This window comes from Diadema antillarum, unplaced genomic scaffold (assembly GCF_040938485.1).
Source record: "Diadema antillarum isolate AM-2024a unplaced genomic scaffold, OU_Dant_1.0 seq00000189_RagTag, whole genome shotgun sequence".
Classification (NCBI taxonomy): domain Eukaryota; kingdom Metazoa; phylum Echinodermata; class Echinoidea; order Diadematoida; family Diadematidae; genus Diadema; species Diadema antillarum.
In genome coordinates, this window is record NW_027271253.1 from 274,573 (window position 1) to 346,661 (window position 72,089).

General features: G+C 37.5%; 3 protein-coding genes across 4 annotated transcripts in view; all 3 read right to left on the bottom strand.

Annotated features, from left to right (window-relative positions):
* Positions 1–7,203: 7,203 nt before the first annotated feature.
* On the bottom strand, positions 7,204–28,223 carry LOC139728664 (TLC domain-containing protein 2-like). Its single transcript, XM_071639600.1, has 5 exons — positions 28,128–28,223; positions 16,431–16,627; positions 11,917–12,002; positions 9,360–9,442; positions 7,204–7,611 (listed from the first exon to the last, which is right to left on the bottom strand). The coding sequence occupies exons 1-5, from the start codon at positions 28,221–28,223 to the stop codon at positions 7,204–7,206; spliced, it is 870 nt and encodes a 289-aa protein (XP_071495701.1).
* Positions 28,224–33,134: 4,911 nt separating this feature from the next.
* Positions 33,135–39,340, bottom strand: LOC139728647 (phospholipid phosphatase 3-like). Of its 2 annotated transcripts, none has more exons than XM_071639584.1 (2): positions 39,169–39,340; positions 33,135–33,401 (listed from the first exon to the last, which is right to left on the bottom strand). In XM_071639584.1, the coding sequence occupies exons 1-2, from the start codon at positions 39,337–39,339 to the stop codon at positions 33,273–33,275; spliced, it is 300 nt and encodes a 99-aa protein (XP_071495685.1). In that variant the 5' UTR covers position 39,340; the 3' UTR covers positions 33,135–33,272. The 2 variants fall into 2 exon arrangements, with proteins under 2 accessions (XP_071495685.1, XP_071495686.1); XM_071639585.1 differs by having other exon boundaries at positions 39,164–39,340.
* A 25,451-nt stretch (positions 39,341–64,791) lies between these two features.
* The window catches only part of LOC139728665 (phospholipid phosphatase 3-like), a 16,014-nt gene continuing 8,716 nt past the window's right edge, over positions 64,792–72,089 (bottom strand). The window contains exons 2-3 of the mRNA XM_071639601.1: positions 66,724–66,884; positions 64,792–65,130 (exon numbers count right to left, since the gene is read on the bottom strand). Coding sequence (XP_071495702.1) covers positions 64,792–65,130; positions 66,724–66,884 — 500 coding nt within the window. The remainder of the gene's footprint in view (positions 65,131–66,723; positions 66,885–72,089) is intronic.

Consider the following 72,089-nt stretch of genomic DNA (forward strand, 5'->3'; position numbering starts at 1 on the left):
ACTGCCCATGTAATATGTTAACATCTTATGTATATCTGTATCTTGTATGTGTTGATTATGTTATAAGCCTATATATATATATATATATCATATATATTGAAAGAAATTGGACCGAGGCGGGACGTTGCTCTCGATCTTAGTCTCCCTTTTATTTGTCAAGCTTTCGGCCCGTCATTAGGCCTTCGTCAGGATCTACCAACAAAATAATTATTATATGAATGACCTGATGTGTCATATAATATATAATGCAATTTCATATATTACCAGTCTTCTAAATCATTTCCTTTATATACACAAATCAATCATTCAATTCAATACAAATATCCAATTTAACCTCAAATCATCATCAGAATAACATCATATATCCAAAAATATATATAAATAGATTCTTATATCATAATGCTACCATATAATAATCATATTGTCTTATAATTCTTAGCATGATGATCACAAACAGAATCATATACATATATATCATGTTCATATGTCTATTTGCATTGCGTATATGTATACATCCACATACGCACACACTCACACCCACATACATACGCACATATTCACATACACACACAACTCCAGTTGATATACTACTATGGGAACTATCTCTCACACTATATATATATTATACATATATATATATGAAGAGTTTGTTTGCAAAAACCGATAAGTCCATTTTTGAAGATTTTGAAGTACGGTCTTTGTCATAAAGTACAAAATAATACCTTTTAAATGATATATTGGTCACTACATATGAAGGTATATTTTTGAAGTTATGGTCAAAAGAAGCAAAAATTTTCTTATTATTCTCTTTATTTTTCTTGACCTTTAATGGCAAATATCTCCATTTGACAAATATGGACTTATCGGTTTTTGCAAACAAACTCTTCATATATATATATTATATGTATACATGTATATACATTGTATATATATATATATTATATGTATACATGTATATACATTGTATATATATTATACATATATATAATATATATATTTTAAACATATATATATTATATATATTATATATGTAATATATTTATTTATGCTTTGAGTAATTGAGCAAGTGAGTATATTGAGCAAGTGTTGGTAAAATAATACCAAAAATAGAACAGAACTCAAGCTCATGTTGTCAATACCAACAGTTTATATTTTGACACATACATTTTTGGATTCCTTGCCCTTCATCAAGTGATCTTTGTGTGAGATTGAGTTCTGTGATATTTTTGATACATACATATACAGTGTTACATATGTATGTATCAAAAATATGACAGAAATTGTATATTTATATATATATATATATATATATATATATATATATATATATACACTAACACACACACACACACACACACACACTATTATATATATATATATATATATATATATATATATATATATATACATACATATATATATATAAAACGAAGAATCAAGAAATAAACTAGTAATGCATTTTTTTTTTTTGCCAATAAAGAATGAGTTTATTGGAGTCCAATAAACTCATTCTTTATTGGCAAAAAAAAAATGCATTACTAGTTTATTTCTTGATTCTTCGTTATATTGGAGCCAATACGTGAATTCTCAACATGTTTGTACATATATATATATATATATATATATATATATATATATATATATATATATATACAATGTACATACTTAAATACATACAAACATACATACATAATACACTGGTTAACAGATAGATAACTAAATAGAGAAACATGCCCACGTGTTACACTAGTCTTGCATACATGTATCATATGATCAGGCGTATGGATTCACATTACAACCACGGAGCCACCTCCTTTCTACAACACAAAACTACAGTCCAAATTTAAGAACAGCAGCGTTTATTCATGTACTGATTTTGCCATATATAAAGCATAAACATAGATGAGTTAACATGCAATCGAATGTGCTTTGTATGATATCATTATTTGCCGTAATTCTCCCGTGTCGTCATTCTGTAAGTTTTCATCAAACACATTGAAGAAGATGATTTCAAGTTCACTTCTCTGCAATAATGAGAGTTGTTACAATGCTTTCATATGTTACATTGTATTGATATGTTCCAATGCATTCATAATGTTCCAGTGCATCCATAATATTGTTACAATGTATTCATATGATACAACGTATTCATATGTTACAATGTATTCATATTACACTCCAATGCATTCATGTTACAACATATTCAAAGGTTACAATATATTTATGTTACAATCATGTTTATATTCATATGTTATAGTGTATTTGTATGTTACAACTTGAGAACTGAAGATAGGACCTATTCCTTGACAACAACAAAAGCTTGTCGAAACCTGCCTTACCCTTGCAGAAACGTGTAAATACAGCTGGTTTAGACTCGAGTTATAAGATCCCCCCCCCCCCCAAAAAAAAAAAAAAAAGCCAGAAAGATATCACCCACAAGAAACAGCAATAAGCCAGCACATGGAATTACGAAACTTTACACTTCTTGTTTACTTCTTGGCAATGCAGCACTTTACCAACACATGCAAATATTGTGCATCATGCATTTAGAACAAAGTTTCCCTGAGGCTTGGTCAACATTATTTTGATGTGTGCAAGCTAGATTCCATTTTTGAAGTGCATGAAAAATGTATAGATGGGTGGAAAAGTTTTATTCAAAGAAGGCCTCCGAAGGGGAAAAAAATATCCATAAATTAGTAATCCCACCGATTCCCTAAAAAAAAGAGAAGAAAAACCTATATGCAATGCTACTGCGGCCAATTAGTTTCACCATGATGAATTTCCTACCCAGACACAAAACGCATATTTTAACAAACTCCCATTATCATGATACAGGTGTAATATCTTCTTCAAGCTGCAGGCACTGAGTGACACAATGGGCATCACAATTTTTATCATATCTGAAAAGAATATAAATATACATTGTACCTGCATTAGTTGTCAAGGGTAAGTATACCTAGGTGGGCATTTCCAAAGTAAAAGGGCACATTTCAGGGATGTCGCTTTATTTCCTGTTTCCAATGTGCATTACCTTCCCCTTTACAATACTGTACCATCTTTTAGAACACTGAGAGAGGTTCCCCAAAATTTCTTCAAAGAAGCAATCTTTCAGAAGTTTTGTCAAAGTGAAAATTTTTGGAGTAACGTATAAGCAACGCTGGAGAGTCATCTAAGTAGGCCCTACCAACAAAATGAAGGTCAAATAATGAATGAATACAATGTCACGAAACGTTTACCGCTTGAGGTTGTCCTCTTCAATCTTGCTAGATACTATCACTAGCAACTATTCTACAGAAAAATAAATTAATGTCACTGATGATTGTGATAATGCTCTGTGGCCTAGGCAGGGCACGGTGCATGATAATAATGCGCGTTGTTACTAAAGCCACATTCCGTATCACGCGGCTTTTTCATACACAACACGGACTTGCATTAATATTGTTCGTTATATGGGCTTTGGTAATTAACTGGGGGCCGCAAGGTCATTGTACGTGCAGTAACGTGTCTCTTTGCGTAAAAACGCCAAACTCGAGCCGTTTTGAAAATTAGACCGTAGGCATTAACTCTCAGTGTGTGCGTGTATGTATATCAGCTCTATTTTATGACGTTACGAGTGACATGAGGGTGATCATTTACCCGTTAAAAGTTACTGAAGTGCAGTGCTATTCTCGTAGAATGGAATCCTCTTTCACCCTTCATAGCGGAGGTAAAAAAGGGACAAGCACTCAAAGTCATAACTCTACATCCCGCTCTTCGAGGAAATATTCACGTTGTTACGCAATCTTGATAATTATGCGTACTGGGAAGTTTATGCCTGTTGTACTCTGAGCCGCGTATAGCATTATCGCTCCATACACAATCCTATTTTATGATGCATCACGCCGGAATACTAGTAGATTACATAAAATCGTCGCAGGGATATATTATTATGGAGCTTGTTTGGGAGTTTACTGATCTGGTCTGTAAGGTCAACGCACTCTCAAAGGTCAGCGCACTGAAAACCTAAGCCGTAAATACACGTTGTACTTGGAAAATGATAAATTAAAAATCAATACTTCACTTAAAATTCGCTAAAATGAAGTCAGCGTGTGGGGTAGTTTTTCACAATTACTTATCTACTCATAGAAACTTATCATTTACTGGAATGAAAGCACACTAAACAACGGACATGATATATCTCACGGACGTAAAATATACCCCCCCCACCCCCCCCCCCCAAAAAAAAATGCATGAAAACAAATGGACTGCGACTTCTAAATACTGTGCTTCAGTGCTTCATGAAGGCCGTAAGAATATGTTGTCCCACCCCCTCCCAACATCCAATATATTATTGCGATGATGAACACGAATCAATGTTAGACATCTAGGCCTATCCGTACTTATCGAAAACCCAGCACTGTTGATTAGAGTATAAATTATAGAGAGTTTTTGTTGTCGTCAACTGAAAGTGAGGCCTTCATCTCAATTAAAAAAAAATCATCTCTGCTATGGAAGATATAAGCCTACAGAAACTACTTATTATTTGCGCAGATACAATAAATCCTGCATAATAATGTGATTATCCTGCATTTTTTATACATTATACACCACAACTGTCGTGAAAAGAAAGGAAAAATGAAAATATACACTTACAACAAATTCTAGACAAATCTCGACACTTTAAATTCAACAAAGACTCGTGAAACAATTTGCATTATAGTTATTGTGATAGATATACACCGAGATAATGATTGGTCTTTGGTATTTGTTTGTTTGTTTGTTTTGGGTTTTTTTATTGTTTGTTCTTGTTTACTGTATTAGCTCTCAATACACTGCTTGCGAGTCCCATGAACTTCAGTATTTTGCTATTTATAGACCATGATACATTTCGAAGTGTTACATAATATTATGTAACAGTTCGCAGTGTATTACACAATCAAACATATTACGGTCATTTCATTTCTACAAGATATATTACTACAGCTTTGCTCTCTAAAAAAATCGAGTGAAAATATTCACTCTTGAAGGGGTGAATACAAAAAAGAGTGAATTTAGAGTGAAATTGGAGTGAATTTTGAGTGAAACTGTTCACTTTCACTCATTTTGGAGTGACCTCAGGGATCACTCGAAGATCTTGGAGTGATCCCTGAGGTCACTCTAAAACGAGTGAAAATGAACTTTTCACTCAAAATTCACTCTTTTATGTATTCACTCCTTCAAGAGTGAATATTTTCACTCGATTTTTTTTTTAGAGAGTATGACCTTGTTAGATCATACGCCTCATTTTTTTTACCACATTTCTGAGAGAGTTTATTGATAAATACAAGTACTGTCTTTAATGTTTCTCCCTCAAACTGGATAGTGTAACTATAGCGTGCGTTGCAGGCTTTAGTGTTCAACGTTATTGTCCTGATTTGTACACAATCAATCTTGCATTGCTGCGGCTTCACTGTACAAGTTTACAATATACCTCGATCGTCAATGAAAGACCATTTTCATGAGAGAAGAATGCTTAAAATATGGATATAGAAAGGTGCTTTTTGATAAAAGCTCGAGAAAAACACATCTAAAAAATGCAACAACGCAACATTTCAGTATTATAAATATTCACTATAAAATGCGAAGTAGATATATTTGTAGTAGGCCTATAACATAAGAACAATGTTGCACTTGCTTATTAACATGCAAGTAGGTTAAATATAATGGGTCTCGATGGTATTTCAGTGATACAGTCTTAATCCGTTTCATCTGAGATTCCGAAACCGTCCTAAATGTTTTACACGTGACCCACTATCTCACGTGACCCACCATCACGTGATAGACCCACCATCTCACGTGACCCACCGTCACCTTCAGGCACACAATGCATCAACATGGGCAAGGAGCGCATTCATGAGTTGCTTGAGATGTAGGTCCTTTCTTGTCTGGTGCTGACTTTTCGTGAAACCAGCTCTTCACTGACCGCAAACTTGGGTTTCTTGTAGTTCATCGTACATGTCAACATTATAGTAACCATTTCCCTTGTTTGGTACATTGTATAAATACTGTTAGTATACTCCCTCAAGATTACCCAAACACTCAACCTATCAAATCCGAGCGAAATTTCGCTGGAAAAAAAAAAAAAACACACCTCTTATCCATATTAATTTATGGATTTTACTACGTTTCCTGCAGCCCTGTATGTTAGAGATACGCTAGATGGAAACTAGTTATTAGATACTGTAAATCTTCACAAATTCAGGGGAAAACAAGTAGAAATTGCCATTTTGCAACAGAAAAGGATTTCATAAAAATTGGCGCCATGTAGGCCCTACGAACGAAAGAGACAGAGCAGTGAAAATCGTAGAAATTATTTTTCTGTCACGTTACTTAACCCTGCGTGATCTACAGTACCGATCCTTTCAAATTCTCACCAGTAAGCACCCTTCTTATGATTCCCCGTGTGTTCCCTCCTCACGTACAAGAATTCTTTTCGTTGATAACATTTCAAAACGATGCCGACACTGGCTTCGCCTGCATTTCCGAATCACACCATCTTATGTTCGACACCTTAGAAAATGTTTGGCAGTGAGAGAGAGAGAGAGACATTTATCACAACATTATCGAACGCTATGTGCAGTGGCTTTGTTATCTATAATAACCAAGAGTTGTTGGAGAGGAGTTGTGAACATCACTCTATCTTTAAAGATATAATCGTGCTTGAAAAAAAGAAAAGAAAATGAGTTTCGGGTTGGTGTGGCAAATCTTAAAATGTTTCACATCCCTGAGAATTATAACATATGCAGTACTCTGATAATTAAAAGCATCAAGATACAAAACCATTGAATCTGGTGCTGATTATCTACCACCTATAACACTTAAAATTACTGTTGTCAAAAGTAAGAACCAAGACAGTGTTCAGAAAGTGAATATAAATCCCGGATATATATCTATATAATATTGCGTAGGTCCTATATCCTTTGCCTACTAATACGATCTCTGTAATCAGGTTAAACTGGTTCAAAACCTAAACTGATTACAACACTGCTAAAAACTGAATGAAGACATCTATATTGATCACTGATCACAGCCACAAAGGTGTGGAGAAAACTGGCACAGGGAAGCTGGCACAGCGTAAAATCTTCCTGAGAATAAACGTGGGTGCGGTATAGTACTTTGTAAATGGCTGGTCGACAAATCTATTCAGCTGTAGATACAAACGTTCAGTGACCCCCGGAGGATCCGTCATGTTGTATCGAGTATGTTGTCATCCTTCTTTTTCGCTGACGCCGGCGATGACCCGGTCACTAGCGGTAAGACGTCGCTCACGACAAGCCGCTTGAAGAGCACCACGTTGAGGAGAACAAGGCCACCCGTGAGTACAGCCGTTATGACTCTCGCGATCGCCCCTAGACCCGGTTCCGCCAGCACCAGGGCAAGGACGTAGAACATAATGCCCAGCCGAAAGGTGGCAAAGGCGACAACGTTTACTAACGAGTTGGCACGGTATATCGGATGACCCTTGTCCATCCCATGCATGACCATAAGTATGCGGAGGTGGAGGAAAATGCCGGCAAAGTGCACGAGCATGCAGTAAACGCAACAGTCGTAGAAGCGACCCAAAGCGTAGGCGGTATAGAAACAACCGATACCCTGCCGCAAGAGAGAGGGGGGAAATTAAAAAAAAAAAAAAAACTTAAAACGCGATCATGATGTCAGATGCGAGCAGGCTAGGCTACGTCCAACGAGTTCGACACCCATTAAAAGCCCACGAGTTATAGTATACAGCCCATGAATTTGACGCCAAGCAAATAATGCCCTTGTGTCAGACATATAGGTAAACAAGGCCCACCTATACGAGTTCTTAAGCAAACAAGGCCCACGAGACCGACACATAAAGCCCTATGATGTAATGTCGAACTCGTAGGCCGTTTTTTGCCTTGTGTCAAACTCGTGGGTCTCTTGACTAGTGTCGAAATCGTGGGCCCTGTTTGCCTAGTGTCAGACTATAGACCGTATGATTCTCGGGCTGTCTGACTCATGGACCATTTTTCAATGTCGAACTCGTGGTCCGTATGACTCGTGGGTGTCGGTCTCGCGGGATGAAATCTGAGAAATATGACTCGCTAAGGACCCGTTCAATCATAACGACAATGGTGTACTCAAGTGTTGTTATTATACTGATTCAGCTAAAAACAAAACGGATCGAGAGAATACCAAGAAAAGAAATTCCAACACTGAGTCGCTCACATAAGTATATTAAAAAGCATATTAATTTTCATACATCATTAACATAATTGATTAATTATCAATTCAGGAAACAAATTTGAACGGGCATGCACTCTTTTCAGGGAATAGAAGGAAGGGTTTATAGTAGCTGTTGAAGTAGATGAAATCAATTACTATTCTTCACTCATTGGACCTAATACAAACAAATGAAACAAAACTGATAAATCTACTCTGAGCTATTAACCTAACAAGTTAAAAAGCATGGTAAGCGAGTCAATTTTTAAGTAAAATGGTTTCTTTCTCTGTGGAGCTCTTCGTCAGCGCGCCCAGAAAATATTCTGAAACGAAGACGCCTACCTAAACTTCAAGACACCATCCCGACAGACTGAAGTAATTATTGGCATCAAAGGGAGAATAAAATCATATTCAGAATTCCCCAAAGTAACATCAATAATTTTTACCTCTTCATTCAACAGGGGTTAACAACCGCTATTGTCAGGCGGTGGTGAAAAGTGACAGGGGACACTGACTAGGTCGTTGAACCCTTCTCCACGAATTTGTGTCTAGATCCAGCCAACAACTCTCATCGACAGCTATAAAGTGATATATTCTAATCCGTCTTTAGATATATTCCGTCACTGTCACTTCTGAAATATCCATACCATGGTCTGTATAAAATCACAGGCTTTTTTTTTCAATAGCGAGGTTTTAGGCAATTGATGAATAGGAAGTGAGACGGGACATACTCTACAATTTCTTCGAATTCAGAGAGATCTTTCTTGTTGATTTTTTAAGGGTTCAGATTTAGAAAATACATTCAACTATTTTGGGAGATTCTTGGGTTGTATCATGAACCTCTTGAGTGCAGTTTAGGGAGAATATAAAAAGTAATTCAACTTTCAATACCTGTTAGGCCTACTCAATTACTGTTTAATTTACTTTGTGTTATATTTTGTATGAAAAAGGTATGAAAAAATGAAATATACAAGATTTTAAAAAAAAATCCTTTTACAGTCAAATTGACCACGAAAAACGATGCACCTTACGCTTATTTGCAGCATTTTCCTGAGGAGGGAGGGTATAATCATAAATTCCATTGTTCGACACACTGTTTTCAAAGATCGCTTTGATCCCCCACCCCCACCCCCCCCCCCCCCCCCCGACAAACTTACCACTACATGGTGGACGCACAGGCCGGTCACCCTGGCTAGGGAGTTATGGAGCATCAGGTCTGCGAAGTCGTAGAGGTAATAACCTGTGGAGAAAACACGTGATGATGAGACAATGTAGGTTACTCACTCTTTCTTTTCCTGACACGCCATCTTCCAAGCTACTAATGCTACCTGCAATTATTTTTATTACCTCGTCTATTGTAAAGTGTAATCATATACATATATATATATATATATATATATATATATATATATATATATATACCGTACAGTCGCTAATGTTTTGCTCAGCATTGCCTCCATGTACAGGTCGCTCGCGTGACATTTCAAAAACGTTGAGAGCGAAAATGGCATCGTTGTTTCGCGAAGTTAAGTGGCAAAACAATTAAGTATCGTCTTCAAACGATGTATCTGTGATATCGAGTTCCGTAAAGATAGTATTTTGAAAACCCTGGCAAGATAATTTCGTTTTTTGTTGTTGTCGTCGTCGTCGTCGTCGTCGTCGATGTTGTTGTTGTTGTTGTTGTTGTTGTTGTTGTTGTTGTTGTCGTTGTTGTTGTTGTTGTTGTATCTGTATAATCATTGGTCCAATTCCACATGTTCACTTTGGCTCGAACGCTATACAGAATTTAAATGAATAAACAAAGCAGTCAAATAGGCTAATTGTTTCATGAAAATCGGATACATACAAAGTGAGGAAGATATGCATTGATATGAAACTAATACAGTTTCACGGAGCAGCGCCATTATTGATTAGTTCATGAATGAATGAATGAATGAATGAATGAATGAATGAATGAATGAATGAATGAATGAATGAATGAATTGCCATGACTTGGTCACAATCACGTATGCAAATTAGCTGAGGTGATGATTTCATCACTCCATACTGACGGTCTTCCAAGGACCTGGACACAAACCTTCATCAAAATCCTCTGTAGAATATTATAGGATCAAAGAAGAAAGCTTTTGTATCCTTAATGCCAAAATGGTTGCTGATGATGATGATGATTCTCGCCTAGGGACAAAGTTTGAAGCTGCGTAACTATCGATCTACGTGTAAATCAGGTCTCATATAAAATAATGATCTTATTCTATATGTTTGTGTATAATACAGAAACTAAATGGAGAGTATATAGTGAGGTGATTATATCATAGCATTAATTAATTTGTATACTTGATTGTGACCAATGTCACTACATGAATATTGTAAAACTATATGAAAATTAAGTTATATACTCCGTCTATCATTTTCTCGGTGAAACTTTTGCCTTTTTGTTTGCACGATTTTTCTCCGTATAGTGCAAGTCAACCAAACATAGAGTGTCATTACATTTGAAATTATGTCATTGTGAAAAATGGACAAGAACAAAAATTTCGTTAGTCTGAATAGAGCATAGATGAATTAAACTAGAAAACCTCTATTATATATATCATATATTATATATTGTATATTACATATCATATTATATATTATATATTACATATTATGTATTATATATTATATATTATATATCATGAATTGTACATTATGTATGATTACAATGATTCTCGTCATTTATTCTTGTCTGCATGTTTTCAAACATTTGAAACTTTTCAGCTGGAAGTTATATGCTATTGTATGGGAATTCCCCGAGGGTGTGGAAGTTACACGTTTTTGTTTTTGTTTTTCGGCAGAGAAGGTAATGTTGTCTCATCACAGCATGAATCAAGGTTACATCGAACACTCAAAGGAAGAGTGCATTGCAAATGCATTATGTTAGTTCGTGTTGATTCATGATACCCTCAACATCACTTGTGTAGCAAAATGAATATCAAATTCATGCCATTGATTAGCTTATACCACTGTTTCTTATACTACTTTTTTTCAGATTGCTAGGATACATACACATACACACACACACACACACACACACATACACACACACATACACACACACACACACACACACACACACACACACACACACACACACACACAAATCCGAACCCAGTTTCTGTCAGGGACATCATCTGTCAATCATTGCTAAGGCAATAATATGATCTTCAAAAGACACTGGAATGCACCTTTTTTCCCCTATAGACTAAGGAAATCTTGCAAGTTTCCATGTTATTAATGGAATAACAAAAGACAATGCAGAAAAGCATGCAAGTTATGTTCAGTCTATGTGTCCTTTGTTAATTATATCAGTATTTTGCCAGTGATTGAGAGATTACGACACAGGCAAAATCTTGGGCAGGGAGATTTATTTGTTGGCGTATCTTCCTAATTTGAAAAAAAAAATGATAGAAATATCATTATAAAATATATGACACATAATATGTATTTACATGTTCTTTTGGCTACGAATACGATGGTCAGGGTATTGTGCATCAATACGAGCCAACACGCATTTGCACTGCATTGTCCCTTTAACGCAAACCACCATAAATCGTAATACGACACGGTATAATACATGACAGAAGAATGTGTCGTAAAATGACGAAAACATTCGTTCAACGGAGATAACTTTTAACCACATGGTGTAACATGTTTTTTGTAGCGACGATTCCATACCTGACGAAATGGCGCCAAACACCTCGGCCTCCCTCAAGTAAGATACGTCTTTTTGTGTGCTGCCCCCGGGAGGTAGCATAGTCCAGCTACAGCGAAAGACAAAGGGAAGAAAATATTAAAAAGGAGGTCGATTTTAATGCAGTAAATGACAATACCAACAACGATATTAGTATTGATAATGATAAGAATTATAATCATTATCATGGTCATAATACTCACCATTTTATCACCAACATCATCATCATCATTATTATTATTATTATTATTATCATCATCATCATCATCATCATCATTGATAAAATTCTGATCATCAGTACGCCATAAGCATATGAATTTACCTTGAATTTACCGTAAAATGCCACACTTCCTTCTTCACGAATAGATTGCAAAGTGCGGCAGGGTTAAGGGGGCTTTGTAGCCCGTTAGTAACCCAAATTGGGCAATTTCTCTTTGAATGTCACTGAATGTGAAAAGTGTCGGTGATTGGACAATGCATCTTCTGCGAGTTTGCTCCAACTCTCTAGACTACTCTCTGGTTGAAAAAGTTGTTTCTTATGCCCAGTCTTTGGACTGGGCATAAGAGGTCAGTAAAAGAGAGGCTATAGACTACTCTCTGGTTGAAGAAGTTGCCCAGTCTTTGGCGTGTCTTGGTAAGTTTCTGGGAACGTGCTCCAGTTCCTATTTGATATCATGTTGCTTTCCGGAAGGTGGAGTTTGTTGCTTTTGGTCTCACCATCACCGTCATTATTATCATCATCTTGCGCTCATGAACGGCTGTTCGTATAGAGCTTCTGAGATCCTGCATTTCTGGTCCAAACCCCGCTGGTGATGGAGGAACGACGGGTTCAACCTCACTCCCTTCTCTTCCAGGGGCGGATCCAAGAAGTCTGTGAAGGGGAGGGGGCGCAACTAATATTTCTGGCGCCACAGTACGGGTTTCATTTCATTTCATTTCTTTCTTTTCATTTCTTTTGTTTTTAACGAAAGATAAGTGCCCCCTCTGGATCCGCCACTATCTTCCCCGTTCCCTTTCAAAATTGTGTAGTCTGTTTCACTTCTTCTATTCAGGGGAGGTGAAGTATGCTTTCTTGTCAGGTTTAAACCAGAGGTCAGTAAAAGTTCGAGAAGATTTTCTGAATTGTGTTTTGTTCAGACTTTTCGGTGCGTTGAGGTCGTGTCTCCTTGGTACTCATATTTAGATTTTTAAAGAAATATCCCCTAAATCCATTCAAGTGAGTCTAGAACACGATACCGTAAATAGAAGGGATGGGGTCCTTCACCAGGGACCAGTATTTATTATTACGGTTAGTTGCTCTCTCGTCTTTTTACACTCTTCTGGAAATGAATAAACTTACCAAGGACGTCGTAGAGTGCGGGGAAATAAAACTATTGTACCTGCCTTTTTGTTCACCTTTTTTTTATAGGTCTCGTACTAGAGGGAGCGAACTAACCGCCTAGAAAACGAGCCTCCCAACGTGTCTTTGAAAAATGCAGATAACAAATGATAGTAAATGGTACCATATACATACACTAACTCAGTTTGTGGGTATGCATGGGTGTGCGGGATGAATTTAGCATTCGCAATTTTCGAAGGGCAATTTGATGGTAGGGGTCAAATTCGTTATACTGTTTTGTTACTTCGCCATCAAAGTTAGCAATATTACACACGAAGTCATGCTGATCTGTGATATAGGCGCGCACCAAGTAGATCGAAATGTATACGTTCATATATACTGCATTGAAATGTAGTCAGATCATCATTCCGGATATATGCTGCCATGATATAGATAGCGAATAATCTGACTCATGTCGTGTCTAGACGTTAAGATTCAGATAGCTTTTTATATAACATTCCAATGTCTTTAGGCTATTATTATTGACACCAGGCATGTGCTACAAATAACCATGCCCAGTTCACATGGCTGTGCGTTCCTTTTATGCATTCATTCTAACATTCCCGCCCTTTCATAAAAATGTTTTAAGTGAAACAAAAACGCAAACACCACAAAATAAACAACAAATCAAACAAAAATTCTGAACAACCCTCTGTCTACTCTCTGAGCAATCGGTTGGGAGCTGCTGGATTTATATCAGGACTAATATCAATATAATATTAATAATATTAATACTAATATTAATCAGTATTTTATATAGTAGTACTAGATACACGAAGAATGAAAATTAATCCCCTTCTGCAAAGCAATCTTAAAAAGCCATTGACATTGCATACACAAATATGTTACCGACTGGACAGAAAAAGTTAAACGCTTCACACTGAATATGAGTATTGAGATAGGTGTGCTTGTGCTGGTAAAAAAAAAGTGCAAACAAACCATGCCAGAACACTTTCAAACACTCCGTGTGATCAGAGAAGGCATCCATTTACTACAATAAGTAACGATGTTAGATTCGAGCAGCAGATCGGCGAGTTTTATTTAGGCACGCGGTGTCATACAAGAAGGACGACAGAGAACTAGATTAGGGAAATCTGACAAGTATGACGGAATATGAGATATGGAAATACATTTGTACCACTAACCAAGTCATCTTCTGTTGGAAGTAGAAGTAGTCGTCTTCATCACGTGACCATGACGTCACTTCCTAAATGATTCGAGTTCTGCACACAAATATACCAACGTGATGGGTTTACTTACTTGATATCTTACGCAGGTATACACTAAGTGATAGTAATCTCGGGTAAGGTCAGAAAGAAAATGTATCTTTGGAGAGCAAATGTTGAAACATTTCGCCCTTCAAGATGTGATGGTAAGGCGGGATCATTCAATATTATCCTATATATAACTTCGATATTACGTGTCTGTCTGATTCGTTTTAATATTCACGGATCGGTTTTAATATTCTCACTGGTTTTATAAAGGTTTTATTCCCCATTGCAGTCAAATTTTATCTTTCTTCGTGGTACGGGCTTGTTTGTTTTTTTCCTTCTTCTTCTTTTAAAGGGATGGTACAGTTTTGGTTGAGATGGGGCTTAAGGTTTTTCAACTTGTTTTGTGAGATAATGAGAAACCTCTTCGGAACTGAAATATGAAAGAGCGTACAATCTTAAGAGGAATTCAAAGTCTATTTGATGAAAAATGGTTTTGAAATGGCTGAGATATCCCCAAACAGAGAGGTCCTAACAAAATGTGGGACCTATACCTTTTATTAGGACCACTTTGTTGTACTTTATTTTGTGATATCTCAGCCATTTCAAAACCGATTTTTATCAAGTAACCTTTGAATTCCTCTTAGAATTGTATGCTCATAATATTTACAAGAGGTTTTCATCATGCATGGTGACTAATGCTCTTAGGAAGGATAAAGAAATAAAAAACTGTTACAAGCACATGGTCTGAGTGTATACGCAACCAGAAAATAAAATTTTTCTGCACGGACCATAAATATCTCGATTTTTAAGACAGAAAAAAGAGAAACAATAACTTTACGAGCACATCAATGCAATCTTTTATCTGAATCGGATTTTAATCTAAATCGGATTGAAACGATCGGATTGAAACAAGGAAGTTATGATGTTGTAAAGATTCGCTTATTTTTGCATAAATATTCTAAATGTATATTGTTCATAAATGTTAAAATAATGATGTCATTACCTCATGATTTTCCATTGATTGACAGCATTCAAAAAGCTAACGAAAATTACATTCTTCTGCTGTAAAAAGTGTTAAACAAGAATGCTTCCCATAGCTGAGTAACTTCAGAAAATTAACGATGACCATCCAGATAGGATTTGAGTCTGGTGTAACTGCACTTGAACAAAACACCTGGAACTTCACGTACAACTTTTAATACAATTTATAACAAAAGTTGAATTTGGTAATAAGCAGTTGACACCAGTGAAAGGATCAAAGCCTACAATGAACCACACATTTATCGCCAACCCTAACCTGTTGTGTCGATTTATAATCGATGTCTTAGCTTTGCTCTGTTGGGTTCTGTCTTTTCTTTTGGAAAGGTTAGTTAAAACAAACTCTGCCAGTTATTCCAGACAGTAACTTGACAATTTGGAGATGAACACTTGATCATCAGAAATGACAAGTATTGGCCTAACTATGGTCCTACAACGCTAGCCAGAAACACCTAAATCTGCATGCTTAACTGTTGACGGCACCCATTTAAAGTAACCCAGAGTTGTTTGAGAGTTTATACATATATGTCCAACCCGGATGTCCAATATAGGCCGTTTTCGTAATGCATTCAAATTTACGGATGTTTCATTCCCGGGAACATAGAGACGAGCCATTCCATTAACCTGCTCTTCTTACATGAAATTCCGCATCCGGTTTGCATATTTTACTTGTTGCTATGTCGGACAAGCCTCGTACAAGCTTCCAGGTTGTCAAGAACAACTTTTGTTTAAAAGGTATGCATATATGAATGTTACGAAAACCGCCTATTAACATAACCACTTTACCTTCTGTTAATGATTGTGAAGCTGTATTAATGAACTCATGGGTATTCTTTTCGCAACGATATTAAAACTCCCCGGGGCTTACCAGTGGACGGCTCCGAAGGCGACGACCACGGCGTGTGTCAGCGAGCACACCTCGTTCCGCCATTTGTGTCTCTTGGCCGGGGCGACGAACTTTTCGTCTGGTGGACTCTTCCTCAGAGCCGCGTTGAGCAGCGAGAAGGCCAGCGAAGAGCCCACGAACATGGCGCCAACAGTTGCAGACGACAACATCTCAAAATGCTGGGTAGCGGGAATACGGTTGCAAGATAATAATAATAAAAAGGGTAGTTTTCTACTCCGGAGTCACACTGTTTTGTACACCTGACCCCTCCTATATGGGCATCCCTAAAGGTCCGTGTCTTGGATTACCAAGTAGCCTACTTAGTATACTAGTAGGCCTACCTACATGACGACAAGAGCATTCCGCAACAGGAATGTTAACAAAACATGACGGTCCGAGCATCCGTATGAACTGTATACCCTGGGAGTAAAGTGTTCGTTGTATAGCCAAGTTTAAACTAAAGACTTTAAAATGGCAAGACTGAACGTAGAATCCTGGACTTGCTCAGAGGGACGCACATGCAGACAGAACGATTGATATAGTCCCTGCAGTTGTGTGTAGGTTTATATACAATGGTAAGAATTATTCCCTGCTGTGTGTTATGTGTGTGGGTGTGTGCCATGTGCTTTTGTAGGCGCTGGCGAGATCCCGATTTGCATGATACGGCTGAACAAGTCAATGGTTTCAACGCAAGGATAAATGCGGGCAACCATTCCGGTCACTTGGACATTTTTGAAACTTGAAGGGTTCTTTTTTTTCTCCCCTCCGTCTTACTGTCTCACCCTCTCTTTACCTTATTTTTTTCGTTCTGTTGACTGACTCTGTTTCGGTTGAATCGAGTTGAATCAATGAGTGCTTTTCCTGTAATAAGTAAAACGACTGACTCTAATCTGATGTTGTTGCTTTGAGGAACTTTTTAAGATTAGAATGGGTTACCTTACGCGCTTAAGATCCACGCACCATCAGGATGGAGTGCACTAACCTCACCCCTCACCCGGAAATGGTTCAGGACTGTGTTCTTTCGATAATAAGATGAAGGTTTAACAGTATTGACAAGAAAAAGCAATAAATTGGTGTTAAGTTGAAGGGAAATCCGAAGAAGATTATAGGCTTATAAACCACTTTTTATCACAAGATGTATGTATGTATTTTTTATCACTGACGATATGTACGCTGTACAACACATCCTCTTGTCTCTCATTCCGAATGAATGCTGAACCTGAATTTATGTATTACTTAAAAGCTGTTTTATTTAGTAAGCGTTCAGTTTTCAGGTGCTATACTTTGTAAGAAAGAATGTATTCATTAATAGTATATTCATATTAACTTGGGGGGGGGGGGATCCACTTGGAAGCGAAGGATAAATGGAAATAGTCAATATGTGACAAAACATATTCGTATAACATTATATAGGAATATCGATATTAGTAATTTATGCAGGAACCTACCACGAGTGTGAGGAAGTGAAAAGGATACTGGTTGAGGAGAGAGTACATACGTTTGTATAGGAGGTTTTGGAACACTTGCCTCGGAACGGTTTTTAAATCGGATGTGTCCAGGGACCATCCTCTCTAATAATATGAATCAATTACTGCTCCTGTCATGAAGATGCCAGGCGAAACCCCTGGCGAATTCTGCGTTTTAGCAGGTTTGCTAATGTTTTTTTTTTTTCCAGAATTTAAATGTATTTTTTTTTCTAAACACAAAATGTATTTTGGCGCGTTTTGCTTGTTTGTTTGTTTGTTTGCTTGCTTGCTTGCTTGCTTGCTTGCTTGTTTGTTTGATTGCTTGTTTGTTTGTTTTTCTGTTGCAGCCAAATTTGGCGGGGCTGGGACACTGCAGCCTCCCATCCCATCCCCGCTCCGTATTTGGGGGTTCATCATAACCCTTAAGAGTTCGTCTTCATTGACAGGGACACAAAACCATACAGAAGGCAATAATAGTGGGGTGGCTTAGTGACAAATATACTGATAATCGTGACACGCCGGACAAAAGTGTCATTTTTTCCTCAGACATTTGTATATATATGAGGATCAAAATTAGGGGGTGCTCCAAGAAATCCGCTAACAGAAAAAATGAGAAAATGCCCTTAATTTGTACATAACAATAATGTCTGAATTCAAAGACTACACACAGGGCATTCGCCAGGTTTCTGTACAATGCAATGCAATGTACATGGTTGCTAGTCTTAAAATTCAGACCCATAATACGACATATTATGTGCATGTTTACAGTAATACACCATTTTTACTGGTTTTCCTATGGTAACAGGTGGTTAGTCTGTGCTGCGGACCTGAGGGAGGTGTGTTGGAATAGTCCAGTTTTCTTAAGCACCTTTTCATTGAATAATTTCATATAATTTCTGGTAAAGGATTTTTTTAGTACTGTCTACCTCCTGTAGAGAAATGGCAAAGAGTGACATGTGACTCTGGCTCAGATACTTTAAATCTTGGGCAATGACTGAGCCAGGTGTAGGACTATGTCACAGTTCATTTTTTCTCCCAGAACTACTAGTTTACCAGTAGAAGAGCTGCATATTCCATTGAGAACTTAAGGTTTTGGGTATTGCCTTACATATTTCCTAACAAATTTAACCCGTTTCCTCCAAAATTGTGTGAATTCCATAGGTTTAGCGCAGGGATTACCTGGTTCCCGTAAGCAATTTTTATAGTCCGCACCTCCCCTCTTTATATGTTTCTTATTTCTTATGGGGGTATTCAAATGTTTAAAAAGGTTAAAAGTCTGTTTTCATAGATGAAGTTGAATTTAGACAATTTGAATATTTTTAAAAATATATTGATATTTGTAATTTCACTCATAAAGACTTAAAGCGGTTTGAATATTTTTGGTCTGATAGCTATGTATAGACATGTTATTAAAAAGTAAAAGCAATGTTTGATTGGTTCACATTATCCAAAGAGGGTGGGATGTAGTTGGCTGGTGAACAAAGTCTATGGGGAAGTTTAAAAAGTTGATAGAAATGAAACAAAATCGGCATAGAGCAGAATCTAAATCACAATATAATATGACAAAATTCCCGACCCAAAGGCGGTTGATTCTATGATGCTTTATGTCAAAATACATTCCACCCAAAATACATGTGATTGATAGGAGGAAAAAGTATAGTACATTAAAAACAATATAGTTCAACTAACCCCATTAGTCCAGCAGCATAATGAAATGATTGTTAAGTTTTATCGCCTTGTCAATTGAAGATGATGTTACATAATGACAATTATCAAAGTCAGCTAGATCTACTAGTATATCAAGAAACCAAAAAGAAGGGGTGGGGTGGGGTGGGGAGAGAAGAATGAAGTAAGTTATTAGTATCTGTAGTTTTGGTTTTCAGTATATTCATTTTAATTTCCTTAATTTCCGTTTTGTGTACTAGTAATCTGCCAGGAACAAACACAAGAAAAACTTAAAGGTCCTATATATATACACTTTTGGGAGAGTGACTTGAAAAAAAATGTTCAGGATATCACATTTTATGCATAATATGTGTAGGTCTGGGGGCATTTCATGAAGCATTTTGTCCGACAAGTTGTCGGACAAATTTGCTCTCTGCCAATCAGATGCAAGGATTTCTATAGTTTGAAACAGTTTGTCAGAAAAATATCTGACCAAACTGCTTCATGAAATGCCCCCCTGTTGTATCACAAGACATCCTACCATATACAGTTTTTACAATCAAAGCAAACATATAAAGAGATATCAGTATTTTTCTCATTAAAGCATAAATGCGGACGGTTTAGTCTGGAAACATGTTATCATAGAAATATTGTTCACATTTTGTGTTATTAACAATACTTAACATTGATTATACAGATTCATTTTTTACAGAGGTTCTTTCTATCCGTAACTCACACTTAAGAATAATTTTCAAGCACTAATTTTGGGTTTTTGCCTTTAATTATCCACAAAAAGGAGGACTCAATGCATAAATGGTGTATGCTTTATTTTTGGAAAATGTTGAGGAGATCAGGAAAATAATATATATAAATGTAGATTTTGGACCTGAAGGAGCAGTTGAAGCATTTTTAAGAAACAATGCCTTGTGGCATCGTTCTTATCATCAAAAATTAATAATGACAAACTCAAATGAAAATTGGAGGGGGGAAGAAAAGATGAAAATAATGACATGAGACAGCTTGGTAAAGATTAAACGCTAAAATAGACAATGCAGCCTCTTTTCTCAGTTCATACTTATCCAGAGTGTGTGCTTTCTTTCCAGTACCGGTATTATTATTTAGATAGGTTAGGGGAATCCCTTTGGATTGTGTGATACATCATTTTAAAGCTTACAGTCTGCTCTTTCAGAATCTGTCCTTAAAGGACAAGTCCACCTTCATGCGCATGTGGATTCAGTGAATACAACAATATTAGTAGGACACATCACAGAAAGCTTGGAAAAAATCGTACAATCCGTTCAAAAGTTATGATCTTTTAAGGTATCTGCACAGTCGCGGCTGGATGAAAAGACTACCACAGTGTATGATGTCACATGTGCACATTCTAAGGAAAATGAAATGAGAATTTCACAAAACCATACTTTTTGAATAAAGTTCACATAGTTTCTTTGACTTGCTACTGACGTATGTCAAGGGTAATATTATTCCCCCTGCCTTCTGAAAGAGAAGTCGAGTATCCTTTTGTAAGCGAAAATAATTTATGTTGAATTTTCTTTATTCATTCTTTATATCGTTGTACACATGTGACATTACAAGGTATAGTAGTCTTCTCATCCAGCCTCGACTGCATGAGCAGAAACTTCAAAAATTCATAACTTTAGAACAGATTGTCCAATTTTCCTCAAACTCTCACTGATGTGTTCTACTATTGTTGCTGCATTCACTCAACCCACATGCTATATAGGTGACAAATCTTTGTCTGGCGACTTTTTTGTTGATCAATTATACCAACCCTGATGGAAATCTCTTCAAATTCATAAGTTCTGAAGTCTCCTTTAAGTTTAACCAAAATCTATATATGTAGTTGCCATGGCAACATACCACTTAACACTAATGAAAAGTATTTCAAACCTCTATACATCCCGTTGGTCAGTTGTACCTATTCAAATGGAATCTCTTCCAAACTGGAAAATAGCCTCCTGTAACTAACTTCAATTAAAAACCCTAGTTTTGGGTTGCCATGGCAACGCACAAATCAACAATTATATTTGACCCCTGGTTTATACTCTTGGTACCTTCTATACAACGTTCATATCAAATTTTGTGAAAATTGAATCTTCCTACCTGGAGAAATAAACAAAAACATGATTTTTAGAAAAAGTTCATTGACCTTTGACCTTTGACCTTTGGAAAATTCACCCCAAATTCAATCAAAATATTTTACTTGTTCTCAATATTCTTCCTGCCAAGTTTTATCCAGATTGGATATTCCTGACCTCAGAAATAGCCAACAAACCTATTTCACAAATAAAGGTCATTGACCTTTGACCTCTGACCTCCTTCCCAGCATCAATTTTCTTGGAGCACCCTATTTTTTGAGAAGGTACATCATGAAGTACCTTTGGTGAAAAAATCATGCTTTTGTCCGCCGTGTCACGATAATTTCACTAAGCCACCCCACTATAATCAACACTATCAAAGTCGCATGATTGATTATGTGGGGAGCTGTGGCATAGTGGATAAGACTCTCGACTCCCGATCGGAGGACCCGAGTTCGATTCCCGCCCAGTGCTTACGTCCTTGGACAAGATGTTTTACCCACTATGTCGCTCTCGACCCAGGTGTACAAATGGGTACCGGGCAGCGCTGGGGTAATAGTAATGGCAAGGCCCTCTGGTAGAGCAGTGACAGCACTAAAGAAGCCATCCTAGATAAATAAGACCTTATTTTCATTATCATTATAATGTGTTTTTTAGTTCATGCTTGACTCGTTGAAATTTTTCTTTTATATTTTGTTAAAAATCATCACTAAGAATCCTTTATTATTTTACATGTAACGTTTTAGTCCATAAATCCCCCTTCTCCCTTCGGTGAAAAATACCACAGCAAATAATTTTAGAAAACAACCCGCTTTTATCTCCATGCGAAAGTTTTGGTTCTAATGTTAGCATAGATGTCAATATTCTCTATTCTGTGTATCAATATTCGTTAGAAAAGTTCGTGAACATCAGGTTTACATTTCAATTTTATGAATGGTTACGGTCCTGTAAAGACATATAAGATTTGCTCTTGTTATGATATGATGTTCTCTCAGCAAATATTTGCTATTGTATTCTCTCACGTCAATTTGCTTCATTTTCAGAGAAACAAGATTAAAGCTATTGTGTTATGAAATAGATAATTATCTATTTGTTACAATCAGAGTGAATTATGAATTGTCAAATGGGGGTGCCGATCAATGTTGACAAAGTTTACAACTTATAGAGATGAGCAGATAAAGATATTATAATGAAAGTTCAGAATAGCAGGATGTTATCTCATGTGGCGTGTTTGTGAATCAGAGATGGAAAATGATTGCTGTATAAAACATTGACATGAATGTAATCTGAGCGCTGATGCTGGCACATACTCAGTGATATCGAAAAAATGATTCATTATGATGCGGGTGAATCTTCAACGAACTTAATTATCATTTTCAAGACTTCTTTCACGAGCAAAATAATTCAAACTTGGCATAAAAACATAATGACTTATTGTCATGGGATAATAAGATTTATCCATGAGAGATGCTTTCGTTGTATTATAGGCTTGTTGCCAAATCAGGAATGATTTATGACACGTGATTTGAGCTTGCGTGGCTTTACCATCCAACTGTATAATGAATTAAAAGGTTTCAAGATAAAGTGCAACAGCGCCATCTAACGCTACCGCTCTGAAAGTGATATGGCACTGTTTTCGGATCAAAAATCTAACTGGTTTGATTTGACGGGTCTTGACTTGGACCATAGGCCTACTTTTGCAGAGTTAACTCAGAACCCAGTCTTCATGTTTGTAGTATTGCAAGGGAAGGTTACCAAGAAGTCCGATTTGTTGTACAAGTTAAAGGGGCTGTACAGTACTGGTTGAGGTGGGGATTCATGTTTTTTTACATTCCTAAGTGAGATAATAAGAAACCTAAGAAAGATCATGTAATTTTAAGAAGGATTCAATGTTTATTTGATGAAAATTGGTTTTCAAATGGCTGAGATATCCAAAAAAGTGATAATAATAAAAGACTACATGCCACAGCTTTATTAGGATCTCTTTGTTTCACCTCGTTTTTTGGATATCTCGGCCACTTCAAAACCGATTTTCATCAAATAAACTTTTGATACCCCTTAGAATTGTATACTCTTTGACATCTCATAGAGTGATTTCTGAATATCTCGAAAAATGTTAAAAGCTGAATCCTCACCTCGACCAGAACTGTACACACCCTTTAAAATAAACGACTTCTCTAGTACTTTCACCATCAGCTGACTGTTCACCGATGTGCAGAGGGTAGAACCACGATCAGGGTCCATCTTTTCAATGAGGGTTGCCTTGGATTGTTATACATAATAGATATTGTGTATCATCATGATGATGTACTAATTGATTAATTCATATTTCTTGAGTCATAGGCTTCCTTCTCTTACACCTTTCTCATATCTTCATGACAAAATGTAAAATGCTGCATGTTATTGATGATTGCTTACTCACCTTTTTATTTAAAACAAAACATTTATCTATAATATAATCTTATACGTGATGTATAGATATAGATCTAGATATATTGCCATGCTCTGAACCTGAAAGGGATAAATGACATAACAGGCACACACACACACACACACACACACACACACACACACAAAGGGGGGGGGGGGTCTTTAATGACACTCTCTTCTAGGTGCCCCAAACCGCAAAATCTGAAAATAGAACGGTGGTAAATTTTTAAATTGAATCATGTCATAATTCGCTCGCTTCACGAATCGTCTATAGTTAGCACTTCGCGTCCTACAAAAATACACCTTTATGGCTGGATGGCATGTATGGTCGAAAACAGACGTCAGGTGGCGAGTAAAAGAGCGTGGCAGTTTTATTCGCGTGTTCCACATGCTCGTGAGCCGCATTAGGGGGCTTAATGACCACTTCCGCGCCTCGTTCTCTAATTAGGAAATTTGACGAAATGACGTGTTCGGGACTAGAAGCTGTACCGTTTGGATCGCTGGATTGGATAGCCCGAGTCCTCTTTCTGTTTCAGACCATGCGTCCTTATTTATCATCGAATGGGGGAAAATAAACTTCTGATAACAATAGGCTGCCAAGCAACAACAGATAATCATATCGCACCTGTTCTAAGGTTTACTCGTAAACGTTACGGTTCGTATTGCTTCTGTACGAGGGAAAGTGCTAGTATCGCCCTCCAGGCTCCAGCTATATGTTTGTCTAATTAGTAACGCGTCTAGTAAACGCTTCTTGATTAAGCATGTAATACCGTAATGATAATTATCTTCGATATGTTCTTCCGTTAACTTAGATCTCTAGAACACTGAGAAACTTAAGTATTTGGTTTTCGATTTTGCCTTGAGCGCAATCATAATAGAGGAACCTCTATGCCAATTAAGCTATTATGGGGTCTTTTTTTCTGATCCTTAATGTCATAGATATGGGATGTATACTGTTGTATAGATATTGTCATTGGAGTCAAAAACAAAAGACGCACTGCATTCTGGTTTATTTGAGGTTTGATCTGCTGCTCTTCTGTGCCACGTCAGTACAGTAACAAGGCATCCTGTCTGCCAAGCTGATGGTTGTTTCCGCAGCAGAATAGCAGCAACAAGAACGGGGTGATATATTTCGATAAAACATTATTTATGCCGTGAAAATGATTTTCGTTTCGAGATCTTCTGTGCGGTTAGTTAAATGTCAAGGGAAACGCGCCGTGGTCACAAGTTTAGTAACATAACATGGATTCTCTCGTTTGGATTCATGTTTACGTGGCCACTGCATGGGTGATCAAGCTACCAAGGGATCGGAATAGCAGCTCCTTTAAAGGTCTACACAATGAGGATAAAGTGTCTTGCCTATAAGGGTCTAATCGCTGCAGCAGCCAGGGGATTCGAACCAGCAACCTCACGAATCACGATTGAGAGTATGCGATCTTTTCCACTGAGCCTTGCACATTAACGAATGTCATCAAACTGGATCGTGCTCATGAGTTCTCTCATCTTTGTGTCCCACATTATGTTACACTTTGTAAGTTTTTCGGTGTTTATGATCTATATGCAATATCCGTATTGGAGATATTTTGCTCAGTTGCAAGTAGCCTACTGTTAGAATGCAATGCATTTTGTGTGGCTTTGTACATAAACAGCTCGTATGGGGTGTTGCAAGAAAGCCGAGTTGCAATCAATACCCAAATATCTATTGCAAATTTTGCAATAGATAGACCAATTGCAACTTGCAATCGATCGCAAGTTTCCGTTGCAAGAAGGGAGCTTGTAATCAATCGCAAAGTTGTAATTGATTTGCGATCAATTGCAACTTTCTTGCAACACCCCCTTAGCCATGTTGAAAAAAAAAAACCTCTGAAAACCAATAACCTCATCCGTAAATTATTTGCTCTGTTTCTCCTTCTGAACGCCTTATACCCCAGCTATTTTGTCTGCTTTTTACACTTGTCAGCACGATCTCACGAAGTTCTCAAACACTTAGAATGTATTGATATAATGAGAAAGATTATATCCAAGTAAACCTCATTCAAATACGTGAAGTGTAGAGAACAGAATCATTTATTCACGGTGATTCCTTGTCACGGTGCATGCGTGACTTTCGCCAGAGTGTGATGAACGATTGAACGAGACACGATGATCGCCTCGATCTCTTAGCGCTCTCGACGCGCCAATCAGAGAACAGCGTCAGAGCTACGTCATACAAGTTGTCATCAAGGCACGCCCTTCGAGTACAGTCGGAGAAAGCGGGTCAGCTTTGCTGATTTCATATCTCCCCTGAATCAGCTTGATATTTAAATCAAATTACTGGGCAAAGGAAAGTATGCATTTCTCTAAGATGTTCTCGTACTAAAATATATTTTCATATTTACATTTCAAAAGGTTGGTTTATGAATATAATAAAATTTATGGATAATATTCCTTTGATTAACAAATAATTTCATCAACATTTATACATACACTATGCATTTCATGACTTGCTAAATCAACTTTGCATGCCTTGGTTGATGCTATGTCAGGCAGTTTCTTTTTTATTTGTAATAAAATGCTGCGTCATAATAACTTTGTCATAATCATATAAGGTATGCAAGTAAATCGAATATGTTAGCAAACCATTTTTTTTCTGCAATGAGCATGAGACAGAGAGAACTACACACATACAATAAAATTGAATCACGCACAAACACTGATGTTAAATGTACACTACAATGATATTTAATGGTGGTTATACTGCTTGTACATGTATTTACAAATGCAATATTTGATTTGGAAAAAAACACAATTACTAATGATTACTTTGACACTAACAAAACATCATTAACACAAAGTATCATGGCTGGTATACACACTTACAATACAAACACAGGGGAGATACTGTCCTCTGATCATTTACTTTTAATTTTGAAACATTTTTGTAATGTTATCTGTAAGAAAGCTGAAGGTATACAGTATAACACATGAAGGATAAGCAAAGTTCTAAATCATTACACATACATGTACTCTGTCTTTTCAACATGCAACACAATTTTTCTTTTCTGGTAAAATGAAAGAACTAGAACTTATACAATCACATCTTCTAGGTTCTCTGTAATAACATGCTGCTACATCCAATTAACCTAGCATGATAGAAAAATATCTTTCACATAAGTTGCAAGTCTTTGTGTCAATACATACAATTATCAGATTGATACACCATCTTTTTACTTTGTGTATCATAAACTTCATTAACTGTGTGTTCTTTAACACAAGGAAAGGCTCAGAAGTAAAAAGAGCCAACAAGCAATGAAAACATTCTAGAAATCCTTTCTAATTAAGTTCTACATTATTTGGTGTTAGAGTTTAGAGGTTGAAACAGCTGCTTGCTACTGTCATTTAACAATAAAAGAGGACACTTTTTACACTTTCATGTGGAAAATAAGTATCATGGTGAACTATTTATCTCATCTACAGTATATCTAAAAAATTCTTTCTATATGACAGCGATCATGGACATCAGCATTCCATCAATGTTCACAAAAGAGCTTTGTTTGTTTTACGAAACAGCCACAGCTAGAATATGCCCTTCAACACTTATGATAATTGTCTCATGTATTTTGATTATGCTTAGATTAGCTTAATTTGTGGGGTTTTTTTGGAACCACAAGAATGTGAGACTTTTAATCTTGAATTTGCATGAAATGACACGTGCTCATCTTCATGTTGTATTATTACGAAAGGATGTTGCACATTTAAGTTAATCATCCTGTTTTCAATTATTTTTCTGTTAGATTCAGATATTACTCAATAACTTTGTTTCATTAAGTCTGTGTCACATTAATGTACAAAATGGGAATGCAGAGATAAAATCAAACATACAAAATTGACCTTTGGGCAAACAATCTTGGAAATACAGTGATTTGTGGAGATAGGAAGGAAGTATCAAGTCAGCAGATGCAGATAAACTATAAAGTTCCCCATATGAATATGATCTTATTCATCGAATCTATTTCAAAATGTCCATACACAATATACACCTGCTGGATGGCAATCTCTGCACCAGGCAAACCGCTGGTGATAGTGGAGTCGTGCGACATCTGGACATCTGCGACAAATATTTGAACAAATGCCATACTGACTTGTCACTTCATTCCCATCCCCTCTCTCCATTATCAACATGAGACATCAATAAAACTTGATCTTCTATTGCAAACAGCTAGACCATGCATTCTGTACATTCATAAACTTTTGATACATGTACATGACATTTAAAAAAAAGAAAAGAAGATGATGACTACTTTTGAGTATTTACAACCTTTGAATCCACAAGACAGCTGTACAAGGCCTTATCATTAGGTTTACTCTTTTCCACAAAGTCCTTTAGAAAAATCCCAGGGATCAGAAAGACATTATTGCCTCTAAGACATGGACCTCCATCATTGTCAATGAGACTGAAAATCATTGGGGATATCATCGCATTCACCATAAAAACGTGTGAAAATCTGAATGATATCCCACATATATTTGCATCAGGCACATAAACAAGTGAACAAAACTAACAAAGAAGCCTGCTCTAAGCACTTTCCAGTGGAGATAAAGCTATCACAAGGAATTATGATACACATTTTATAGTGATGAATATTTTTTGTTGCATTTGTAAAGCAGCAGACAGATAATATTGCATGGTGCCCTGGCATACTGCTTTTATCAGCCAACACTACAAAGTGGAAAAGATAGTAATAGAAAAGAGGAGACTAACAGCACTGCTAGAGAAATTGAGCAAAGACAGTCATATAAGTATATATATATATATAGAGAGAGAGAGAAATAAATGTACACATGTATCTAAAAAAAACAGCAACAGAGGCATACTAAGACACATCAGAAGAAAGATGGATGAAGTATCAGAGCAAGAGTAAGAGAAACATATAATAGAGAAAGATATGATAGAGAAACATATGTAGAGAAAGATATGACAACAAAAGATATGACAGAGAAACGTATGACAGAGAAGGATATGATAGAGAAAGATATAACTAGATAGATATGAAAGAGAAAGATATGACAGAGAAACATGATAGAGAAAGATATGATAGAGGAAGATATGACAGAGAAACATGATAGAGAAAGATATGATAGAGAAGCATATGACAGAGAAACATATGATAGAGAAACATATGGCAGAGAAACATATGATAGAGAAAGATATGACAGAGAAACATATGACAGGGAAACATAAGATAGAGAAAGATATGACAGAGAAAGATATGATAGAGAAAGATATGATAGAGAAAGATATGACAGAAAAAAATATGATAGAGAAAGATATGATAGAGAAAGACATGATAGAGAAGCATATGACAGAAAAACATATGATAGAGAAAGATATGATAGAGAAAGATATGACAGAGAAACATATGATAGAGAAACATGATAGAGAAAGATATGACAGAGAAAGATATGATAGAGAAAGATATGATAGAGAAAGATATGATAGAGAAGGATATGATAGAGAAAGATATGACAGAGAAACATATGAAAGAGAAAGATATGACAGAGAAAGATATAATGGAGAAAGATATGATAGAGGAAGATATGATAGAGAAAGATATGACAGAGACACATATGATAGAGAAAGATATGATAGAGAAAGATATGACAGAGACACACATATGATAGAGAAAGATATGATAGAGAAACATATGATAGAGATAGATATGATAGAGAAACATATGACAGAGAAACATATGATTGAGAAAGCTTTGATAGAGAAAGATATATAAAGAAAGACACGATAGAGGGAGAGAAAGAGGGGGAGATAATGATGGAGCGAGAGAGAGAGAAAGAAGGTGTGAGAGAAGACAGACAGAGTCAGACTGGTAATGCGTGATAAGCTTTGCCAAGAGCCGGCCGAGCCGAGGGAAAATCCCAGACAGGTTTTCGACTAAATTCCCTACTTCCTCTCCGCCCTATCCCCTTCCTACACGTCTCAGACGGGGAATCGCATCGAGTAGACATCATTCCCTGCCAATGCACGAAGAGCGAGGGGAAAGTTATTTACGGCAAACATCCACTGACAGCCAGTATTGCAGCTGGCTCGTATTTTTTCTCTTCAATGTTACATAACAAGCACCTTGCCAATATGAGTCTTCCAACACGGTACATCCCCTCACTAGCAAATTTTGGCAATAGTATCATGAAAGCATTGAGATTCAACAATATGCAGGGACCATTTTCTCGCCTTCCTGGAACAAGGGCCCTAAATCTTGCACTTTTTAAGTCACTGAAAAAAAAAAATTATGGTTACATCATATGAAAGAGCTTTCAAAACTCTGTCAAATCATGTAATGAACCAAAATGTTATTCTGGGATAGAAATTTCATGCTAGAGTCCTTCTGCCGGACAGGTAATGATTTATGTCATTCTGTACATGGAAATCTTTCATCAAGCCCTATTTGAAATCCACATGACAGTTTCTTATCATTCTGGGCATACTTTGGGTCATTCACATTTATCATACTCTGATAACTGCATTGACAAAGACCTCACCATAATATGGACACACTCAAACATCTGAAGCCGTAGTTTTGTATTGTTGGGGTAAAGAGCTGAACCTGCCGACCACATTTTACTGACTGAGCCAAAAAGTCACTGGCACTGGATTACTCTACCACCTGTCGATCAGTATGATGCAAGTGTATGCCACATCTAGAAAAATCCAAATATTTTCGGCCCAGGTGTACCGCAGATGCACTGCATTCATGTCACATGCAGTTGCCTGAAGATATTCGGGTAACGATGTTGGGAGGCTGTTCGTCCCATGGTTTAAGGAAGGATGATTGAAACAATGGCGGCAGATTTAGCAGTGGAATTTGCGGTTTCATAAACCTATCTATGGAACAAGGGGTATCATTTTTAGCTGCTTTTTGTATGACATTTGGTGTCACTTGCCGTACGGACAAGAAGGACCACAAAGGGAAGAGAGAAGAAGCAGAGACAAAGCTCAGACAAAATGTAAGCTAATCCTAGCGAAAATCTGACCCCATTCACACTTGCAAAATACGACCATTCTGTGCAGGAATTCTCAAGACTGACGCAATGGTACATCTCATTTATAGACATACCATTGGCATTTGATCTCAAAAATTACTTTAACCATGTGAACAGCATCACTTAGTATAATATATACCACTATACTGTGACCTACGGCTTTTAAAGCAGTCTCGAGATTTATAGGAGAGCAGATTGAGTTAGGTATGGTCCACACGGGTGGTCCAGTACGAGAATGCCCAAGGGTGTGGTGATGTCCCAGTTCATACAGAAAGCCAAGCATGAGTGCAATCCTGAAAAAGAGTTGTTTTATGTTGCAAGTGTGAGTGGGGCTCACCTCGAGGTTGTGGCTTGCCCGGGCACATAATATTGCACATGCATGCTTTCCACTGGACAGCAGGTGCCGCTATCACTGACAACAGGATGTGAGGATAAAATGTTATCCAAACCGCCTCCAGGGGCCAGCGGAGACATCCCCAGAGGGGGGAGACTACCAGGGTCCAATCCCTTAAACACCTGTCTGGCATGGTGGCTGTATGTGACCCCTCTCATTAAGGTATTAACCCTTCCTCTCTCGTGCTCCAGGGATTATTTGTCATGGCTGATCTCCATGGACAAAAATAGCAAATGAGCTTTATCATTCTCCTACAAGTGTGAATAATTTGACCAACAATGTGACGTGTCAAACAAACCATAAGAGAACTATGTCCTTGCTTTCTTTTAGGATTCGTGCTTATCAGCATATTTCACACATATCTTTTAACAACAATCACATATAGAAATCCAAAGATGCACTGATGCCTGTTGCACATTTAATATCAATGGCTTATGACTCTGATGGAGACATGAACACACATTGCTCAACAGCAATCAAGGACAAGTTATGTATACAAACAGTCTTTTGTATTAAAAGTTGCAAGATGACATGCACGTGGAACATTTGCAGCTTTAAAAAAATAAATGTTTTGTTTATTGCACTAATCCACAACAAAAAGAAAAGCACCTTAAACAGTGTTCACATCTGTGGAAATGTCATCATAATTTTGTAAGAAGTTATTTCAGCAGTTGGAACCTTTCAGGCTTCATCATGGCAAAGATGCATTTGTGTTCTACACATCTGCACCTGTACAACCATCATGGCTTTAATACAAGTGAGTATTCAATGTACACACGTGAATCCACACCTACTGGTATGCTAAATATAAAGCTTACAAATACATTCCCATGAATAAAACTCACATTTTTTATTCCAATTTCTGCCAAGTTTTGACAGATTTCAATTTCACTATCAACATTTTTCAGATTACGCATGCTTGGTGAGGAGAACAGACAGAATTCTTCTACGTTACTGTGACTCTGAACCTACACCAGACAGTAGATGTCAAATAATGGAATAAAATGCTTACCTCCTAAAATATCTGACAGTGACTCATAAGAAGGGACATATATTTTACATCTCACCAACCTACAGAATATACATCACCAGCTAGAAACCCATTAAGCATTACCAAAAACATTTTGTGGCAAATATCAAAGGCACCGATTAGTATGGTAATGTAAAAAGTTTTACAAGAAAATATTCCTCCACATCAATTGGAACATCAACTGATAATCCAGTGGGTGATGGTAAATTTGGGAAAGTGATAACACTTAAAAATGATATTCTCATAAAAAAGGGAAAACATGATGAAGATGAGTAGTTCATATGATAAGTCATACTCTTTATGAGAAAAGATCACTTTTTACATTAAAGCTTCAGAACGATCACAGTTGATTCTGTTATATTCTCAGTTTTTTTTTCTTTAAAAGAGTATGCAAATTGTTAGGGGAGCAGATCAACTGCTTCCCCTCCCCCTCGAAAAATAATTTAAGGGCAGTATTTTTTTTTTTTAATGATCACCTGTTGGTGTCAGGCACATTAAGATGATTCCTTGAATAATAATAGGACATCTCTTTAACAATCATCCAATATCTGAAATGCAGCTTTATGAAAACACAAAAAGACGCATGAAAAAAAAATAATGTGAATAAGACTGGATATGAATTAGAAGTTGCCATAAATTGCCAAAAAAGAACGCAGTATACGAAGAAAGAATATGAAATACATTCTGGCAGCGATGTTGAACTCAGGTTTACATCAGGCCGTCTGTTTTGTGCCGGTTGCGTGGGTTCATTTCCATAAAGACGAGGTCGTGGCCCCGCCCCCCTGAGAGATTGTCAGGGGTGCTGCCTGGCTGGAAGAGATCTGAGACTCCAAATGCCTGAGGTGGGGTGGGGCAGGGGGCACGGAGGGAGGGGGGCACGGAGGGAGGGGCAGGGGGCACGGAGAGAGGGAGGTGGTGGGGGAGGAGGGTTGTTGGTGGGATGGATGAAAGTAACAAGTGTTAGGGGAGAGGAGGAATGGTAGAGGGAGAAGGGTTTGGATAGAGGGAGGTGCAATGGAGAAAGGGCGGGGCCATGTGGGTCAGGCAGAGAAGTAAGAGATGGGTAGGTTGAGGATTACGGGTGGGGCAAGTTGGGGTGGAGCAGAGAGAGAGGGGGACAGGATTGGGGGATAGTTAAATGGATGGAGTGGGATACAGGGAGGAAGAGTATGATGGAATTGAATGGATAAAGGATTGGGGAGGGGGTTAGGTGTGATAGGGTAAAATTGGAAGAGGGTATTAAAAATAGAACGATGGTGGGGTGAGGAGAGTATTAGAGTGAAGAACAGGTGGTAGAATGCACAGGAGAATGGGGTGCAGTAATTTTGGTGAGGGTGGGGTTGGTTTTGATAATACATAGGTCAGCAGAGTGTAGATAGGGAGAGATTGGAGTGCATGAGAAAGCGGGGGGAGGGGTAAAGACAAAGAAATAGATCAAATTTAGACTTTATATAAATGCTTACATTCATTCTGACAACTGCATCCATGCGAGTATTACTATCAAAGCTGTGTGAAGTCTTGCTGGTATTGAGGTAAATAAAAAAGATTTCATTTCATAAGCACATTTCATAAGCTTTCATTTATAATCTCTGAATATATTCATACTGGTACTCTAGAAAAATTGTGCTCTTATGTTTCTTACATCAAGATAATGCATATGAAGGCATACCAATGCAATGAGCAAAATCTAACATGTTCATTATGCAATTGTAAGTACTCAATAACTTGGTTCTTCAGGCTGATTCATGAAACTAGTAAGCTGAATGAAATTAACAGAGAAGAAATAAAGTGATGACATGGACAGTGGATAGAAGATAAAGGACAGTAAAGTGACAAATAAGGGAAGAGGAGATCCTTTAAATGTGCTTAGCAGAAAGGAAAACGTGGTAATGGAATAGAGAGTATGCTATAGATGCTGTATACTTTGTATTTCTGTGAGTTTTTTGAGTAAAAAAAAAATAATTTAACAAACCAACAAAATACTGCCCTCTTGTTGCATAAGTACTATCAAAGTATGCAAGCAATGTACATGAAATATGGGCAGGTAGCAGTTGCACTAAGACGCTGAGCCTACTACATGAATGTGCACATGCATGCCTACATGCTGAGCGCACGTGAGCAGCACGATATTTACAATCATGTTCTTGAATTCAGTCAACTGCGAAATAGTCTTTTACCTCCCGATTTCCGAAATCTTATAATTTTATGCCCATAAATATTTGGCATCTACACCCTATGAGGGGTGAAAACAAATCAATGCGAAGTTAATGGGAAGCTGCTGTAATTAGCAATCAAACAAGTATTTTCTAACCTTTTTTTTATACATATCAATGGTTTGAGAGGCAAAAGGTATTGACAGCATTAAGTACACTGACTTACTACCTTTCTGATACTTGTAGTTGGTGTGTGATGTAAAGAGAAGATGGAATGAGGTAAGTTAAATGAAATAGAGCTGAACAGGATACACGCTAAAAACTTGTGAGCACGCTGAAAATAGATTTTGATGATAACGAGAAGTTTCCTAACTTTCTCAAGGATATACCCTCCTTTTTTCTTCCATAAAACACCCCTCAAAAGATTCCCTCCCCCCCCCCCCCCACCATCCAAACGAACTAGTTAAACTTATCCAGACTGTCAATGGGTCTTAACCCTAGGAGCTTCCCAAGGACACACCCCTGGTAGATGACAGACTCGTAGGAGGGAATTTTGGCACCCTTCCTGAGGACACGCCCAGATATATTAACCCATCATCTACCACGCCTCTGCATCTATGGTATAAGGCATCCAAGAGTTTCTGTTTCAGCAAACATACACGTCAATGTGTATTTCAAGCATATATTCCACAGGATATCCAAGTCCTACCCAAAGGAGTGTAAAATAGAGTATTGCTTTAAAACAATATTACTACCAGATTTGCTGTTTTCATTTTTTTTTTTAAATACGTTTTATTATGCAGTTAAAAGCTCTCTACTTCTGTGACATGTACCCATTTTGTGCTTTATATTTCACAACTTAGATCTACAGCCACAAATTGATATCAAAATGTATACAAATATAACCAATCTAAGTGACTGATGCTAGCTATACTAATTCTTGTGTCTGAATAAAAGTAAATAAGCATGGAATGCACAATTAATTGTTGCTGCACTAGCAATGAGCTGGCAATCAGTAACTTTTGTGAGATGCCATAGGTATACTATGACAGAGAACTGTGGTCAAAACTATCAACAAACTTTTGATTGCTGAAATAGCTGTACAGTGAACACTGATTATTCAACTGCACCATTAACTTCAAACTGTAAACCCACCCACTTATGGCAAACAGAACCGTCATCTCATAAACAAATGCACCCTACAGGAAATAATTTGTCAATGCCTTGCTGCGGATTTTATTTGTCCTCAAAGGAACAGCTTATGGATGACTGCCAGTACAATTTGATGGCAGAATTGCAGCGATATACACAGGTCAATATTGATGCCTGAATGAAAGAAAGAAGAGTTGCAGTATTTCACAAGTTTACAAACTATTGGCAAGCTGACCATTTTGACATATTATTCAAATATATATGTTTTCATTTAATTTTGGTTAGGGTGGTATTTTCATTGTAACCCCCTGTGAATGGATCCTAATACTTTGAGTGCTTTGTTTGCGTGGTGACCCAAATAACTTAAGGCATGGCAAATATATTTTCAGCCTCACAGTAATCAATGTCCCTGAATCAAAATAGGTTATTTCCGCACGGGTAGTTTTTGGCAGTATACAAACAAATCTTGACTCCACCTTGTTTTATGCAATTTCAACATATTGAATTAAAAGATTTTGTATATCATATACCAAAATTCTACCTAGGCTTCATATGCAACTGACAGGAAAGAGGGGTAAAAGATGATGATGAGGAAGATTATGATATAAAGGCCAAGGCATTTGAATAACTACACATATTTTTAATACAGATTTTATGAACATTATATGAGATTTACACAGTCAAAAACAAAAACAAAAACAGAGAAGAAGATAAAGAGAAAAAAAAGAAAAACAATTTTGGTTCTTATTAAGACAACTAGATGACATGCAATACAGAAGTTAAACAAATCTCAGAGTAAAGCATTAGTATTGTGTGAAATCATCTAACGCTATATCTTGGTTAGGTTTATCAAGCATGGATGCAGAACTTTGTAACACAGACAAATATAATATGCATCTGCAGCTAAGCACTCACTTTGTACCATAATTTACACGAGCAAGTCATATGTCACTGTTAGTTAATGATCATTGCATACGAATAAAAAGAGAGAAAAAAAATCATCAACCAAGGAGTAGAAGGAATGGCAAAATTGATGTGGTATATCACTACTAATTAATAGCGCTATGTATATTCTGGATATTCATCAGTGTCAATATGAGACAGCAGACAAGCAAACATGGTGGTGGTGGACAAAATGACACCCAATCAGCTTTGTTCATCATAATGTGCAAATATAGATACTGCTTTGCATTTTGAAGAGCTCTCAAAATCTGATTGTACATGGAACCTACTCCCTCCAAATCTCCACCATCCCACCCACACCCATACCTCCTCCCCCACCCTGTTGGCACATCCAATATACAAAGGGAACGCCATCATTAAGGATTATTCCTCCAGAGAAATGAAGATAAGGGTGTGAGTTTAGATGTATATGCTAGACCCACTCATTTCAAAGTCAGGCCTGGGATAGCATCTGTCAACAACTACTACGCATCATCCGGCCAGCTCCATCACTTCATCCCCTGTTGCCATGGCAATGAAGCGCCAGCTGATCAAAGATAATGGATGTGACCCTGTGATGTGACCAAATCTCCTGCATTCGGCATATCAGGAGGAATTTTCAGGGCTTTTTTTTTGGGGGGGGGGGGGGGAAGGGCTCTTTCTTTCTTTTTTGCTGCCCTAGAAATGATTTCCATGAAGACAATGTAGTCTGATCAGACATTGCTGAGTCATCTTGTATCTCTAGATCTTTAGACGATGCTGCAAATTTGTCTGGCACGTCTCACAGCAGCTCAGGCTGTTTGCTAAACTTTCGAGGGGAAAAAAGACTAATTGAGCATTTGTGAATCCATGTTTCGCTTTTCAAGTCTCTTTCATATGAGCAGTATTTTGCTTTCTAAGTCTCTTTCATTAGTAGATTTGTTCTCAAAATTGAGTAAAATATAATGTTTCACATACTTAGTAGATGTGATAGTTAACAGTTTTAATGACCATTATTTTTGGTGCTGTCCAAATGGTTCTGAGAGTATTTCTGATATTTCAGTTGAGTATTGAGAAGGCAAATCATTCTAAGGTGAATGTGATTAGTTTCAAATAAAAGGGCAGTTTGTTACCATTGATGTATAGAAGATACAATTTGTAACAACTTGCTCTTGCTCTAGATTTTCCATTCAGATTTTTAAAAGGTGAACAAATCCTGAACTAGATGTATCTGATCTTCAAAAAAAAAAAGTTTTGTCACTGTCCATAATAAAGAAGGACAATGGATGTAATTTGTAATAAATGAAAATGTCTGAAAACATGTTGATTTGTTGGTTTTTTGTTTTGTTTGTGGTCATATATTTCATTTTCAATCACTAACTGGTGAACAAAATTAAGGTGGAAAAACAGAAGAATTTGATAGTAGTGGTACCTGGGTAGCATAACATACATGCTAGGGTAAAGCAACAGAAAAAGGGGATATTTTATGTATTGTATGACCAGCATGCCAGCACAGAATTTTGTAACAAAAATCCAGGTAGTGGTGATTAAAAGAAAGTAGTAAAACTGATATTTCATTCCTTTTATTAGGTGAGACTTTCTCCTATATTTTCTTATGAATCATTTCATGCAAGAAATCATGCTAGACATTCCATAACTGAAAATGGAAGATATGGGAACAAAAACCCATCAAATGACAATTAGAACAAGAATTTGTTTCACAGGTCCTATGGGGGAAAACATCAGAGATTGAGAACCAAAGAAGTCACAAATGCAAACTATCAAGATTTTAAAGTTTGCATTGAAAAGAAAATGGACACAAATTCCTTCATTCCTCCCCCATGCAATTTGATGATATTCTATTGCTGTCATGATGACAATGTTTTTTGTCATCCCCTTGCATGTGTTGCTTACAAATTGTGCAGCAATGTATCATTTTTTTTTCCTGTAATGTGTGTTGGAGTTTGAATGTTCTATTCAGTTACTTTGTTTATTTGTTTAAGTAAGTACATCATTTTTGGCAAACATCATAATAGGTGAATTTGTCCAGAGACTGAAAAGTTTACAGCAGTTTGCCTTAGTCTGTGTCATTTTGTCCCCCAACAAACAATGTTGCTTGGTGTTTTCTCTGTAAACAGAGAATTTGTACTTGATTACACACAACAACATCCTGAAAACCAAATGGGCATTTTCTTGTGTGGTAAATTTTAGATTGTGCATTCCACTTTGAATTCCAAAAAGAGTTCCAATCAATGAAACATTAAAAAAAAAAAAACAGAAAAGAGATCAATAAAAGTCACTTTCAATATTGCAGCATTCCTTCCAAAAAAAAAAAAAATCTCCCTGGTGATTCTTTTTTTTTCTCTTTCTCACCATACCATCGCCGCGGCAACAGTGCCACCCATCACGGCCCCGCCGAAGACATCACTCCAGTGGTGCTTGTAGTCCGAGATGCGGCTGAGGCAGGTGTAGAGGGCGAGGTACAGAGCAATGACCTGGACCAGTGGGCGGAGGAAGACGGTGTCACGCCAACTCCAGCGGCTCTGCATGTACAGCTATTTTTTTTTAAAGGAAGGTTTACAGGAGAGAAAGGCAGAACATGTATTACACCAGCTGATGATAATACCACATTTATTGAAGTGAGAAAGTCATAATTGCATACAAAACAATCAAGATATTCTGAACTCCAAATACTTTCTTGAAAGTCAACTACTGTATTATATATACACAACATATATTTTGCATTTTTAAAACTATTTTTGTGAATTTCAAGAATTGGAAGCTCTTCGTGAGTTTAACAACATGTGAAAATATCAATTCTGATCCAGATACAACTAGAAATGTCGCTACAGCGACTGGTTATACCCCCGCCAAACAACATTTCATAAGCTTTGGTCAAAACAACATTTCATAAGCTTTGGTCAAAAAACTGAGGAAGTAGTTAAATCCGCAAGATCTTTCCTTGATCTTCTGCCATTAATATGCCGTTACCATGGCAACGTACTTTCGGGTACTGTCGAAAAATGCGTCTTGCACATCTACAACCAAAGGCACACATCTGTACCAATTTTCATGGAAATTGGGCAAAAACTGAGGAAGTAGTTTGCAACACAAAATTTTCCATCATTTTGGCTCATAATATGTGAGCTGTTACCATGGCAACATACTTTTTGTCACTGTCAAGAAATGTGTCATGCTGACCTATATCCTAAGACAAACATTCAATATAAATTCCATGAGAATTGGAAGAACACTGATGAAGCAGTTTTGCCATGAAGCATTTTGCCCTATATTTTACCAATAACATGCCGTTAACCATGGCAATGCACTTTTTGCCACTGCGGAAATATGTGTCTTGCACATTAACATATTCAGATGAACATCTGTACCTAATTTCATAAAAATTGATCAAAAACTGTGGGAGGAGTTCGCGATGCAAGATTTGTACCCATTTTTGCCCATAATATGCCGTTACCATGGCAACGTACTTTTGGGTACTGTCAAAAAATACGTCTTGCACATCTACAACCCAAGGCACACATCTGTGCCAAGTTTTATGGGAATCGGTTGAAAACTGAAGAAGTAGTTCGCGACGCAAGATTTGCAACGGACCGACCGCCCGACCGACCGCCCGACCGCCCGACCGACCGCCCGACCACCCGACCGCCCGACCGTCCGCTGATTCCTATATACCCCCTTCAAACTTCGTTTGGCGGGGGTATGAATACTATGTGCATACATGGATCTGTGTTGTAGCTCCATGGTGCATACATACACTTTTCCGTTCACTACTGTACTCCAAGATCACAACTTTAACCACAGGAAATCCTGATTGGCAAAAAGAAAACACACTCTCTAAATATATGGTGCATGCAGCATTACAATAGTAATCAAGTCATTCTATTAATATGTACAGTATTTTATGAATATTCCATGTATAATCCTTAATGGAAAGGTTTGATTCATATTGCATGGCAATTCAAATTCTTCTTATCCCATACACATATATTGTCATCTTGTAATTCATGTTTAGTTTAAGTTTTCCTCTCTTAGGTCCGCTCATCTTCAGTTCTTGACATGGAAATTGATAAGATGAAGTGGAGATACATAAGATTCAATTGATTAATTACTTAATCAATTACTATATTGACCATATATTTTGAAAGTAGATTATTTTGTGAATTGGGACTTGTATTCACAGCTCAATGAGTGACTGAATTTGACATTATGAAACAGGAAAGAATGAAAACAAAAATCAGGACAAAAGGTAAGAGGGTTTTAGGCTCACTGCAAAAAAAAAGGAAAAAATTGAAAAAAAAGTACCTTTTTCCCGAAAATTGATATTTTCAGTATATGGAAGTTTAGGGCAAGTATTCCATGTTAAAAGCTATTCAACTATTTTGAAAACATGTTTAATATTTAAACACTTTGTTTGTAATTCAAAAATTTGGGTCTAAAGCCGCATATTTTAATGGTTATATGTGATCACCAACACACATTCACAATTTCACAGACTTCGTTCTTAGCAAAGTCTTATGGCCCACCCCTCTTGCTGGTATACATAACCTTCCAATTTAATAACTTGTGTGACATGGCAGTTTGTTATCAAGTAAAGATCTGAGAGAAAGCTTTGATGTTCAGGAGTACTGATTACACTTTAACCATGACTCATTTCCACAAAGTGAAGTGCAATGGTGACAGAGATCTTTGTCCTTGAGAGAATGGTGTTCGACCTGTATCAATCGAACCAGTAAAATTTTGTGGGTCAGCATTTATACAAATGGTTTCACAATTCAATGGCCACCACAGTGCACTCCCGTTACAACGAATACGGTTATACCGAAATTCCGGTTACAACGAAGTAAAAATTCAGGCTGTAACATTATCCGTTCTATGCAATTCTTTTGTTTAATTGTTCGATTGTAACGAAATTTCAATATAACGAAAGAAAACTGCCGGTCCCAAGGACTTTGTTAAAACAAGAGTCCACTGTATTCACTCAGTGCATTGTGGCACATATCTGAACAAATAAAGTGTACAAGATACACACTGGTCAACCATATGTGACCAGCGACAACGGTTTCAGGCAAAAGTCGGGCATTTTGAATATTCATTTTTTCACTAAATCACATTGCCCATTTTCTAAGCTTTGTATTGATATAAAACACTTGCATTCTTTGGCACCATAAGTGGGCATGGAAAGCGAAATAAAATGCACTTTTTAAGTTGTTAGCCTGACAAAATTGCAAGAAAACGGGCTTTGAAGATTCACCTCTTTCTCAAAGACAATGTCCGAGCGGCGATGCGAGGTGAGAATCACCCATCCACACGATGGTGCCAATCGATGTTAAGCTCCGCCTCTAGCAACCACATCGCCGTCTGATTGGCTCACTGAGAGAGTCAAATTTCCCGGGCACCCTTCCTAGGAGCTCAGCATATAGAGCCGAAAAACAATGCGGTTCGCTCGGGTTTGTTTTACCATTACGTCTTTCAAGATGGCGGATACGATAATTGCACGTATGGTGTACATGTGTATGGGCGCACGCATTACGCAATGACATCCACACGCCATGACCATGGGCATGTAACAGGAGCGGGTGGCGAATCCACACATTTACAAATCGCGTTTTCATTGTTGTTGATTTGACTTTATTGGCGACCCTTTTGTAGGCAGAAAAATGCCAGTGCTGGCAAAGGTCACGCTTCCTGTTTGTTTTGCTTTTACAAGCCGTGCATATGTTGCCTTGTTCGGTGGTGTTAATTATATTAAAACAAACAAACAAACACGACTCGTTAGTTTCGTGCGATCTTGATGTGTAATATTTGAATATAGGCCTAACTGGTTTCATGTGACCTCTCCTTTCCTCTCATCTACCTTCCCTTGAGTCAGTCTGCTGTCATGATTTTTTATGTACAAGTAGACTATTGTTTTTTCTTTTCACACGATTATGTCGTGCTAAATGATATTTGTTTCACTTCCGTTGTCGAACATTGCGGTAGAATAGTTTGGATAGAAAGCCAAACGAAGCGCACGCACTACAGCGTATAAACCACTATAGCAAGAACAATGGAGCATGTAATCATGCATGCGTGGACAAAGCATTCCCCAAACGCTGCAACTCTGAACTGGTGTCTCCCAAAGCCGAATTATGTAAATGTGTGCAACGCACCAGCCAATCGCATGCGAGATCTTGCGCCGTAGCAACGCTGGGGATATTGGCGCGGCGTTCGAAAGAAGCTCGAAACTGACGAGAGCGATCCAACATAGGGTGCTTAAAATTCCATTTTCGATAGGAAAAACTTAGTCTTATGCTATGAAATTTAGTGTAGATGTAGAAAACATATCAAAGATTTGATTTCTGCAAAAAACCCAAATCGACAAAAATAATGGTAAAGATCTTTGTACCCCGCCTAGGAGGAAATTTGCTCTTGCGACTTTTGCCTGAAACCGTTGTCGCGGGTCACATATGCTCCAAATGCCCTGTGTTCAAAGAATGTGAGACCATACCATGAGAGCTTTGAGGTGGTCCATTTTCATGGTTCCTACACTCAATAATTTAATGGCCGTGATTTATGCATGTATGCAAGCTGACGGAAATATAGAAATATGAGACTACATTCCCAGTAGTCGCAAGATGCAGCCTTCAACATCATTTTAGTGTGTACATCCATCTTTGCTTATGAAAAAAAAAAAGGATATACATCTCCTTTGTGCAAATCACTACTCCACAATGATACATCATGAGATCATGTCTGATTATTCTTGGCATAATCTAGAAATACATCAATGCTCTTTTTCACTACAATATCACAGAATATTTTCTACGCGAGGGATGCGATACTGTCTATAAGGCTGTCGTCATAAGAATACAGTTCTCCAGTGGAGAGGAGTGACTCTATTATTTAAGAGCTGCTTTGGAGGGAAGCCAAGTGCATAGCACCTTAAAAAACCCCAGTGGACTTTATACGTGACACAGGAGACACTGGGTAACCGACTGCCCAGGACACGGGAGGAGCTGATACCATTCCCGCTTCCTTGCTGCTCGGCAGATACGGACCTGTATTGTTGTCCGTTGCCAGGCAACGCAGGGCAAACATCCTCCCAGGCTGTGGCTGCTAAACCACCCTGAGATTTTTCTGGAGCGCGTAGGAAAACAACAACTGTGATGACTTCACCAGAGTATCTCAATATGACGCACGCACATTAAGCGATCAACGCAGCAGATAAACTGGTGCTATACAGAGTGTATCAAAAAGAGGAAATAAAAATACAGGAACCAACATACATGGGGGTGTGGTGGTGATGCATGGGGGGGGGGGGAGAAGAAACACTAAAGAGACAAAACAAAAAAATAGAGAGAAAGAGAGGGATAGAGAAAGAGTGTTTGAGTGTGAACTAGATGGTTTCAACTGCCCTACATCAAGCATCATTAGAAATGCATTCTGCACAGCAAACATTGTGAATTATTAAGTCCCATACTTCTCTGATTTCATGTCCAATTACACTAAGACTTCAAATGATGTGTAATTTCAATTTACCCTGCTAATCAAAGCCAACTTGATTTGATTTGATTAGGTATCTGTTGTCATTTCACAGAAATTATTTTTCTCTGGATGACAGGATCACATGACAGTAGATTTACAAACAATACATCAGATAACCATACAAGTATGAATACATCACAACCAGTGAGTACTCTGTATATGGTTAGGCTGCAAAGTGATGTTTCATTGCCACACAATATTCCAGTTCAGCTCATATGCTTTGACGAACAATACTCTTCCTGGGTTTGTAAAGAGTGTTTATATCTATGTCTGTAATTGTGTGTGTGTGTGTTTTCAGTTTCGTTTATTCATTCCAATAAAAATCCGTGGTTACAAAACACACAAAACAATAATCAATCAAAAATTGACATAATACAGACAAAACAAGGTTCAAGTTTACATATTTGCCAAAAATCAAAAATTCATGGAAATGAAAAAGAGAACTAGAGAAAGGCCTTGCGGCCTTGTATGAAATAAGTTCCCTCAGGTATATACGAGTGTGTGTGTGCGTGTGTGTGTGTGTATGTGTACAGTGCAGTCGAGCATGTGACTTGTTTGTTTGTTTGTTTGTTTGTTTTTTTATTGTCTCTTGGGTGTGGCTCGACTCTTCTTTCAGGTGCTAATCCATTGTTCCATCAGCAGAACAAGATTTGTGCATACATGTACTAGAATCTACCCAGCCTCGAAAGGTTTAGATATCGATGACTGTAAGAATACTGAAACATTACACTGTTTAGGAGCCACCGTGTACATCAACCCTCCGAAACATGTTTAGTTTTCTATTGTTGAGACCACTCTACGCCTCCCCCCCCCCCTTCTACAGGAAACCTGGCAATCATATTTGAAGGTTGGAAATTAATAGGTTGCCATGGAAATAGTTTTTGTTGTGGATTCAATTCAATCTCTCCTGGCCTTTTTGATGGGATTTTAAACTAATCTGGAATCATCATCACTTCTAAAAGTAGCTAGGATAGCGTCCAAGTTTAGATGAACTTTTCATCATCACCGCAGCAACATGTTTTCGTTTTTGATTTCTGCTACGCAGGTCCTTTTCGTGGATCACATGGAGGAGATCTCAATTTTGCTTTCCATTTCTTTTTCGTCTTAAATGTCACAGGTTGCACTTATCAAGTTTTTGCCTGGAAACAGGGTTTCTAGCGGTGCTGCATTTATCAATGTTTTGTCTCAAGTCGAGAATTATTTGTTCTTTCATCACTACATGGAAACTCAGAGCTTCTGGGATCCTTGAAAACAGGGACAAAGAAAGCTGTAGCTACCTCCTGTTTCTCTCTATAAGATAACTTTTGTTTGGCAACTGTAATCTTGCAATCATGACAAAACAGTTTCGCACATCACCTATTCCCAAAATACCAACACCTATTCACAACCGATGACGTAAGTGCATACTATCATTCTGGTCAAAGATATCATCCCTCTGCTACAAGTATTTCTTTTCATTCAATTCCTATGTGGAGATATGTAACAAGTAAGTAACATACCATTCCAATATTGTAGCTAATATGCTGCTTCAAACTGTAAATATGATTCTATACCACTAGGTACAGATTTATCAATATGCCTGCAGGATTGTAAACAATATAATTTAGCTATACATTCCAAGCCATATTCAAGTCATCACATGACTTCAGTGGAATGGCAGAAGTGTCAATGAAATCGAAAAAAAAAAAAAAAAATTTGGGAGATTTCATTGTGTAACGCATTGTGAAAAAATAAATTTGAGATTTCATAGTGTAATGCTAATTTTACAGACAGTCACAACTGTTACAATTGACCAAGCACTTCAAACAGCTCACTGCTGACACCGAAGTTAATGGCTTTGATGGTAGCATTACACTTTTAAAAAGGTAACTGGTCCAAATTACAAATGCAAATTCACTACCAAATGTGAAGAAAACTACACATAACATAGCAGTTCTACTCCTACAATGCACATACCTTGAAATCATAGATATAAAGGAGATCATAAGATAACATACAAATAACAAAATTGTGCATTTTTAATTTAATCCTAGTTTCGTGTTGCGAGAAATGCATAAATCTCAACCCCATGAAAATTTCCACTTTTACAGTAGTGAGAGTAGCCACAACCACTAGCACAAATTAGAAGTGGTGATGATGTTATCAACTCCCTCAATTCTCTTCTCGGTTTTCTACATAAAAATACTGTAAAGTTATGTTTTTTGGGCATTTATTTAGCAACTACAGCCCCTTTCCCACTATAGTTAATATTGCTGGGATTTTACATGATGACAATGATTTGATGGAAAGGACACAACTTATTCCTATTGATTTCATACCCAACAACAAAGAAGAAGAAATCAAGTGAAGATTTCTGTACCTAGGTCAGTGGCAGACTTAACAATCATGACTTCTTCCCAATTGTGTATGTGGCTGCTCCTCACCAAGATCACTGTTTCATACAAACAATCGAAACCTTCAAATTAAGATTGATTAAAAAACCTTATCATACATCAGATCTTCATGAAAGTTCTACCATTCTGTTTATCTCATTTTACTCTATCTTTTACAGTCAACTTGAGATTGATGTGGTATCACAATCCAATGTAAATTTCCAAGAGCAGGATCAAGTAAATTGTAGTGTTTTAGTTCATTTGGAACCATTTTATATCAGCTCCAATTTTCAGACTTCATCCGGTTGTTATCAGATGCAGAACCTGACTTTGTGAGTCGTATTGGAAATCTGATGTTTCAAGCATCCTATTGGCTATAACTGAATCACTGTTGTGGGATACCTTTAGCAAATTTTCATCTCAATTCCCCTCCCCCCTCCCCCTTGATTAATTGTAAATAAGGGCTTTAAATGAAGCCTCTGGCAACTGTGAATCATTGTATAGAAAGCCAAGTACACCAAAATTAACAAGATGTAAAAAACTCTGTCATAGAGAAGTGGTAATTCTAACAAAGGCCAAGCCAGTTTTTGCTGCTGAAAAGATGACGACGAAAGCAAGCATAGCATTGGGCAATTTAAATCCAATACAAAAATCATTAGAGCCACTTCATAGGTATAAATGAAGATATGAATACCGTGCGGGAGGCTGCCAACGGCTTTGTCGGTAGCGGCAAAGGCATGAATCGCTCGCGGAGCAAAATTGAGCCAGATATGAGCACAGGAGACAGCTGTGAATGGGAGCTCGGCAAATCCAGACACAATGCAGCAGGGCTGAGAGAAATAACGGGATCAAATCGCCCGCTCAGTATATAACCGTCTCCTAGTATTTGTGTCATCATTAGATCACATTTCCTGAGGAGACATTTTAGTGGAAGACCTCTTTTACTGTTCCTCTAATATACTGAAGACACTTTGGGGTTCAGAAGTACTGCAGTGATAAATACTGCATTAAGGGAATCATATTGTGGTGACTGTGTGTCATAAGTCATCATTATAAATCTCTTTTCATATCTGAACATCTAGTCATTCTAATTTCTATATACAGATGTACCAGTTCCTGTTTAAAGGGTATGCACAGTTCTGGTCGAGGTGAGAATTTTGCTTTTAACGTTTTGCGAGATATTCAGAAAGCACTCTATGAGATGTCAAAGATCATGCAATTCTAAGGGGTATCAAAAGTTTATTTGATGAAAATCGGTTTTGAAATGGCTGAGATATCCAAAAACAAGGTGAAACAAAGAGATCCTAATAAAGGTGGGGCATGTCGCCTTTTATTATTATCACTTTTTTGGATATCTCAGCCATTTGAACACCAATTTTCATCAAATAAACGTTGAATCCTTTTTAAAATTACATGCTCTTTCATATTTCATGAGATGTTTCTCACTATCTCACCTAAGAATGTTCAAAACATGAATCCCCACTTTAACCAGTACTGTACAGTCCCTTTAACAGAAATCTGAGTGACAAGAAACTGCATTACGGATTTTCCCTTGGATGAATCAGAAACCTACTGTGATTTATTTTGCATCTTAAAAATAATTCCCCTTAAAGGGATTGTACAGTTTTAGCTGAGACCTAATTTCAGGTTTCTAATTTTTTTTTGTGAGATAATGAGAAACCTCTTGTGAAATATGAAAGAGTATGTAATTCTATGATGGATTCAACGTTTATTTGATGAAAATTGGTTTTGAAATGGCTGAGATATCCAAAAATGAGTGATTCTAATAAGGTGTGGGACCCACACTTTATTACGATCGCTTTGTTTTACTTTGTTTTTGGATGTTTCAGTCATTCCACACCCAAATTTCATCAAATAAAATTTGAATTCCTCTTAAAATGGTATGCTCTGTACTATATCATAAGTGTTTTCTTAGTATCTCGCAAAAAAGTTAAAAGCCAAATTCTCATCTCAACCAATACTGTACCATCCCTTTAAATGATGACTCGTGTGTGTGTGTGTGTGTGTGTGTGTGTGTGTGTGTGTGTGTGTGTGTGTGTGTGTGTGTGTGTGTGTCTGTGTGTGATTGATAACCTAGGACTGGATGATCCTGAAAAGCGTTTGGCCAATACTAATTGCTTGTCTTTTCAATTTCCATCAAATACTCCTATCTTTAGATGTCCTTTGACACCATCGAGGGATGATGTCATGTTTTTAATAGGACTGCCATCTGGAACCTGTGTCATTTAGCACAAGCAATAGCACCACTTCAAGTCATTGCTGCTACCACCTCAGCAGTATATCATGGCTATGGTCAATTAGCAGTGAGCATTCATTTCAGTCAGTTGGTGTCTAATAACCAGTTGGATAGGTAACTCACAACTGATACAACAGTGTGTTTTCAAATTCATTCAAGGGTAGCATGATCGGTGTTGTTAATATTGTAGGGTTCTCCCCTGTGACAGTACCACTACTACTAGCCCAGCCACAGGGTAGATTTCCTGCCTCCCTGGCTCAGTACTGCTACATGTAGGTACCCATTCATTTGCTTACCTCAGGTTGAGAGGGATATGTAAATGCACCTTGTAAAAAATGGTAAAACAGGTAGGAAGCAAATCCAGAATCTCTGGTATATACTGAAATCCCAAAGCATTACTACAATTACCCTACAGTACGCCCACTGCAGTGTGGATATCAGCCAGGCTTTACAATATGCTTTAGATTCATTTAACATTCTTTGAATTCCTGTCCTCTTTCTTTTTTTCTTCTATTCTTTTTTAGTCCTTTTTTTTGTGATGCTCCAGGCATCTTCCAGTTTTGCTTATAGTGATAAATGCATTTGCTTTCTTGCATTGAATGTAGCAAAGCTCTTTTGCAATCCATGGGAAGAAAGGGAAATACAAAGGTGAGTGGTCACAATATGACTTTACAGCATCAAACCAAAGAGGTCATTCTCAAGTATCATTCATTTTCAGAGAAAAATTCTTTCCCTTTCTCTCCCTACCCCCTTTTCTCTTGTTTATAGGTGTATATTCTTTAATCAATCCAATTTCATCCGTCATTTTCTGTGCAAATATATTGAGGTGTTTCAGGCTTATGACACTAAACTATATGGTTCTGACAAGTTCTTCAAAACAGGACGAAAACATGGCCACTTGTCTCGATGTCTGTCTGTCTCTTTGGCATAAGAGAACTAAACATATATCGAGTGAACTACACTCAAAATGAAAGAACTGCAAGAATTTCACATCTGAATTTGTGTGATGGCTCCTCCCTTGGTACGAAATAGAAGCCAGCAAAGCCTAAGAATCCCCAGTGGGAATCTTAATCATGTGCATTCCTGATGGGTGAGTACCATGTCATCCCAAGCCTCACATGAGTTGGTTCTATTCTCCAAGGGATCTACACTATTCTCAAGACACCAATTACCATTCCCCTATTTGAAAAGAAGTTAAAAAATGCTTCTAGCTACTCTGCCATCCCTACTCTATGGTGTTGTTCAAGACTTGAGTAGAGACAAATCACCTCTTAAAGACACATAGACCCGGTGGTTTTATAGTTGAATGCAATTTTCCTACAGAGACCTATGCTATCCACTCCTCTTTAGCACTTATGCTGTGACCCATTTCCATGAGTCCAAAGAAGTCCGATCCACTATAGTCGGTGGTCCGATCGCAGTTCGGCTCATGATACGGCTGATGATGACAGCTTCAGCAAACTTCTTCTGTGACGTCATACTAAGAAGCACGCACCCTGGTATCACTACAGACTGTGTGATGCGCAGAGAAGACAATGAAGGCAATGTTACTTGGCAACACCTATGCGCTTTACTCTTGATGACAGCTCAACTTCGGCAATCTTCGTATCAATGCTAACGGTGATCGGCACTATTATCCAACAGCGCCCCCGTAACTACCGGGTCTACGCACCTTTAACTCTTTCTGTGCCAGGGACTTTGGACAGTATGTCAAACAATATGGGGTTGTCTGTGCCAACTGACATGCAACAATACAAAGGGTTAATATATGTGTTCAAAACAGAAGGCAAGTGTCAGGGTAACTGGAAATTACACAAGATATAAGAGAAAATGCTAGCATACGACAGAGGTGACTTTGGAGCAACAATTCCTTACACTAAAAAGTGACCCAGTAGCTATTCAAGGAATGTGATTCCTCATTGTGATGTCAAATCAAATAAGGAAGCATCAGAGCTATCATTCATATGACTTTAAGATTATTAGTTCAGCAGCATTAAATGTTACTTAAATTATTTCAGTATTGAGAGATATGATTTAGACTGAAATGAGATGCCTAGTGGGAGTTATTTCTGGTATTCAAAGAAAAATGCAAAGTACATTCCTCCAAGAGTTTGAAATTTGGAAATATACGCAGACAAAATCCACAATCATCACAGCACGAGCATAGTTTTGGTCTCTCACCCCAAAATATATCTCTCTTGTTTTCACATTCATTTTGCAGTATGAAGGTAGAAGATACCAAACACGGCAAGGGAAGGTATGGTATAAAAAACAAACCATATCGAAATCAATACATCACCAAATTATCTCACGCTGGCATCTTGATTTTTCGCAGTTGAAAAGAAACTTGAACTTACTTGCACAAACAATATGTTACTCTCAAACACCCACATTCAGTTTGGCAGTTTCTACTTTATAAATACAGTTTCTGTTTCAGTTTCTGAAACTTTATGTGAGTGTGTTTGTTCGTTTCCTTCTTTTTTTCAGGATTTGTTCTCCCTTTTCCTGCTAGCATGAATCAGAGTGCATAGACATTTGCAGAACAAATAATTTGGCAGAAAGTGTAGACAGCATGTCTTGATAGATTGCTCCACTTGCAAAACTATCCTAGAGCTGTGATGTGGGCATAAGTAAATGGACCATGTCAGTTGACATTCTGGAATGTGCAACGCTCTGGTTACACATCCCCGATCTGCAGACCAAATTTCCTGCGACACATTGACAAGTGAGTCTCGCAGAATTCTGTCCCCCTCTGAAACTGCAACAGATTGTACGACTGCACAGAAGTGATATAGACATTGGAGGTAGAACTTAAGGTAGGAGAGAATTTCAGGGCACAATGGATTTGAAAGATTTAATTAGAAGAGAATGCAATATTCACAACTTCAGTGTTCAACTGCTGCATACTGAAATATTTAAGCATCCGCACAGTTGGGCCAGGAAACATTTGTTCAAGAGAAGCTGCCTACGAGTTGAAATCAAGTGTTTGATTGTTCAATTTACTAACACCTCTTTCAAATAATGTATGCAGGACACAATGAAACAGAGATAATGGGTAGACAGCTAATCAATCATACTACTCAAAATTTGCATTATCTGTTGTCGTTTGTTAGAAGATAGAATCATGGATCCACGTCATTTGACACCTCGACTTCCTTCACTATGACGTTTACTTCATTTTTAAAGAAGTTCATCTCCTGCTAACTGTATGGTACATACATCGGTAGCTACACCATCACCTATGGCTAATTTTGAATACTTAGAATGACTGATCATTGGTAAATGTTGTTTCCAAGGAAGGCCAAGTAAACATCTTGTAACCATCCACTTTCAGCCAATCATATGACAATGATCTGCAACATTATCCAACAAATACAATTAATGTATACTGTCAAACATGTATCAAAATGAATGGTTGTCTTCTCAAGTAGCATACAATAATTGTACTGTATGCATGAAACTTTTGCAAATATTGCAAGGAGACAGGATTCGGGACGGTAGAATTCATGTGAAAGTTCTTGTCTGTACACGGTGCATGCCAGTGAATGACAGTGAAATGCCAGAGGCAATTCATGAGAGTTTTCATGCCATGAAAAAAGCTGTTGGCTCCAATTTGCTGAAATTTCATGCAGCGAATGTTTCTGGTTTTATAGGATATTACCCATTGCCCTTAATAATATATTTAGACGCCAAGATAATGAAGGCAAGAGTACAAACTAGAATATTGCAACATACGATTTTCAATGGGATGGTAAACATAGCAATTTCACATCTCTTGACAATTTGAGGAACCTGCAAAAAGTGGCTATAATTCCTAGAGCTTGAGTATGTAGTCCTGGGAACTGTCCTGGTCAGTGGGAGCGGGGAGTTTTTGGTCAACATATTACTCATCATTCACAACTTCCAGGGATCTTAATTTGCATTTAGACCAGCTGACCATCGAGGGGGGGGGGGGGGGGGGACAGAGTGAGAAAAATGTGATGATGAATCACCATACAGCTGACGATTCATGAGATACACACAGACACAAGGATGCCCACTGCAGTTCAGTTTGCACATATTTGATACAACATGATTACATTTGAGTAGGCTTAGTCACTGAGGGTTAACTCATGACAAGCCCAGCTATGGCTAAGTTAAAAGGATAATCTACTCAATAATACTCATGTATTAAACTTCATTAATCATGAAGATTTAAGCTAACATCATGGAACATCAAGAAATTTCATCATAATCAGACAAAAGCAAAGGTACGGAAGGTGAAACTTGATATGACTTGCAGACGGATATTAGTCGAAATCAGATATGAAATTGAGAAGGCAACAATTTCAGGTCCACACAACTGTCCTACTGGTTTAATGTGGATAATTTGTATGCATCAGGAATGTCAACCTTGTAAACATCATTGCTGTATTCTGAGCCCTAGTTTAGGTGGAAAAGCAGGGTCATTTTGCCTGCAATAGATGTGTGCAAAATATGTCGTAATACAATTTAGGAAGAACAGTACATAATGTATTTTTCATGAACCTGTGGTATTTCTTTTGGCAAACACTCTAGTGCATGCAAATGGGATTTGTGAGGCCCCTTCATTATTACCTCATTGAAATGTGCTTATTAATATGACTGCCACTGCTATAGTGTTTGAGGAATGCATGTGTTTATTAAGTTCCATGATATTTCTTATATTTTGTCTGACCCTTGGTGAAACATTCAATCTTCGGTACATTTTATTTCACTTCACTTTGAAATCAACATCTACTGGAACATGGATAGAATTTGACCTTGAATTTAGGTTACTGGTTGATTCTGCCTTAGAATTCATCTCCCAGAAATCTAAAGAAGATTGCAATCAATTCTCGATTAAGGGCCCAGAGGTAGTCTCAAGCTACTCTTGGTGGATGGACAGGTGGTTTGAATCTAACCAATCATCAATTTATCAGTCATGCTTATGATTACCATGTGAGCTGATTTTCATTACCATATATAAATCACTTGTGTGTCCTTCAACAGCTGAAATATATAATATATTCTACACAATTGGTATTTCTCTCTGTAAGACCATCTTCATAATACAATGACATAATATACACAGAACAATTTAATACTGAATAGTGACTCTCTACCAAATTTGCTAAATATAATCGATGAACTTTCTGAAATGATCATGTCATGAAGTGGTATCATATACACAGGTTACAATTGTATCTTGTCCCTTGCTATATCTTATTACATACAAGTAATTATCTACCCAATGTTACCATGACAACTCTTTCAATTATATGACATGTTGAGCATTGCACAAACAGCTAAATTGTTCAAATATCACATTTTACACAGTATCCTAAAAAAGGCACGTGTATAACACCACAGAAACACCCTATCATTTGAGAGTCGCATCTTCCTTCAATTCAGCATACACACGTCAGCCTTGAGAGAAGGCTAATTTCTCAAGGCTGACTCAATGTTTATTGCTACTGCCAACACTGCTTCTTTCATCAGTATTATTACAATCACCATCATTCATTTCTCTTTTAATCTTTATGAATTTTCAAGATATATCATGCCTCAATGTACAAATGGATACATATCACAGGAGTGCTAAACAATATCAACGGCCATTGGATAAATTCCAATCAATATCCATCAATACATGTCTTGTCCCTGGCTATATCTTATATTACATATTGTCTACCAATCAATATTAGCATGACAATTACCTCAAGCATTTACCAAATGTTTCTTACTATTTCTGTCACTGCTAATTCCATCTATACCATTACAATCATCATTATCACTATTTATCTCTAATGCCTTGACTAGTTTTCATGAATTGTCAAAAGATTTTTTTTTTTCTTCGGTGTAAAATGGATTCATGTTACAGGAGTGCCACATGCATATTTCCACGGCCATCGGATATGTTCTAATCAATTCTCATCAATATCCGTGAAGCAATACATGACATCTTTGCCCCCACCAGGCTCAAATCTCATCAGTTGTATCCCTGCAGCCATGTATTGTATGCAGCTAGCAATTTCATCTGACATTTGAACCTCTACATGCTGGTGCTCTGAATCTATGACCCCCACTTCACACCTGAAAGATATCAGTGCCCTTCTCACTCACACACAGTTAATTTCTTCAAACCAATTGGTCTTGTTGCTCTTGAAGGTTTGAAGCTTTTGATAACATTTTGCACAGGGTACATATTACAGAGAAAGAGATAAAATAGTGTATGTCTCATTTTAACCCATTAGCAACTGAACTGCCTGAAACCACCCATCTTTTTACTTCCTAAAATGCCCAAATCTGCCTGTCTCTTTTTTTAAAAATATAATTTTATGCTTTACCATTTTATTGTTTTCATATCTAGAATATATAATTATGTAATTTGAAAGAGGTGAAAGGTCGACAAAAGTATGTCAGAATGAACTGTGATCCACAATTCTCTTGGTAAAGTCTGAATAGGCTTTCATATAAACATACCTTACAATAGACAAATTATACAAACATGCATTGAGCTATTTTACATAACTTAGAAAGTTGTCGAAATAAGAGTAGTATAATGCTGTACCTTCTAGGGAACCATACGCCATTATGTACGGAATCTTCAGTTGCTAAAGGGTTATTAAGTTCTGATATATTGATTGGGCAAATCTACACTAGTCTTGATAATGGGGTTAATGAAATTTGAACATTGCAAAACTTGTTAAAGATCACAGCAGACACTGACATAATCCAGTATTGAGATGAATGTACGTATGCGACAAGCAACCTCAACACTTGTGCATTCACAATGAATGCCACACCCTTCGCTTTGCCGCAGTTTTCTTTATTAAAAAAAAAATCCACTATAAAATTTACGAATGCATTGCATGTATTACATATTTGTATAATTATAAAAGTGAGGCTGTGTTTTGCAATGCCTTTATTTTTCCCCAGTCACTTCCTGAAACTTTTAACATAGGCTTAAATTTAGGATAAAAATCAAAATGGTAGTAGCAAGGTGTTAAAAACCCCTGTGCACCTGAACGAATGATACAATGTCAAGAATATAGCACAAAACAGTGTATGTCTTTTTCACTTCATCACACACAAACGTTCACTGGAGCATACTGTGGACATCTCCAACTTAAAAGCACCTGTCCAAAAGCTGAGCCAATCATTCATGGATAGGGCGTGGTGCAGTTACACCCTTTTCACTCACATTCTGGACCCTGGCCCCTCCCCCTTTGCAAATACAAGAATACATAGATACACAAATCCAATAATAAGTTACTCACTATTGTATATGTGGTAAAAACTAGAAATATCACTTAAGGTGATTAATACCCCCGCCCCGTGACGACAGTCTTACCCAAGGAATGATCTTTCCTTGATCTTCTGCCATTTAAATGCCGTTACCATGGCAACGCAGCTTCCGACACGTCCGAAAAATATGTCTTGCACATCTTCCCACCAAGACTATTGTGTGTGCCACATTTCATAAGCTTTTGTCAAAAACTGAGGAAGTAGTTCAATCCACAAGATCTTTCCTTGATCTTCCGCCATTAATATGCCGTTACCATGGCAACGCAGCTTCCAACACGTCCAAAAAATATGTCTTGCACATCTTCCCACCAAGACCAATGTGTGTGCCACATTTCATGAGCTTCAGTCGAATACAGAGGAAGTAGTTCAATCCGCAAGATCTTTCCTTGATCTTCTGCCATTTATATGCCGTTACCATGGCAACGCAGCTTCCGACACGTCCGAAAAATATGTCTTCCACATCTTCCCACCAAGATCAAGGTGTGTGCCACATTTCATAAGCTTTGGTCAAAAAACTGAGGAAGTAGTTAAATCCGCAAGATCTTTCCTTGATCTTCTGCCATTAATATGCCGTTACCATGGCAACGTACTTTCGGGTACTGTCAAAAAATGCGTCTTGCACATCTACAACCAAAGGCACACATCTGTACCAAGTTTCATGGAAATTGGGCAAAAACTGAGGAAGTAGTTTGCAACACAAAATTTCCATCATTTTGGCTCATAATATGTGAGCTGTTACCATGGCAACATACTTTTTGTCACTGTCAAGAAATGTGTCATGCTGACCTATATCCTAAGACAAACATTCAATATGAATTCCATGAGAATTGGAAGAACACTGATGAAGCAGTTTTGCCATGAAGCATTTTGCCCTATATTTTACCAATAACATGCCGTTACCATGGCAACGCACTTTTTGCCACTGCGGAAATATGTGTCTTGCACATTAACATATTCAGATGAACATCTGTACCTAATTTCATAAAAATTGATCAAAAACTGTGGGAGGAGTTCGCGACGCAAGATTTGTACCCATTTTTGCCCATAATATGCTGTTACCATGGCAACGTACTTTAGGGTACTGTCAAAAAATACGTCTTGCACATCTACAACCCAAGGCACACATCTGTGCCAAGTTTTATGGGAATCGGTTGAAAACTGAGGAAGTAGTTTGCGACGCAAGATTTGCAACGGACCGACCGCCCGACCGCCCGCCCGCCCGACTGACCGCCCGACCGACCGACCGCCCGACCGTCCGCTGATTCCTATATACCCCCTTCAAACTTCGTTTGGCGGGGGTATAAATAGGATCCCAAATTTGAAGAGTAATGGTGAATCATGCAGCAAAAGGTATATAGCCAAACTAAGATTGACCACCACAGTACAAATACAACCAATACGGCCACTGAGCCTCCAAGCCAAAAATAGTCATCTCATCTGAACTGGACAGAAATTAAACAGCCAAAACTGTATTCTCACCCCCCCCCCTTTTCTCTTTTTATTTTCTTTTTCATCTAAAGCAAGTCATTAGGATGACACAGTGTATCATTACTGCATACACACACACACACACACACACACATACAAATCAGCATATTTCTTCTGAAAAGTTTCACAGCCATTCAAGCACCAAGTAAAACTTACTCTGTTTTTGTTTTCTTATCCTCCTTTTACATTCCTTGCAATATGCACCACATGTAGCATTCAAAGACCACTGAAGGAAACTATATTTCTCCTACTTTGTCATTAAGCATGGTGCACTTCAAATTGATTTCTCTACCAATGAGAAATGTCCGGATAGTAACTGAGAAGCCAGATCTCTGTTTGGTCAGTCCCAAGAAAATAAAAAGGCAAAAGTGAATAATTCCCTGCCATAAATATTTACATAATGATACCACAAAGATGATGAGTGGTGGGCAAACATCTAGGGTTTCAGTAATACAGCTCAACACATTAGCTTTGGACAGTTCTTGATTGTGAAATATTACCTGTCCACAGGGGGAAGTGGTAAGATTGGGGAGGAGGGGGAACGCATAAGGAGGGGGAAAGGGGAGGGACAGGGAAGGGGGGGGGGGGGGGTTGAGGGGACATAGAGGGGGTATAGTAACGGCCATAATCACCCCTCTTCCCTTCCTCGGACCCGCTGTCAGCGGAAACCACATCACCATGATTCATGCACCCTTCTCACACATGGGACACCGAGAGAAATCCTCTCCACTACCACTCATCAAATTGGCCACAGGCGATCATATTGTGCAACCAGGGAGTATTACTGCGACCTGTCGCAAAATGCCATTTATCACTTGCCATCATTCACAGTACATAACTTGTCAATTCCACCACTGGCTTTATGTACCATTCGCAGCACAGTGATTTGACATATCAACGATCTCCAAGAAGAAAATTTGAACACTACTATTGTATTATCCACAAGAATGAACCCTACTATATCCCCAAGAATGCAAGATTGTGAAAAATTAATAACAAAGGGCCCTTCACAACCAGGAATTACCGTTTTTTGCACAGCGATACTAAAAATTGATCTTATTTGTCTCGATCACACAGAGCAAAAACCGATTTTTTTAAAAAAAATTTTCTTCGGTTAATTTTGGGTGAGTGTGAACTGGGCTAAGGTTTGGCCAATCTGTAACAGGCTGGAGCTACATTGCATCCTACAGGAAGAGTGACTCAAATGCACCTTATCAATTTGTGCATGAAGACCCAGCATGACACCTGTGTGGAACAAGTTTTGCAGGTTCTGTACATCACTACAAGTTATTATCAGTCAGTTATTGACTGATGCCATCTTACTAGCAAAACTTGCGGAAAAGACACAAACCTTTTTTCCCCCCCATGTAAACTACATGTATGATGCCTCCACACATCATTAGATATATATACCAGCTGATACTTCAGTCAACCTTTCATCTCTTACACACAATACTAAACAAATAGGACTAAACAACATTGTCCACTTTCAAGCAGATATCAGGTTATTCTATATTCAACAGAAGAATGCTCACAGGAGATCCATTGTGACTAAAAATCATTGCATTATATCAAGGTACTATGGGGGAAGCGATATTAAACCGTTCCATACTGAATTCGGAAATCCCCATAGACTTAATACACAGACCACCAGGTTCCCTTACGGAACGGGTTACTAACAACAAAGCTTTCATGGCATTTTTTTGAAACATCATCGAGGAGGCACTGCATCTTTTTAAATGGATTTTCTTCTTTTAAGGTCACTTCGTCCAGTAACAGGGAATTGACAATGCTATGTTTGCATGACATTTTACCAAACATCAGGGAGTTAGATCTATAAGTGGTCGATTTATTTTGGTTTGGTAATGATTAGATAGGGTCACTCTGCCAAATTTGATCAAACTAGCAATGCCATGGAAAGCATAGACTGGGTCTAGCTTTGTGTGAAGTCTGCACAATACTAGGCTGATCACTCTTTAGATCCCAGCTCATTGGCCTAGGGATGAGAGGAGATTTCAGGAATATCCCATTTTAAATTGATAGGTTCCCGACAGGCTTTGGCACCATCGTCATTGCTATTTTTGGAAAATAACTTCTCAAATATTAGCACTTGGGCAGCCTATATGTAAATAGCACAAAGACATGCACGCCTGCTGACTCTTGTCTATCAATATAGCAATACCGTGCAATCTACCATCTACACAGCTCCAAACACTACCATAGAGGTCTAAAAATGTTTCATACTTCATTGATTTTTTTTTTTCATTTTAGATTTTTTTTTTTGCCAGTTTCTGTTTTAAGCAAAAATTTATTGCCAAATTCTTGATCATGCTTTTCTTGCCAATTTCCATAAGTTTGCATAATGTCAGATTGAGAAATTTGTAAATGTCAGCCAGATGTTCTTCCACAAAATATTGTGATGTAGAGCAATCATGAATAGTGGTATTATACAAGAGTTATACTTTTCTTACATCACATTTGTACTAGGAATCTTACCATATTTTGTCATCACTGTCTTTACAGAAAATAGTAATAATTGTCAGCAAACAGATGAAACAATTTCTGAGTTTGTGGGGCAAGACTATACATGCTGGAATAGCTATCTCACTGTTTTTTGCTTTGTTTTGTCTTTTTTTTTTGACACTGACAACATAATGTAGACTGGTACAATCATTGAATATGCTTCAATCCCAAATGACTTGCAATTGATCACAGATTTATCAATCACTATCAAATTACAGGAAAAAAAGGCCAATTCAATAGGGTATTCAGAAAACAACAACTATAGATCAAAATCAGTATTTTTCATACTATTCAGGTCTATTCAGTACATAACGATGTAAAGAATTTCTATGAATGCCACTGAAAGTGTTGCATTGTCAGGACAAACCCCGTTGTTATCAGCATTCCCATAGTTGTGCCATACTCAGAAAGAACTCCATTCACATTCTTATTACGCTGTCTGTCCAGAATCATTTTACTCTGTGTGCACTACCGTATGTTCCACTTTAGTGTTTACATCAATTTAATGTCAGTTTATCTATTATAAGGCACAAGAAAAGAGAAAGAAAGAGGAGGAAAAAGACCAAGAAGAAGAGATATCATTAAGAAATATCAACAGCGAAAGAACAGATTTTAAAAAATAGAGAATATGAAGAGTTACAGAATACCTAGATGATCACAACAAACTATGAACTACTAAGAATGAATGTATTGGAAAAAACAGGAAACTTGACAGAATAAGAACAGAAAGAGATGTATAGGAATGAAGTGAAGGATGAAAGATGCAGTCCGTATTTGAGGAAAGAGGCATTCTACAGCGAAGATTGGTTATAGTGTACATAAAGAGCTGAAAGACTGCCAACGGCAGAGAAGTGCAGTTGACCAACAGTGGCACATTCTAGACATACAGGGACTAATCTACCTGTGATTGAAATAAAACGAGCGAGGAACTGACGGGGATGTGATAAAGACAAAGAAAGAAATAAACCTCATCTCTCATTACATGATCAATCACATCACATCAACAGTGACAACAATCCTCAACCAAAGCAAAAAGGATGCTATCCCATCATGCTTGGGAGAGGACACAAACCTTGGTGAGTGATTATGGGGTAGCGAGTGATGTTAGTTTGTGAGACCGTGAGTCACTGGCTCCGAACATTGCCTATTTGCTTCCAAGGTGAGCATTTACATAGGAACATTCTCCCCTAGACTCTTGCGGTAAAAGAGATGATCTATGCATTGCATATGTTCACCTGATCTTCCATGATTACTCCTTTCCCCAAGATAATCAAAGTGCTATCCTATCATCGTGACGCACAAATAAGCATAACGAGCTTTCGAAATGTATGACAAATCTTCATGAGATAGAGCTTAGCTTCTTCTCTCTTTTTTTTTTTCTCCAGTTCCACCAACTCACTATTAAAGCTGCATAAAAGGCTGGCCTAGAACCGATCTTTCTTCCCTTAATGACATCTGCATCATGTATTCATACTCTAGTAATGAAGTGTCCTCTAGGTGTCAGTAGAGATAATGTGAATGCACTATTCATTGATGATCCCAGGTCAGTCAACGGACAGAGTGAGTGTAATCACTCCCCCACAAATATAATTTTTCCAGTTTTCAATGAAGTTTATATCGCTTGTAACTACAAATAAATGCACAAATAAATAAACAAAAACTGAAAGGGTATTGAGTGAATGAATAATCTAATGAATGAGTGAGCATGTGAATGAATGAATGAATGAATGGATACTAATAACAACAGTGTAAAACCAGAAATTTTCATGTGCATTAAACATTTGCAAATTTCATGTGGAGCAACGATTCGCAAAAGTAAAATGCACACAAAAGTTCCTGTTTACACAATGCATTAAATGCTGGTAGCAATTTGTGTAAGTTTCATGCTACGAAGGTTTCAGGTTTTACAGTACATATTAAGAAAAACTAAATATGCACATTCTTCACTCATTCCTCCTTGAAAGTTTTTTTTTTTTAAATAATGAACACATTTTGTTTGTTTGTTTGTTTGTTTTAAATCAGGAATTGAGCTCAGTGTAGGCCTACATCTCCTCTTCATGATCTAGCTCCTTCAAGTGAGAAGAGTGGGTTCCCCTTTTCATGCCTTGTGATTGATATGATCATTCAGGGGTAAAAAGTAACTCCTCCCTCCACCAGGGCAGTACGTGACTAGCCCTCCAAAATTGGTCCATTTTGCTCAGGGGCCCCGACACAAATCTGAACATGTCTCTCTCTCACAGAGTTAGTCATGCAAAGCAAATGGAAGATTCATGATTTTACATGTTCTCCGTTTGTCTTTTATCGATGTGTGACCCTGGAATGATGACAGCCCCATTCATAGATAATGACCATGTGTGCTAACCTTGTCTGCATGCTGCTCAGCATGAAGATATATTAAGAAGGGTAGAAGATTTTCTTCCTCTCTCCCTCTCTTCTGTCAATCTATCCATCTCTCTATACATTCTTCTACCCATCTACCCATTTATCTGTCAATCCAGCTTAGTACCTATACACTTTCTTTCTTTCTCTATCTGAATATATACTTCTCTCTCTATATAGATGTATTTTGTAATACAAACAATGAACAGCTACTGGGCCCTGTTTCATAAAGCTGTTCGTAAAGTTACGAACAACTTACGAGCGACTGGTGATCAGTTCTGATGTGCTATACTTATAAGAATGTCTATAATTCAGCACAAGAACTGATCACCAGTCGCTCGAAAGTTGTTCGTAACTTTACGAACAGCTTTACAGGGTTCGAAATTGGCGATGGTCCGCTGGCCATTAGCCACCCAAAATCATGTCGGACTAGCTAAAAATCATACAATTCTGAAGTAACTAGTCCGTCTGGCTAGCCAAAATATTGCTTCAGTGTCAAAATTGATTCTAAGTAGTCCGCCTGGCTAGTTAAAAAAAAAAGTTAAGTGCGACCCCTGCTTTATGAAACACCCTCCTGGTGATGTATATTGTTTTTGAATTTTTTTTTTTTAAATTGAGCTTTGCAAATGCTTTCACATTTATTTGGCGCTCTTCACATCACACCATTGTATGTATCACAGTTTAATACAATGATAATTAAAGTCATCTGGAATAATTTTGACTATTGCTTCTTCTGTTGGCCTGATCAACACTGTAAAACAATGGAAGGGACTCTTCCTTTTATTATTTGACAGACAGATGCATTATATTGCAACATTTCATTAATTGTAATAATGTCTCTAGTTCACTTCAGAATCAAAGCATAAAAAGTTTATTGTCCATGGGGTGAAGCGACCTTGTAGATGAATGACATATATGTTAGAAAAAAAAACCTCCTAATTCAATTCTAAATATCTACAATACTCATTTGAGTTTGAAAAACTTACAATTCTTGATGTGATTCAAAACAATGTTCCTACATTATTTGACTTTAATACCGATTATAATTTGTGAAAATGTAGCAAAAAATAAAAATGACAAAGTTTTTTTCGCTCATTTGAAAATCCATGACTTTTGAGATACAATGTGTACAAGGATTTGTTGACTCAGGGACAATATGTTCGATAGATGACAATATAAAAGTTTGAAGACTGACTATTGACCTTAACAGTGGTCATAAGAGAAGAAGAAAAGAGAGGGAAGTTTTGACTAAATGATTTAAACTTAGCTGGCTTATCACTTTCAAAAATATAACAGACAAGATGAAGTGAAATATCTATAATAACATGAGACACAGAAGCAAACATCCATTTACAAATTGAAACATTAAAGTACATACCACAACAAACAGCATGGTGTATACTGCAACAGCTGCATGCCCAGATGGGAAGGAACGTCTGTAAGAAATGACAGGAGAAAAATAATGTAAGAAAAAGTAGACAGGAGAGAAAAAAGAGGAAGAAACCTCATTCAAATGATCACAATGCCGAGGTGATACCACAAATTTACCAAGCAATACAAAAGATAGAGCTCTATTCAATGCATCAGTCCCAATCTAGTAAAGAGAACAATTTCACCTTCAATACCACAAGTTCACATTTTCAATCCCTTATTGGCAACTGGTACTCATCTAACTCATTCAAAATAGCACAAGATGTCCCTGTACATAAATCAAGACAATCCTAGGTACATTGTTAAGTATAAATGGATTTTGATTTTCAAATGTCCATTCTACAAAATTCAATGAAAATTTGATAGTTTCATCAGCAGTCGACTCATTTCCCTCCACTTGATTGACCATAATTTGTGTATCAAGATGACCCAATCAGACATGAAAAAAAGGTTTTAAAATTAAAACAGAGCATACAGAGAGACCACTGTGGTAGTCATTAGCAGTAAGACACATGTGTCAATCGGGGGAGGGGGGGAGGGGGGGAGGGGGGGAGCAAGCCAACAGTTGGGCAGACCAGCAAAAAAAAAAATATCAAAACAAAACAAAACATAAAATGCACAGAGTTAAAGATGAGATCTTTAAAGAAAAGATCTGTTCTCGTTGTCAATCGGTTGCAATGAAAAAGATCTATCTATTCTCACCTGGCCTCCGACATCCTCTTGGGATCCTCCGGCATGCAGATGTCCTCCGTGATGTAGATGGGGCGGGCTCCCTCCATGCAGGTCAAGTTGTTGAAGTCCGGCTGGCAGATGGACAGGAAGTGAGGACGGAGCCTGCCGACCACATTCTTGGTGATGTCAAAGGTCGTCATGGTGACGAGGAGACCAAAGAAGAAGACAGCAGCATAGCGCACCACCTGGTAGAGCAGTGGTGGAATGACCACTCCCCCGCAGCAGCGGTTGTAGGTGTCCGGTGAGAGGTAGTCAAGATCTTGTCGTTTGCGGTAGGCGAAGATGACAATTTCTGTTGTGATCATCTTTTGGAAGGGACAATAAGAAATATCATGCATTGCTAACAAATAGGAATCACCTTTTTTGCATGGTTGCCTGGTACAGTGGCACTTCGATATAACAAGGTCAAATACAGCGAGATACCTGATGTAATGAGGTAATTTTGCAGGTCTTATTCCTTTAATATTCTTTTGCCTTTGTCCTGATTATATAATTGATTTCTATGGTAAGTCTACGGCAGCCTGTGTGGTAAGGGAATTTATAATCGATTACATCTTTTCATAAAACAGGGCCCTGATATAATACAGAAATTTCAGTTTTCCCAAGCAGCTCCTTTTAATGAGGTTCCACTGTACAATGTAAAGTTACCTGTTTTTTCCAAGTAGAGAAAATTATTTAGAGTGAAATGAATGGGGAAAAAATCAAATACAACTCAGCATGCAAGAAGTGTGAGATGAAATCAGATCAGGCACTTAAGTTTGACTGATGTTTATTCATCAACACAATGTTGCACGAGCCTGCAGGGAAGAAATGCATTACTCTGGTTCTTTCAGGTTGGTTTTTCCATCTTCTTATTTGATTTGAGGGCAATGGGGGAGGCAAGAGAGAGTAAAATTTGCTAGAGGCAGGATCAGCCATCTACCAGTGAGAAGATGAAGCGTGACATGACAAATTAAAATTCACTTTAAATATCATCAAAGAGAGCTGGAAAAAAAAATTATACTCAACCTTTTCAACACTATCATCTCAAAATTCTTGCAGTGTAATGTACATAAACAGGTTGTCAATGGTAAGGGTATGGTTGAAGTATTAGGAACTTCCACTATATGTTAGTTATTTTTTCAAAAACTTCCGTTTAAGTGTTTTCAAGCATTCATTCTACAAAGTAAACACTTCTAGGGTTGCATTCATAATGGTAGTTAAAATTTGAGCCGATGGATTTTCTATAAGGTTGCAGATTTTGTCCAAGTAAATGTGAGTGACAGACTGTGTACAGCAACAGACATCCAACAGTGAATGCCCACTGATATGTGCATTTGATTTTTTTCACATCACTATTAACATATGATATTCCTATCATCACTCTTACCATTCTGATGTTTATCAAAAATTAATTTGCCATTTCTTTGTACGTAGATATGTGTAATGCAAATAAACAATTCCTTTAAAATCAAGTTTCACACAAGTTGCTAACATGTATGACATTCCCCTAACAAAACAATAAGGAATATAGCAGTTATGAAGTAATAGACATTATGAGGTGCATCATCAAATAACCTGTATAAAGTCAGAGATCATAAAAGGAAGAAAAATTTGTGTAAAGCCGGATTTTGCAAATATAACCTGTACAGTTTTCTCATTTTCAATTCTTTTTTACAAATATTTTCCATGTTTGGAAGTAGGGCAAACCAAACTTAGCATCTACTGAATGCAGGTCTGTCAACCCATCCCACCCCCCCCCCCCCTCAAAAAAAAAAAAAAAATTCCTTTATACATTACATGGCTTTTCTGGTGAGGCATCAAATATAACCTCTAGGTATTAGCACAAGGTATAAAAAAAACATGTTCTTTTAATGGTTGCAGAGAAATAATGTGACTCTACTCATGAGAAAACTTACAATAACAGCAAAGAGGCCGATGCCAACTCCATAGAGAACACTGGACGGGACTGTGGAGTCTTTGTATGGATATGCAATGGACTCATCGCCGCAAAAGAAACCACGCTGGAAGATCGGCAGGTCAAAACCAGGTAGTCTGAACAGCAAGGCTGGTAGAATAACTGGAAAAAGGGATGACAGAAAATATACATACTGATGAAATATTAAAGGTCCTGTTTACCTTTGGGAACAGTGATTAAAAATTGTTCAAGATACGACATTTAATGCATATGTGTGGGTCTGTTGTAAAACAAAACATCTTATCATATAAAATTTTCACGATAAAGCCTAAAATATAAGGAGATATCTGTATTTTTCTCAATAAACCGTAACTGTAGATGGTTTAATTTGGAAGCATTTTTATTATAACTATTGTTTACATTTTGTAAAACTTCAAATTTTTACAGTGGTTGTTTCTATCCCTAACTCACATTTTAGAACTATTGTAAAGCACTAATGCTGGGTTTTTGTTTCATCTGCAAATGGTAAATTATACCTTCAATAATACCAACTTATGGTATACAATGATATGAATACAAGGTAAGTAATTTGAGAGGAGCTGGAAGTTAAAAAGCAATTAGATGGGAAGGAAACTAACCTATTTCATATAAAATACAAAAGTTTACAAACTGATGTTCAGCATATACATTCTACATTGTCTATCACATGGGATGTTCTCTTGAGTTTCTGCCACTTCTGTGCAATGTCAGCAAAACTCTTGTCTATTAAAAATGAATCAGTGTATTCTTCATGATATGAAAACATGTACTGAGAAAGCATGATCATTTAAAATCTTATGATGAAGTCATTTCTCATCCCACATAGATGCACTTGATGACAAATGAACTTTGGGCCTTTTTGCATATATTGCCTGAAGACTACATATTTATATGATTTCAGACCACAAATAGAAAGCCATTTTAATACATCAATTAACAGACAGCATGGTGACACAGTATTTCACCTCAAACTTGGAATATAGATTAGATAGAAGATCAAATTATATCAAGATTGAAAAAAAAAAATGCACAAAGAATGCAAAGTTTTCTACCTGTCTTGGTTTTGCACAGATACACATCAGACACAAACATATTCAAATGCACACACACACACGCACACACACGAACACACATCTGAGAGAAGAGCTCTCTCAATCACCATAGCAACAATACCAAGTAAATGAGTCAATGTTGACACAGTTCCCTGTTCATTTCTGTGTCTTCACATCACACGAGTATGGGGTGCAATTCTAATGGGGAGGCTAAGTGGTTTTAGCGATTCTCAAAGGAAAATTTATTCAACCTCTCTTCAGAGAGAAGAAAATATCATCTTCACCTCTGTGCACAATTTATCACCACAAGGAAATGGATATCAATCAGAATCCATTTATTACAGCAACAAAGACATATATCACTGTATCATTATTTTTCTACAATGAATTTCATGAAGGAAAGCCTTCAGGATGAATTTGTCTCAATTTCTGAATGTGACCATGCCATTCTGCATCAGATATACTCTTGTTGTACGCAAAGATACAGTATTTGACTTCTTTTTCTTAGCTAAGATGCCACAAGCAATCCGTATCTGAGAAGTCAAACGAGAAGCATGATTCGTCTTCTGTAACCAGGTTATCCGTGATGGCAGGCATCAATCTCATGAGAACTTACGGGCATCACGGAGCCTGAATGCAAATAGTGGAGTTTCTTCCCTAATTTAAAGATACACATCAGGCTCATGGAGGCGTAATCCATTTCAAGAGAGCCCTCTTGCTTTCCGTTAGATTTTATCCACACGGGAATGCCTCGCGCGATAGGAGACAATATGAACTAAAATATTGGATGACATACGTTGTAGCCCCATGGTTATATATCACAATAGAGATAAAACTATTCCCTAAATAAACTGTTGTTGATTTTTATGCAGAAAGCCAAAGTAGAATTTCAAAAAATCAATGTGAAAGAAAACAGAGAGGAAACCTACAATGTAGCTTTCTTCCAAGATTATATGAATAAATGTACACATATGTTGGTACATCTCTGGAAAAAAAAAATGAATATGAAAATGAAAAAATCAAAATCATGAAAAATATTTCTTGGCAACAAAGACCATTAATGATAAAGTAAATAAAAATAAAATGGGTGACTGAATTGAAAACTCAACACAAAGACCTCCTGAAAACAAGTACAGAAAACAAATAAGCAAACAAACATACAAACAAACACAATATTTGATATCATATTAGGGGTAGTGCTTGAAGCGGGGTTAAGGGTAATTGCTCCCCCCCCCCCCCCCCCCCCATCACACGGCCCCTGTATTGAATGATAATGAAAATAATACACACTTTTTAAGCCAGGTACCCTCTTTCTCACTTTTCTTTTAAATATGTAATACATTTACATTGCCAGGTACCATTTGTCTGTACAATTGCCCTGAAAAGGACCCATTTGGCAAAACTTCTTGAGCAACAATGTGTGTGCTGGGTAAGATCCCAACCCATGATCTCCCATCTAAGAGACTACAGAGCCTTATCCTCTGGACCATAACACTCCCACATACAGCCCAGCGATAATCACAAGTCTAATACATTCACATGTTTTTCACTTAGCAAGTCATAAACCTTATAAATCTTTCTTGTGATGCCTTCACATCCCTCTGCAGATGAGGATCGCAAGTTTCAAAGCCAACAGTGAAGTTAGCCGAGCCTGTGATGTCAGAGGGATTTCCACTTAGCGAACAACAGGAAAGATGACTACATGCTAAATATAGAGCTTATAACAGAGAGAGGTAGCCCCAATATCCTCTTTCTTCAACCATGCCCCCCCCCCCCCCCTTTTCCTCTTCAGAAATGAGGACAACTCACTCTTTGCAAGGCTAGTGGTCAGTCCAGGCTATAAGACCATGCATGCAACATTCTAACATCAAACACTCATTGTGTTTGCAGCATTGGCATTCCACTAGAAACAATTTTGAAAACTGGGTGAATATACCTTCAGATACATACATTTGTAGTCCATTGTAAAACAAATCAAATGCCACGTGGTGTACCTGTATTTAAACTCGGGCAACTGTTTTTATCCTAAAGGGGAGAAGTGAGCATTGTCTGGGGCAACATCATTCCATTGAAGTAACAGTATCTCACTAGTAGTAATAGTTAATACTACTACTACACATACAGCTATCAATTAGACATCCTCTTATGATTTTGTAAGTAAAGACTAGAAAGGCACTGAGTGCACAGTATTTGAAATAAGCACTCCTCTTCACCTCTTTGTAATTGACTTCATATGTTGATGTATTTTGTGAAGAATATTCTTTCCTTTTTGTGAAGGCTTCTTTCCTTTTTTGACAATGGAAAATAATAGAAAATTTTCTTTCTTTTTGATTTGTGTAGGACATTTATTCCCAGTTGAACGCAGTGAATCATAACATTGGCCCAACAGAACCCACCGTTTTTAACAGACTATTGTTAAACTACAATTGTATAGCAGTTTATCATATGATGATTTATTACTTGCAATCAATAAACTGTACATGTCACTGGATGTTAGTGATATACAATGTATCATTAAGCAGATATCCTACCCCTCCCCACCCCCCCCCCCCCCCATTGTTACATCAACAACAACAAAATCTTTAAAGCATGATTTCTCATGGAGTTGGTTAACCACAAGGGGCCCTTGCTCTCCATTACAAATTTCAATCAAAGTTCCAATTGACTCTGTGCAACTTAAATATCTTTCTAGAGATACAGCCAATTTCCACTCGAAGTACGCTTCATTGGGTGAATCACCTGCCGTTCTGATGGAGTATTACCCATGCAGCCTGCCAGTACTGACAGACGGGAAATCATTCTACCAAGCCTGCTGGAATCTGAAGTCTACATTGACAGGAACAATCCATAGGGGGAATGCCCTGATCATCACTACAAACTGGCCCTGAGAAAAAAAAAAAACAACAACATGAAAGTATCCTCCACCAGTCCCAGACTACTGTCTCCCAAATGATGCACTGAACTCTGTGTCCGCACAGTACATGGGAACTTGCATAGAGCTGTCGTGTGTCCAATAATATCTTCACTGGCCAAATAACTCGCAGGCTCCAATTTCAAGACCCTGATTGTCAGTTAATGCAGAGAATTTTCCCAGATTACTCGTCCGCCTTGACCATGATTGCCATACCTCGCGGGCAATAAAGCATTTTGTGAAAACTGAAGGTCCAGTGGTCCCGTGTAGAATCTCCAATGTAGCAGGTGACCAGACTTTAGTACACATGAACTCTTATGAAAAATTAGGTTTTTTTCTAGTCACATGTTTTAGGTAAATATACCAAATATTTTGCTAAAATGTTCAAATTCTAAAAATCTGTGAATAACGATAAAAGTTGCCATAGTATAGAAATAAGAAAAAGATAGTATTCCTGCAATTATTTTCAATATATCGATCTTATTGATCGAACAAAAAAGTTCTGCAGTTTGAATGACATTTGTCTCTTTTGCAGCCAGAAGATTAAAAAAAAAAAAATCAAAAAATTCTGAGCAAATTTGCTTTCTGTGATGGGCTATGAACAATATTTAATGTTCGTCTACAATGCTATCATAATGCACCACTTATCCAATTATCTATTTCTAGGCCCAGAGAGACTGCATGCCATGCAAGAAAGAGTGAAAAGACACAATTATAGCATGGAGGTACACGTTCCTTGATTTTAATATGCATTATTGTGAATGCATTCCAGTGTTCATCCGTGAACCATTATTCAGTGAGCCCCTACGAATGAGAGTTGGGGGGGGGGGGGGTGGGCGCAGTGGGAGAGAGACACTTGCAAATGAGGCATGGTGGCTTATACCACACCCCAGGTATCACAGTTAACTGATAAAGGTGTTGGGTAGGGAAGGTCCATTTTTTTTTCACTCGGAAGCTAACAGTAACTCTAGTTCATAAAGATTTCACTAAGTTTCTCCTAAATTTCAGATCACTTTGCTCTCAGAAACTCTCCGCCGTAAATCATAAATGAACCCTATCTTGATTTAATGCGCTCAGCGTGATTCTTCTGACTAAAGTCAGCAAGCTGCTTGTATACATAACCACTTTTGATCCCATTTATCAGTTCTTACCTGTCAGTGGCATCAAAATGCCATCAGTTTTGTGAATCATCTCACAGGAAATTACCAGTGAGTGTTTTTATTCTGCCTGCTTAGAAAGTTAAAGCCTCAAATGGTTTTAACAGTACATTATATATGTGTTATATGGAGGGAGAATGTCCTAGATATTAAAGGGATCGTACAGTTTTGGTTGAGACCTAATTTGAGGTTTCTAACATTTTTGGTG

Excerpts from the sequence above, each read along its gene's own strand:
- LOC139728647 (XM_071639584.1), bottom strand. The coding sequence starts at position 39,339 with ATGCAGAGCCGCTGGAGTTGGCGTGACACCGTCTTCCTCCGCCCACTG. Across the intron at positions 33,402-39,168 it reads GCACTGTTGCCGCGGCGATG|GCATTTGGAGTCTCAGATCT; the intron begins GTATGGTGAGAA and ends ACCCCACCTCAG.
- LOC139728664 (XM_071639600.1), bottom strand. The coding sequence starts at position 28,223 with ATGGCATTTGTTCAAATATTTGTCGCAGATGTCCAGATGTCGCACGAC. Across the intron at positions 9,443-11,916 it reads GTTTGGCGCCATTTCGTCAG|GTTATTACCTCTACGACTTC; the intron begins GTATGGAATCGT and ends TTTTCTCCACAG. Across the intron at positions 7,612-9,359 it reads TGTGCGTCCACCATGTAGTG|GGTATCGGTTGTTTCTATAC; the intron begins GTAAGTTTGTCG and ends CTCTTGCGGCAG.